Raw genomic sequence first — 72,089 nt, forward strand, 5'->3', positions numbered from 1 at the left:
ATGTATTTCTTTTTCCTTTCTGTCTTCCCAAGTGTCTCCAGTGTAGACAGGATAGTTTACAAATGCTGTGTTACATTTGAAATCACTAATCTTATTAAAGCTGGTCTGGCTATTGTCATATCAGAGAAAACTGACTCCAATCCAGTTTGCATTGCCAAAAGAAAGAGCTATTTTGCGATAGAAAAAAAAAAAACATGTAAATTTATCAATAGATATGTTAATCCTAAAGTAGTAAAGAAGATTCATAATACGTAAAGCAAAAACAGTGTAATTAACCATATTAATAGATTACAAAAAATAAAATATACAGTCAAATCAGAAAAAAAGATTGGGCATTCAATAATAGGAGACATCCATTCATAATAAAACATGTAAAAAACTTGAAATAGTATAGTACTTTCCTTAACACAGGAAGTGGCATCTATGATATAGGTATTATCATACTTAATGGTGAGAAACCAAATGCTATATAAGAAAAAGGCCAATAAAATGATGTATTTTCTTAATATCCCTATTTAATCAATACTAAAACTTAACAAATGCATCAGGGACTACAGGGATGACTGTGTTGTGTGACTGTAGAGTTCAAAAATGAGATGTGAGAAGAGGGTGAATCCCAGAGGAGTCAGAATCCCAGAGGAGACTTAGGTCAGGTTTTATCCAATGAGGGGTAGAGGTAAAAAGATCCCAGGAAATGACCTCACTTCCTTAGAGATGTAACCCAACAGAAACTTGAACCCTGGTCACCAGGAAACTACAATCTAAGGAAGAAGCTCTCTTGAGCAGAGTCCCTCAAGAAAAGAAGATATCTTCTTACTTGCCTATTTCTCAAAACCATTGCCTCAGGAAAACCTAACATGAGAGCATTTCCAATGCTAAAGGCTCTGGCTAAACCCTTCCCCATAAGACCAGCCATTTATCAGGAGACACCCAAAGGTAACACAGGGTGACATAAAGTAGGAGAGTGAAGACAAGGTGAGTACTTTTGATTCTTTCTGGGTAGACTCATAGCAATTCCCACTCCCAGCATGTGTATGTGGAGGGGAAGACATGAGATGTGGACAGGCCCTGGGCAGGAGCAGATGTTGGGGGAGATGGAAGGTGGTGGGCTTATATTTTTCACATCCAAGCTATTGCTACCAGGGCGGGAAACAAAGTGTTGGAGTGGTGATTATCTGCTTAGATATTCATACACAACTGTCATCTCCTTTCATCATGAGCTAAAAGTTTGTGCAGACTGGGTTCAATTTCTAATCTATATAGCAGAACATCATGTGTTGTGGTCCCCTCTGTGGCAATGGCCAGGTAGCCTCCTGATATCTCGTGGCTTGGCTGCTGGTCACTGTCTTTGCAGAGCTCCACTAAGCAACTTGGTGAGGAACGGAGTAACAGGCATCTATACCACCTCTGTGAGCAAAGAGTAGGTGCACCACACTACCAACAAGGGTCAATGCAGCCTTGAAGTGAGAGTATGTGGAGAGTGGTCTCTACACACAGAGACCAAAGACAGCCAAGTAGTAATCCCGAGACTCCCCAGGCCGCCTACCGGGGCTTTCCCAATTATTGGTCCATGGTCCCACTCCCAAAGATATCTGTGCTGACATTATTCCCCCTTTCCCATAGCCCAGCCCCTGCCTTGACCAGATACAAATTCACTTTTCCTGTAATTAAAGAAATATCAGAAAAGAGATTTTTATAGTGTTTTTCCTGAACATGAGTGTCTTTGTATTTTGCTACTGTTTTCATTGTTTTAATCACCTCATCTCATGTATCCTGTGCTTGATTCATTTTCCAAACCTTTCCCAATATTACTAATCATCACATTTCACAGGACTGTATTTAACAAAATAAGGTGAGTGGATAATACTATACCCTGTCTCTGTAACCTGGCATGCTTAGGACCACTTCACTGTGATGCTTCATGGTCATGTGACTGGGCTGTGCAATATACCTGAAGGGAGGCCTGTTATCAAAGAGACTCAGCCTCTCACTACTGATGGAACTCAATTTGATTCCTTTCTGTTGTCATTTCAAAAGTGCTGAAGAGGAAAATATGTGTGTCTTTTAATATTGTAAGTCTCTTACACTCAATATAGGACCCCAGAAATGGGTTTGCTTGGTTGAAGGGTGTGCATACATAAAATTGTAATAATTTAGAGTGAGGGAACTGTTTCAGTCAAGTTGTCACCAGCAGTCTATGGTGGTGCTGTCAGACAAGTGTGTTATCCTTTCAGCCATGGGTGTTATCATTCTTTAATTTTCAATCTTGTGTCAGATGGCAAACGAATCACATGACCCTCCTTTGTCCTAATCTTAGTGTGAATATGAGTTAGCATTAGTTGCAGCCTAGGCTGGCATGGTGGAAAAGTCAAAGCAGGCAGGCTGGAGGTGGTGGTTAGTGGTGCCTTCCTTCCATGGTAGGGATTTCTCTTTCACCACCAACTTCCTTTACAGCTACAGAGAGTTGGCAACCACCCAAAAGTCCTGGAACTGACCTTCACATGATGAACACCTGACCTCTCCACAGCCCTTACTCTTTCACAAACTAACAATGTGTCTGGGGAACGTAATTTCACCTCTCTGAGTCTCAGGTGGCTCCTCAAAATAATCCTATGAAGGCAAATCTCATAGGATCATTGTGAGGATTAAATAGTATAAGTTATGGAAAGTATTCAACCAGTGTCTGGATCTGTGTCAAGAGCTGCTGGGGGTGCTTTGGTGTTTCATGTTTGTTGTTTTCCTCTTTCCTATGAAGAAGCACTCTGACTCAGCCCTCTCTTGACACCATCACCATGGTCAAAGCTATTTGCACATTTGTAAAGTTACTCTACCCATTACTGAGAGTGTTATTTTGAATTTTCCCACTGTTGTTTTAGAGACATTTATTTCTTCCTTCAACTTTACCTTTGTGTGCCTCATGTATCTTGGGGCACTGAGGTGCATAAATATTTATAATAGTTATTTCTTCTTAGATTTGTACCTTTTATGAATTTATAATGCCCTTCTTCATCCCTTATAAGAGTTTTGCATTTAAAATCTATTTTGTCTGTTACTAGAATCACTACTCCAGGTCATTTTTGGTTATTGTTTGTGTGGAATACCTTTTTCCAAACTTTTCTTTTTAACCATTTTGTGTCCTTAAATCTGATATGAGTCTCTTGTAGATGACATAGATAGGACTCATATTTCTTTATCCATCCTATCAATTTATGTCTTTTGATTGGAGAGATCAAGCCACTAACATTCAAATTTATAACTAAAGTCATTACTTATTTCATCCATTCTGACCTTGGACTTTCTTTGAGATATTGTACAGTAGTTTACCTTTTTTACCCTTTCTAATAATCTTTATTCCTACAGTCTTATTTAAGCCTCTCACCCTTATTTTTCCTTTTCTGGCTGCAGCACTCCCTTTAATATCTCTTTTAATTCTGGTCTTTTGATATCATATTCTATCTGTTTTTGTTTGTCTGTGAAAACATTGAAGTCTCCTTCATTTTTGAAGGACAGCTTTGTTGCATATAGAATTCTTGGCTGGCAGTTTTCTTTGTACCTTAAATATATCATACCACTTTATTCTATCATCAGTGGTTTCCGATAGGATGTTGGCAATTAATCTTACATTGTTTCCCTTGTGTGTGAAGCTTTGCTTTTCTCTTCCTGCTTTCAAAATTTCTTTATCTCTGATAGTTGTCATTCTAAATAGTAGGTGTCTCAGGGTAGGTATACTCATGTTTATTCTGTTTTGGGTGCATTGTCCTTTGATGTTGATATTTATGTCTTTTATAAGGTTAAGAAAGGTTAAAGAAGTTTTTGGTCATTATTTCCTCAGATATTCTCTCTGTGGGCGGCGGAATTGGTCCAGTGCTTAGGGCGTCTACCTACCACATGGGAGGTCTGCGGTTCAAACCCCGGGCATCCTTGACCCATGTGGAGCTGGCCCATGTGCAGTGCTGATGCGTGCAAGTAGTGCTGTGCCACACAGGGGTGTCCCTTGCATAGGGGAGCCCCACATGCAAGGAGTGCGCCCCATAAGGAGAGTCGCCCAGTACGAAAGAAAGTGCAGCCTGCCCAGGAATGGTGCCACATACACGGAGAACTGACACAACTAGATGACCCAACAAAAAGAAACACAGATTCCCATGCCACTGACAACAGAAGCGGACAAAGAAGATGCAGCAAATAGACACAGAGAACAGACAACCGGGGCAGGGCGGGGGGGGGGGGTGTAAGAAGGGGAGAGAAATAAATAAATAAATAAATCTTAAAAAAAAAAAAAGATATTCTTTTGCTCCTTTTCCATTTTCTTCTCCTTCTTGGACACTGATAATGTGTAAGTTTTTGTGTTTTGTATTGTGTGCATTTCCCCGTGACCTTGTTCCATGTTTTCCATTCTCTTGTTTTTTTTTTCCAGTTCAGTTATTGTATCTTTGAAATCACTAATTCTGTCTTCAAGCAATTCAAGTCTGCTATAATGTTTCTCCAATATATTTTTAATCTCATCCATCATGCCTTTTTTTCTCATAAGTTTAGTTACTTTTATTTGTAGACTTTCAAATTGTTCATTATCCTCACCCAGGTTCTTCTTAATATCCTTTAACTTAGTCATATTTTCTTTCAATTCTTTAAATTGATTTAGTAGAGTTTTGTGATTATCATTGATTAATTGTCTTAAATCCTGAATCTTATCAGAATATTTGGTTTATTCCTTTGGCTGGGACATCTCTTCCTGATTCTTAGTATGGCTTGTAATTTTTGCTGATGTCTAGGCATCTGATATGTTCATGCATTTACTCTGCCAATTTCAGTCTCTTGTATATTGTTAATATTTTTTCACAGCTCTTCTTTGATATTATATTTGATTCAACTTATCCTAAGTTTTTTAAATTGCCAAGCTTAAGTTATAAAAGTCATGCCAGGGTCTCCATAATGGGGCACAGACAATCCCACAGAGGTGGGGTGAAGAGAATGCTAAAAGCAGTCTCCGTTCATGTAATTTCCAGACTGGCCAGATGGTGCTCTTTGGCACACCTTACCAAGGAGATGTCTTTCTCAGTTTTTCTTTGTTTTAATGTGACCAGAGCCAAGAATCAAATTGGGTTCCCCTGGCCAAATTCCCTGAAGAAAAGCCCCCAATTCCCCTTCTCTTGCTGACAGGGAGGAAGACATCATCTCCCTTTTCAGTGAGCTGAAATGAGCCAAGAGTTTTACCCCTGCCGAATATCTTGGGGGTGGGGAAGGGGAACACTTCCAGAGAACTGGGAGATTTAGTAACTCACAGTTTGTTGTTTTGGCTTCTGTGTCTCTCTGCCACTCACTGTCCTGGAAGATGTGAAGCACTGACCTCACCTGCTGGTCCCCAAAGCAGGTCCTTTTGTCTCTATCTCCATTGTTTTTTGTGAGAAATGCGAGCATTACTTTCCTAATCTGATGTCATCTTCTCACAGTACCTCCAAGAAGTTATTTTGTATGCTCTCAATATTTTTAAATTTATTGAATCCGCATTGTTACTTAACATATGGTCTACCATAGAGAATAATCCCTGTGCACTAGAGAAATATGTCTTCTGTTACTATTGGATGCAGTGATCCATAGATAGATAGATAGATAGATAGATAGATAGATAGATAGATAGATAGATAGATAGATAGATTCTCTCTTCAGATGTTCTCTATCTCTTATTTCAGGTGCTATAATGAAGTCTACTATTAAAATAGAACTGGTTTTTTTTCCCATCAAATCTGTCAATATTTGCTTCATGAATTTTGGGACTATGCCATTAGTATATATGTATTTATAATCTATTAATTATCTTCGGATTTAACTAGGCTTTATCAGGATATAGTGAACTTTTTTGTCCCTCTTTGAGAATTTTTAGCTGAAGAATATTTTTTAACCTGGTATTATAACAGCTACTCAAGCTCTTTTTAATTTACTATTTTCTTGGTCTATTTTTACCATATATTCACTATCAAACTATTTATGTCTTTATAATTATGGTGTGCCTCTTGAAAAGATCATATATTTGATCATAATTTTTATGTATTCTGTCAAACTATACCTTTGATTGGATAGTTTAACCCATTTACATTTAAAATAACTACTGACATGCATGACTTCCCTCTTCCCTTTTGATATTGGGTCTCCATAAATCTTATACCCTTTTGTTCATCAAGCTTTCCATAATGCCTATGTTCATGTTTACATGATTTTTTCTCTATTGAAACATTGTGAGTGTGTTCTCATTTCCTTCTGTAGGCATTTTTCAGGTATTTACTTTGTGGATACCTTGATACTTGAATTTTGCGTCATCAACCTGTAACAATGTTTGATTTGACACCATCTTAATTTCATTTGCGTACCAAAACACTGTTGATATAGCTCTCTGTTTCATACCTTTTTGTTATATTTCCTATAAATCATAATTTATATATCATATGTCAAAAACCAAAGGTATATCATTAATCTTATGCATTTGCATTTTTAAAATTTATGAAGTAAAAAAAAATGACAATATATGTAATGCAATAATACTGGTATTATTAAATAACTATATAGGTACCTGTACCAGAGGTCCTTATTTCTTTATGTGACCTCAGTATACACTTTAGTGTCCATTCCTTTCTCTATGAGGACTTCCCTTAGCAATGTTTGTAGTGTAGGTCTGTGGAAGAAAATCTCCTTCACCTTTTGTTGATATGAAAATACCTTAATCTCTCCCTCATTAATGAAAGCCAGACACACAAGATATAAAATTGTTTCATAATAATTTTCTTTAATCAATTTAAATATTCTGTTCCTTTATCTTCTTGTCTCCACTTTTATTCAAGTGAGATATTGGCACTTGATTTTATTGGTTCTCCTTTATACATACAACTTTGTTTTCTCCTGTAGCTTCCAGAATTGTCCACTGTCCCTTGCATTTGAAAATTTGACTACTGTATATCTGGATATGGTTCCTTTTTTAAAATCCTGATTGGAGTTTTTCAGTCATCTTGAAAGAATACATTCTTTTTTTTTAATTGAACATTGTTTTATTTTAGAAACTGAGATTGAAATACAATTTCAGTTTAAAATATTAACAATGAATAAACCTTAACATTGTTATTTATAAGATACCTTGTTACAAAGCTCCAAGGTACATATGTGTACAAAATAAAAATTATTACCATACCACACCTCAATTCATGATTTCCACCAAATCTTTCAATGTGAAAGTTTATCTACTGAAAGATTTCTACCATATATTAAAAACCTCCTGCACAAGGATTGGTTGCCTTTCATATACTGTGAATAGATGAGGCCATTTCATCATAAAACATTTCAATTCAACATAAACTAACACAAAATAAATCCAACAGAACACTGTATATTAATAATGATAAGACAAAATTGCGTATGATTTTCACATTTGCCAGACTCATTAAATTCATTACACATTCAGAGTCTTCTCCTTGTGGACACTTCTGAGAGGTTTAGAACTCATGCCTAAGGTGATATGGTCAGCACATTGATTAATATGAACAATTACATTAAAGAAAGGTTAGCATTGGTGGTGGGAATAATCATCCAAGAACAAAAATGGAAGAAGGGCTTTCTCTTTTATAAGACATTCAAACAGAAAAACAAGACCTAAAAAATTAAACAAACAAAACATGTTCACAGTAAAACATGCCAGATTTGTAGTTTCATTTGAAACCAACAGGAAACCATGAAACATCATGAAAAATATAAGGAAAGATAAAATTTCCAAGAGTAATTACTAAATGAAGTTAAAATTACCACACTGATCAGTAAAAGAAAAAAAGATTTACATTTTAGGTCCTTCTTTAACTTAGGCAACATTTCAAAGTTAATACCTAAAATTGGTAATTTTAGTCATGCTGCACAAATCTTTTTTGCTTTATAAAATAGGGTATAGAGAAAAACCCTTGTGTTCCCATTTTGTGTCATAAGCATGAAACTCAAGAGTAAAAGATCACCTAGTAGAATTTTAAATTATTTACAAATCCAGCACGCTCAATTGCCATAATGACTTAGCTTCCATTCCCACATTGGCTTTCACATTCTGCAGCAGCAGGTCCTAGTTCTTCTCACAAGAAGCTGTTTCTACTACTACTCATCAGTCATTTTGAAAAGATCCAGCAGTTCCCCAACAACTCCAAAATAACCCTCATGTTCCAAGAACAAAACTTTTAGCTGTCCTTTGGACATATGCTAGCAGCTTCATAGAGGCCATATTGATTCTGAGAAAATTCCCAACAAACTCAGTTCTATCAGTATTCTCATCGAATGCACATATCCAAACAATGGAGCCAATGTTGTTGGTGATGGTAACCAAAGTGGCTTGGGTGAGTTCTTTCTTGCTGATGGATTCTTGCTTTCCTTTATTCCTCAAGTTGCCAGAGCTTAATGCTACAGCAAATCCTTTAAGACCAAATCGTTCACTGTCTCTTCCATAAACATCCTTCACTGGCTTATCCACATTGGTGCCATCACCTTTAGCTGCCATTTCCAGCACTTCTTTAAAGTCCTCACAACCAGGCAGCAAGCATCTAAGGCCTAGGAATGTTCCTCCCCCAAGACTGGTCCCTGTATCTCTTTTTTAGCTATCCTTGGAGTACACTGCTGGAATGCTGACTCCTGAGTCCATGCTAACCAGCAACACAGAGTATGGATGACCAAGGCTGTGTGGTTTTTTTGGACACTGTTTGGGATTTGTGGGATTTTCAAAATGTAGTACAATTGTGGTTTGCCATTGAAGCCAACAGAATCAACGTCAGGCTGGCCGTGAATCAGACAGTACAGTTAATCCAGTTTATGGAGCTACACCTCAGACATGCAGCCTGTTCTTCCTCCCGAGTCCATCCTCCTCTGCAGCCAGCCGGAGTATCTTGGCCAGATTCTTGTTGAGGGGGTGGTGGCAATGGCTGGAGCTCAGGCTGAAGAGGGAAGTCGCCGCCCACGGGACTCCAAATGCAGAGGTACAGCGGGTGGAAGCCATAGTGCAGCAGCCCTTTCATGATTGTGGTGCTGACGGGGGCCCTCCGGGGCATGCAGGGCCAGGCGCTCTGGCTGCTGGCCACTGTGGCCCATGCTTGGGGCTGGTGGAGTGATGCACCGGCTCTAGCATAGGACACCTCACTGGGTGCTGTTCTCTTTTTACCCCCGGATCCTCCCTACTGCTACTGATTTAGCAGCTGCAGAGAGGATTCCAGCGGATGGTGAAACAAGTATATTCTTTGGTTTCATTAAATTGTGAAGTTGTCTGTCATTTCTTTGAATATCCCTTTTGCCCATTTATTCCTTTTCTCTCCTTCTGGGACTCCCAAAATACATATATTGATATGCACGATCATTTTTAAGGTTCTGTTTCCTATTACAAACCCTTATCTGTTAATGCCCCCTCAGCCTGAATCATGCGAGTGGTCATGTCTTTGAGTTAATATAATCTTTTTCTGTCAGCTCGAATCTATTGTTGAAACTCTTTAGGTAATGTTAGGTTTCATTTGTGATCTTCATTTCATTTTTCTGTTGGATTCCTTTTTTTAAAGAATTTATTTCTTTATAGAGATTTTTGTTCAATATTTCCTTGATATCTTTTGTTGTTGTTTTTTTACATGTTTTCACTGATTTTCAGTATAGTGAGGATAAATTTCCTTATACTCTTTTCCCAATATGTCCTAAATCTACCCTCTTCATTAGTGATTTATAAATTTTTAATTTGTTCCTTTTGATAGGTCATCATTTCTGGTTTCTTTGTTTTTCCTGTAATCTTTTGTTTTATAATGTACATTTTATATTTTAATGGATTAATACTGGGATTTAAAACCTGAGCTGCCTATTCTTTAAGCTAGTATCTCACGAGTGGTCTGAGATATATTTCCTTAAGTACCATGAACTAACAAAAACAAACTTATGCAAAATCACCTTTCAATATTTTGCAAGTGTGTTCTGTGTTGCTCCATGTTTTCCTTCAGAGGTTAGCCCTGTTCAATTCTTGGTATCACCTCAGAGAAGGAATACAGAGAGTGGCTCAGCCCATTGTCAGGCACCCAACTGATACCTTGTGACGAGGACTTGAGAGACTAAGGACTTATTTGAAGTTTTTCATCTGTTATTTTATGTTTTTTTATTATTTTTAAAATTTTTTATTCTTTCTATTATTCTCTAACACTAGGTACCTTACTAGCTTAGCAGGCTGCAAGGTGATTTATTGGTGAATATTGGCAGCCTGAGATTGTTCCAAGAGGCTTAAAAGGGAAGCCTGTGTTTCTTGGTTTATTTTTTGTGTTTTGTTTTTTCATTTTTTTTCTTTTCCTTATTTTTTCTCCTTAATTTCTTTATTCCTTTGTTTTCTTTCACTTATCCCTCTTCCTTTGCTTTTCTTATATTCCACCTTTTCTTTTTTGGTCTTCATTTTTAAAATTTTCTTTTCATCTTTCCATTCTTATTCTATTCTTTCTTGTTTCATTTTCTTTTATTCCACATTTTTATTTGTATTACTTTGTATTTTTTAAGATTTTCCCTCTTATGACTTATTTTTTTCCTTTTTCTTTTATGGTTCCTTTTCTATCTTTTTTATTATTACTATTATTCTTTTTCTCTTCTTCAATCTTTTCTTTTCTATGTTCTTAATATTGTTTTTCATGGAAAAAGGGTAAGTACATAGATACAAACTAAATGTAACCAAGTATCAAGAGGAACCATAACACAAAACAAAACAATATAAACTCTAGAGTAGAATGACAAGATAATCACCTGAAAAAAATCATTAAAGTAGCAGATGCCTAGATACCAGCAAAAATTTACAAGCCATACTAAGTAACAGGAAGATGTAGTCCAGTCTAATGAACACTCCAAAAAAGGAGGACACACGGAATATGGAACAATTAATCAAGGGTGTCCAAAGAAATATCATGAACCAACTTAATGAAGTGAAGGAAGAAGTAAGGATATTAAGAATTCACTGATAGAATATACAGAAAAAAATTGTAAATGTACATAAAAACATAACAGATCTGATGATGATGAATGGCACAATGGAAGAAACCAAAATTTGCTAGAAGAACAAAACAGAAGAGTTGAAAATGCTAAGGAAAGAATTAGTGATGTTGAAGAAATTATATCTGAATTCATACAGATAGTAGAACTGATAACTAAAATGTAAAAATTCATCATGGGCTCATGGAATTTAATGACAACATTAAACATAAATACATATATATTATACATATATATATATGTATGTATTTATTTTGTATTGTATCATCCTAGAGGGAGAAAAGAAGGAAAAGGAGGCAAAGGAGTGTTGGGGGAAATAAAGGGTGAAAATTTCCCAACTCCTTTGAGAGACATGGTGCATATATCCAAGCAGTGCCAGCACACTCCAAACAGTATAAATCCTAAGAGACCTACTTTATACATACACTTATCAAAATGTAAAACACTCAAGACAAATAGAAAATACTGAAAGCAGTAAGAGAAAAGAAATCCATCACAAACAATGGAAGTTTGATAAGGTTAAATGCTGATCTCTCATATGAAATCCCGAAGAAAGAAGGAAGTAGTATGACATAGTTTAGTTGCTAAAGGAAAGAAAAAACAAACAACACACCAGGAATTCTGTATCCAACAAAGCTTGCATTTAAAAAAGGAGAGCTTAAAATATTCACAGATAAACAGAAAATAAGAGTTTGTCAACAAGAAACCTGGGCCTCAGGAAATACTAAAGGGTGTTCTACAGGTTGAAAGAAAAAAAAAATAAAGCTGGGGAGAATGTATTGGATGTAAGAATAGAAAAATATATCATTAGTAGGAATAACTATAAAGGTTATATATATATAACTATATATAACTATACTTGGTGGCACGTCCCAGAGACTTAAATCTTTGTCCATTTGTGTGATGGTTGAGCCCTGAATTACAGTGGAGTTATAGCACTTACTCTCTGGTTCATTGGACTCAACCAGGACAGCTAAAGAGGAGGTGATGATGGACAATGTCTATTCCAAGGAACAGAGACTGTCTGCAACAGCAGGCAGGAACATTCCATCCATCTGCCCCATGGGATCTAAGCTCCCTCTGAATTAGAATCTGAGTGGGCAAAATCAGCCCAAAGACCTCAAGATTGTGGAATGAATAACAGACTAAAGTAGACTTTATTAATCTACTATGGAGATACTATTCTAGCAATGGAAGAACTCTTATTGATATCAGTGCAGTCGACACCAGAGGTTCTGATGGATGGGAGAGGGATTAATAGGTGTAATATGGGGGCATTTTGGGGACATTGGATTGGTCCTACCTGACATTGCAGTGATGAATACAAGCCATTGTATATTTTGTCATAACCTAAAAAAAATCTGTGGGAAAGAATGTAAGCTATAATATAAACTGCATCCCATAGTTAGTAGCATGCTTCAATTTGTTTTCATCAATTGTGACAGATGTACTACACTAATGAAGGTGGTTGTTCATGTGGGAAGGTGTGGGAGAGGTAGGGAGTGGGGCATATGGGAATTCCTTATATTATTTATATAACTTTTATGTAATCTAAAACTTCCTTAAAAATAAAAAAATAATAATTTATAAAAGAAAGAATTTTTCATGATGTAATAATCTCCCTGGGGTGGGGTGGGTGGTGGAACACAACTGCCCATAGTGCTGGTGGAAATATAAATTGGTCAACAAACTTCCAAAAGAAAGAGAGAGCTATCTTGACCCTCCCACTTCTAAGAATGTCTGACATATATGGAAATGCTCATGAACACCAGGATGCCATTACAATTTTGTAGACAGCAAAACCTGGAACCAACCTAACTACTCTCTCAATAGATGATTATTTAAATAAAGTATGATCCAGTCATTCAAAGGAGTACTAAATAAACATGAAAAAGAGAATGAGGAGCTCTCAATCTCCAGTATAAATTAAGAGAAGAAAAGACATAGTACAGTGGATAATATATTACTATTTGTGAGAAATGAAATGTACATAGAATATTATTGGAAGGATATATAGGAAACTGGTAGCTCTGACTGATCTTAAAGGGGGAGATAAGGAGAGATAGCAAGAAAGCTCACTTTTAATGTCTGCTTTCTGTACCAGGTGCATGCATTAGCTATTAGGGGGAGGGAGGCATAGAAAAGATGGAAAAAGGGACATTTATTTAGAGGGCAATGGAAATGTTCTTCATGATCTTGCAATGATGGATTCAGGACATGTTAAATTTCATCAAACATTTTATAAAAGTGTATGGTCTAAAGTGTAAATCTTAATGTGAACCATTGACCATGTTTGGTCACTCCATATCAATATTTGTACACCAGTTGTTGCATATGTAACATCCACATGTAGAAAGGTTACTCATACAAGAGGGGTAAAGGTGAGAGGATGTTGGCTACATGGGAGTCCTCTATATCCTGTTTGTGACTTTACTATAACCTAAAACTCCTTTGAAGACAAAAGGAATAAAAAGTTAAAGACTGGGGAAAAATGGCAGAAAATCCCGCTGCACATAAAATATGACATATTACAGTGATGAAAGGCAAAACATCAAAAATGTTTTAAAATATTTTTCATTATTTTTAATAATATCACAAATTTTTTACTTTAATTTTTCTAAATTACTTTGTATGCTATTTCTTATGTTTAAACCTACCATTATAATTTCATTTTCCTAATAGTTGTATTTGGCAATATTCTGTGCTTCATTTTTTAAGAAGTTTTGGATCACAGAAGGGTTACAACTATGGCAGGGGAGGAACATTGGTGTGTGGTGTCAGTGATGGCAGATACATGAGAGGAAACTCACCTAGGCATACATATAAGGCATATAAATGTTTTTAAGGAAGGGAAGTGGATGTGGCTAAACTGATAAAGCTTACACCTACCATATGGGAGGCCCTGGGTTAGATCCCTGGGGACTCTTGGTGAAATACTAAAAAGAGAAAGCATGTTCGCATGACAAGTGCAGTGCCTGCACGACTGCCCATGTGGTGAGCCCATGCCCATGCAAGCACCCACATGGAGAGCCAGTGCCCCAGACAAGTGAGTCATGCAGCAAGATGATGATGCATCAAAAGAGAGAAGGGGAAGTCAAGTTGAAGCCCAGTAGAAACCAGGAACTGTGGTGGCACAGCTGAAAGGGAACTTCTCTCCCATCAGAGGTCTCCAGGATTGAATCCCAGTGAATCTTAGAGGAGAGAAAATGAGAAGAGAAGACAACACACAGCAAAAACAGCAGGATGGGAAGAGGGGAAGGAGGGAAATAAATCTTTAAAAAAAATATGTTTAAGTGTTAATGGGCCATTTCCACAGCAGGTAAAGATTCACAAAACTGAATGAATATTAAATTCCCATCCTGGGGAGTTCAGCCACATTCTCTAATGGAACAACAACAAGCACCCAAGCACAGGGACATTGACTAGTGCCCACTGATGGACCCTTGATATTTATGACTATCCTTATGAACCTTTATACTTGAAGTTGCAATGTAGCCTAGTGTTGTAAGTTGCCTAAGAGTTACCTCCTGAGAGCCTCCCTGTTGCTCAAATGTGGCCTCTCTCTGAGCTAAGAGCCTCCCTGTTGCTCAAATGTGGCCTCTCCCTGAGCTAAGAGCCTCCCTGTTGCTCAAATGTGGCCTCTGAGCTAAACTTGAGATAGAAATGCATTACTTCCCACTCCCCCCTCCCCCCAGCCCAGCATGGGACATGACTCCTGCAGCTGAGCATTCTTGGCACAATAGGATTACTAGCAAACACCAATGAGCAATGCAACTGGAAAAAGACCTTGAATAAAAGGGGGAAGAGTTAAAGACAAATGAGTTTATATGCCTAAGAGACCTCAAAATGAATCAGGAGGTCTTCCCAGAAATAACACTTATCTTCATTTCAGCAGAATCTCATAAACAGCCGAAGTAGACATTACCTTAAACAGTGAGTCGCCAGAGGGCTCTGGAAATACCCAGGTCCTCTGGTCATGGCATATAGCTCCAAACTTTGTGTCTTGTCAGTGGACTCTACTTTGGAATTTGTGATCCCTAGGGTGCAGATATGGTTTCCTCTACACATGCCTCTTCTGTCCTGTTCATTTGAACCTACAGTTGGTGCTGGAGTTGGTAGGTGTACATTCAAGAGACTTGAATCTCTAGGCTGTTCAAGTACCAGCTGGGACTGGAGACTTAGCAGAATTTCAACACCTACTCACCAGTTCATTGGACTCACTCAGGACAACGAATAAGGAGGTAAGGTTGGACAAACACAACACCAAGAGGCTGAGAGAGTCTGCAACTTCAAGCAAGAGAGGCCCATCAATTGGCTATATGGGATTGAATTTCCCTCTCAATTAGAGATGGTGTGGGCATCACCATTCCAGAATCCTCAGGATTGGGGAAATAAAATATGGACTAGAGAGTACTTACAGGTATTTAACTATAAACTTATGATTCTAGCAATAAAAGAAATTATATAATTGATGTGGAAATAGTGGCCACTGGAGGTGCTGAAGTCAAGGAGAGGGACAAAGAGGTGAAATATGGGGGCAATTTCAGGGCTTGAAATTGTCCTGAGTGACATTGCAACAACAGATAAGTGTCATTGTATATATAGTCATAACCTACAGATCTGAGTGGGAGAGAGTATAAACTACAATGTAAACTATAATACATGATTAGTGATAATGCTCCAAAATGTGTTCATCAATTACAATGAGTGTACCACACTAATGAAAGAAGTTGTTAAGGTGAGGAAGGGTAGGAGGTGTGGGGAGTGGGGCATATGGAAATCTCATATATTTTTTATGTAGCTTTTTATGTAATCTAAGTATCTTTTGAATATAAATAAAAACATATTTAAAAAACAAAAAACATCAACCACTACACAAGGGAACCGAGAGTACTACAGCTCCAAGCAGGAGAATCACATCCATCAACCATGTGGGATCTAAGCCCCCTCTTGATATAGAGGTGGAGTGAACATCACCATCCCAGGGTCCACAGGATGGAGGAACAAAATATGGATTAAAGTGGACTTATTGGTACTCTACCATACAATTATTGTGACTAGTAAGGAAGAAACTGTAGCACTGATATGGAGAAAGTGGCCATGGTAATTGCTGAGAGTAGGCAGAGGGAAGAAGAGATGTGATGTGGGGACATTTTTGGGACTTGGGATTGTCCTAAATGATATTGCAGGGACAGAGACTGGACATTATATATCCTGCCATAAACCATTGAAAGTACTGGGGGAGAGTGTATACGACAATGAAAACTGTAATCCATGCAGTGCAGCAGTTCTCCAAAACATATTCATGAAATGCAATGAATGTGCCACATTGATGAAAGAAGCTGTAGATGTGGGAGGAGTGGGGGCGTGGGGCATGGGGTATATGGGAAACTCATATTTTTTAATATAACATTTTTTGTGATCTATGTACTTTCAAAAAAATTAAAAAATAAAAAAGGAAAGAAATGTAAGAAAAAAAATGCGCACAGACACAAAAGAAATGGTAGTTTCTTCTCATCCAAGTAAATGTTTCTAAGGCACACAAAACTGTGGGACTATCATGTGGATTCAATATTTGCCAACACATCTGTTTTATCTGTTTTGATGAAGAAAGGAGCTCTACATGTCACCCTGAGTAGTGGATATCTTCGTTACCTTGAATAAGCAATAAAGACCCTGCCAATTGTCCTAAAAGAAGTTTTGCCTAATAATATGGAAGTCATCAATTTCTCCAGATGAAGGAATTTGACTCATTGGCATTCAAAGTGATTTCATCAAGAAAGGGAAGCAGAATATAAAGTCATTCACGGGAATTCCCTCATAAACTAATTTCATAGGGAAAATCATTTATTGTTTGATAAATTTTATCACATGAAAAAGGTAAGGTGTTTTTTGTTTTCTTCTGATTTTTGTTTTCAGCTTAAGATCCTGAGGTTGCCGTTTTGAAAGTGACTGAAACAAACAAACAAACAAAAACAACAACAACAACTCCCTGACACCTTTTGACCAAGTTGTCACTGTGGGAGAGGAGATTGAGAACAAACAAATATGAATAGTCTTCCCCACACTGGAGGTCATTCTTCTGGCTCCTTTCAAATGTGATGAAACTTGTTGATTTCTTAAGAGGCAGACATTTACACACACCTGGAAACACTGCAGAATTTCTCTAAAGATTATATTTGTTTAATCTTAAAATTGGAATGTGGTTTTTTTTAATGCTCATCTCCATTTCCCCCCATATGGCTCCCTCATCTGATTACTCATTGTTTTTTTCTCATTCTTTGCACTCATTGTCTGCTCATTGTCTGTTTTTTTATAGAATGCACTGGGAACTGAACCTGAGACCTCCCATATGAGAAGCAGGTGCTCAACTGCTTAATACACATCTGCTCCCTGCTCATTTGCTTCTTTTCTTTATTTTTTAATTATCTTTTTTAAAGTTAATAGATCACACAGAGTCTTACACTAAAAAACACAAAACGTTCCCATATAACCCATTCCCCATCCCCCACATCCATCATTTTTGTAAATTATATTTTTGAAGATATACTTCACAAAAAAAGTTACATTAAAAATATAAGAGGTTCCCATATACCTGCCAATCCCCACCCTACTCCTCCCACATCAACAAAATCCTTCACTATGGCACATTCATCACACTCAGTGAACACATGTTGGAGTACTGCTTAACCACATGAATAATAGTTTACCCTGTAGTTCACATTCTCCCCCAGTATATTCAGTGGGTTATGGCAGGATATATAATGTCGAGCGTCTGTCCCTGCAATGTCATTTAGGACAACACCAAGTCCTTAAAATGACCCCACATCACATTTCTTCTTCCCTCTCCCTGCTCTCAGTAACTACCATGGCTGCTTTCTCCACATCAATGCTACAATTTCTTGCATTACTTGTCACAATAGTTGTATAGTGGAATATCAGTAAGCCAACTCTAATCCATAATTTATTCCTCCATCCTGTGGACACTAGGATGTTGATGTCCACTCCATCTCTATATCAAGAGTGGGCTTAGATTCCACATGGATGATGGATGAAATTCTTTTGATTGCAGTTGTAGGCATTCTCATTTACCTGTTGTAGTGGTTGCTCATCTTCACCTCCCTGTTAGCTGACCTGGGTAAGTCCAAAGAACCAGAGAGTAGGAGTTGAAACTCTGCTGAGGCTCAGGGTCCAGCTGGCACATGGACAGTTGAGAGATTCAAGCCCCCTGAGTATACACCAAACCTAGGGCCAACCACAGTTTCAGTAAAAGTGACAAAGAGGCAAGTGTAGAAAGGACACATTTGAGTCCAGCTCCATCACACTTAGGAGCACAATTTCCAAAGTAGAGCCCACTGACATGGCACAAAACTCCAAATCCATCTGCCGTGACCATATACCCTGTAGGTCTCAGTAGCACTCAGGAGAACCAGTGCCTATGGTTGTATCTACTTTGGCTGTTGCTGGGGTCCTGCAGAGGTGTGCATAAGTATGATCAATTTGATGACCTCCTGACTATTTTTTGAAGACTCATAGCCATATAAATTCATTTGTCTTTGACATTGCCCCTTTACTCAAGGTCAAAATTAACACTTTTATTCTAGGTCTTTTTCTAGTTGCATCACCAGTTAGTGATTGGTAGTAACCCCTTGGCACCAGGGAGGCTCACCACTGAGAGTCATGTCCTATGCTGGGGGGAAGGTAATGTATTTACATGCTGAGTTTGGCTTAGAGAGTGGCCACATTTGAGCAACATGGAGGCTCTCAGGAGGTAACTGTTAGTCACTCTGCAGCTCTAGGCCCAGTTTGTATTTGAGGCACACAGGCTTATAATCATAGCCATCAGTAACAAGGGCTCATTGTTGGACCATCCTTCTTTGTTGATTTTTGTGATTGCACTTGGGGGATTGTTGCTGTTACATTGGGGAATGTGACAGAGCTCCCCTGGGTAGGAATTTAGCACTTCCTCAGTAGTCATTTGTAACTGTAACTATTATAAAAATACCCAACATATATCAGAACATTTTTATGTGCCCCATATACATGCCATAGAGAACTCCCTCTCAAACATGTGCCCCCAGCGATAACACCCCACACCAGCGTTCCTCCCCTGCCATAATTGAACTTATCTGTGGTCCAAAACTTCTTCGACAATGAAGCCTAATATATTGCCAAATTCAATTAATAGAAAAATGAAATATAGTGATGGTCTAAATATTAGAAATAGAATATCTACTAATTTAGAAATACTAAAATAATGTAAAAATAAATTGGCTTATTAAAAGTGACAAATATTATAAAGCTTTCTTTTTAATATTTTGCCTTTCATTACTGCAATCGGTGTTGCTCTGTATGTACAATGACAAGTCACTTTCATTTCTTCCTCAGTGTCTACATTCTTTTTTTTTCTTCTAATTTTTAATTTTGTCTTCAAAAAAGTTTTAAATCACAGTAATTCATATATACAATATAGAATTTAGGGGCCTTCCATATATCCAAAGTCAAACCCTTTTCCCCCTTCCCCAGCCATGATACTTTTACATGTTCATGTTATATTTGCTGCAACTGATGTACAGATTTTGAAACATAGCTACCAAACATGGTTCCATTTTGGTTTACATTATGGTATATATTTTAGACTGTGCAATTTTCTAAAATTTTAGTTTCCTTTTGTTTTACATGATGGTTTACATTTTAGCTTATAGACTTTTATACAGTTTTGATGTAAGTTAACATGTCCTATATCTATCATTGCATGATCTTTTGGAACACTTCAATTGCCCCCAGTTACCCTGCTTCATCTATTCTATATCTCTGTCCCCCTCCCCTCAGGGCCCACAGTGACAATCTTCACTACTTGAAGGACCAGATTTACAGATACTTGCAACAATGTTGATGGCTTGTCATACTACACTGCCCTATACCATTGTGAGTCACCAATTCTTTCGAGGGATACAATTTCCTCTGTTGGAGAACATCAGGTCTTTCCAGGATGGGGTACACCTTCACACTCATTGTATCGGTCTCCAACCAATGATATTACACACTACAACAAAATGAGCACTCACACCTCCCTAGAAGCCTGCCTGTATGAAAGATGGCTTCCCCATAAGCACCTTAAACATGTAATCCTTCCTTACTATATTTTCTAAAGAGTTTTCCCAAAATTATAGTTTCAACCATATACCTGACAATCTCCCATATTCAAATGTTCTCCCCAGATTTCCCACCAGCTCTTTGGGCCATCAGAATCATTCTCCAAACCCTAGCCCCCTCAAGCCCACAAAGCCCCACCCAAAGGTATCCCTATGCCCCCATCTTATCCCTTCCCTGTACAAATACCTCCAGCTCATCATAGATTTCACCCATATAGGCATCAGATTGCAACCTTCCTCTCCCTCCCCACCCCCGCCAAATTCCTTTAAGCCTATCTTCTAACCTCTATCTCTCTGACACAGCTTGGTTTTCTAATTGCATATCAGAGAGGTGATGTGTATTTGTCCTTTAATACCTGAATTGCTTCACTCAACATAAGTTCCTCAAGTTTAACTCATGTTATCACATCTGTTTGTACTGTATTCCTTCTTATAGCTGAGTAGTATTCCATTGTATGTATATAACACATTTTATTTATCCATTCATCTGTTGATTGGTATTTGGATTGATTCCAACCTTCGACAATGAACTGCTATGAACATTGTTGTGCATATATCTGTGTCCTTATTTTCTGTTCTTCTGGGTTTATACCCAGTAGTGGAATTGCTGGGTCATATGGCAAATCTATAGCTAGCCTTTTGAGAAACTGTTAAACTGTCCTCCAGAATGGCTGGATCCTTCTGCATTCCCAACAGCAGTGGATGAGTGTTTCCATTCCTCCACATCCTCTCCAGCACTTGTAGCCTTTTTTTGTTTTGTTTTGTTTTTAATATCTGCTAGTTTTATGGGATTAAGTTTGTATCTCATTGTGGTTTGGTTTTGCATTTCCCTAATAGCTAGTGACTTTGAGCAATTTTTCATGTGCTTTTTAGCCACTTTTATTTCTTCTTTGGAGAAGCATCTGATCAAATCTTTTGCCCATTTTTTAAATAGGTTGTCTTTTTATTTTTGAGATATATTTTCTTATATGCAGGATATAAGTCTCCTATCAGATATATGTTTACCAAATATTATCTCCCATTAAGTAGGCTCTCTTTTCTTTTTCTCAAAAAACTCCTTTGATGTGCAAAAGGCTTTAATTTTGAGGAAGTCTCATTTGTCTATTGTTCTTTTGCTGCTTGTGCTTTGAATGTGAAGTTCATGAAGCCATTTCCTATTACAAGTTCCTGTATATGCTTCCCTACATTGCTTTCCAAGGTCTTTATGGTTGTGCCTCTTATATTTAGGTATTTGATCCATCTTGAGCTGATTTTTTTATAAGGTGTGAGTTGGTAATCCTCTTTCATTCTTTAACATGTGGATATCCAGTTCTCCAGGCACCATTTGTTGAAGAGGCCATTCTCTCCCAGTTGAGTGGGTTTGGTGACCTTGTTGAAAATCATATTACTGTATATATGAGGCTCTATATCAGAATTCTCAATTCGGTTCCATTGTTCAGAGTGTCTATCCTTGTGCCAATATCATGTCATTATCACTACTGTAGCTTTGTAGTATGATTTGAATTCAGGTAGTGTGATTCCTCCAGTTTCATTTTTCTTTTTCAATATGTCTTTCGCTATTTGGGGCCTCTTTCCTTTCCAAATCAATTCCATAGCTAGTTTTTCTAGTTCATTAAAGAATGTTGTGTTGATTTTTATTGGGATTGCACTGAATCTGCAGATCAGTTTTGGTAGGATAGACATCTTAATAATATTTAGTCTTCTTATCCATGAACAGGGTATATTCTTCCATTTATTTAGGTCTTCTGAAATTTCCTTGAACAGTGTTGTGTAGTTTTCTGTGTATAAGTCTTTACTTCTTTAATTAAATTTATTCCTTGGTATTTCATTTATTTATTTATTTAAGTATTTATTTATGTAGTTATGTATTTATTTATTATTGTAAATGGTATTTGCTTTTTTATTTCCACCTGAGATTGCTCATCATCAGTGTACAGAAGTGCTACTGATTTTGCACACTGATCTTATAACCTGAACTTTCACTGAACTCATTTATAAGTTCTAGAAGCTTTGTTGTAGACTTCTCAGGGCTTTCAATTATAGGATCATGTCATCTGCAAATAGTGAAATTTTGACTTCTTCCTTTCCAATTTTGATTCCTTTTATATCTGGTTCTGGCCTCAATGCTCTAGGATATACTTCTAACACAATGTTGATTAGAAGAGGTAATAGTGGGCATCCTTGTCTTGTTTCTAAACTTAGAGGGAAATATTTTAGGATTTCACTATTGTAAATGATGTTAGTTATGGGTTTTTCATATATACCCTTTATCATGTTCAGAAAGTCTCCTTCAATGCCTATCTTTTGCAGTGTTTTATCAAGAAAGTGCTGTATTATGTCAAATGCTTTTTCTGCATCTATAGATATGATCATGTGATTTTTTTCTTCAATCTGTTTATGTGGTATATAACATTAATTGATTTTCTTGTGTTGAACCATCCTTGCATACCAGAAATGAAACCCACTTGGTCATGGTGTATGATTCGTTTAAAGTATTGTTGAATATGATTAGCAAGTATTTTGTTGAGGATTTTTGCATCAAGGCTTATTAGAGAGATTGGTCCATAATTTCCTTTCGTGTGGTGTCTTTGTTTGGCTTTGTTATTAGGGTAATGTTGGCATCATAAAATGAGTTAGGCAATTCTTTCTATTTTGATTTTTGGAGGAGTTTAAGCAAGATTGGTGTTGGTTCTTTCTGGAATGTTTGGTAGAATTCCCCTGTGAAACCTTCTAGCCCAGGGCTCTTCTTAGTTGGGAGGTTTTTAATTGATTCTCTTTCTTTACTTGTGGTTGGTTCATTGAGATTATCAATTTCTTCTTTCTTCAATATAGGCTGCATAAGTGTTTCGAGGATTTTTTCCATTTCCTCTAAATTTTCCTTCTTGTTGGAACATAGTTTTTCAAAGTATCCTCTTATGATAGTCTTTATTTCTGTAGGGTCAGTGGCGATATTCCCTTTCTCATTTTTAATTTTGTGTATTTGAATCTTCTCTCTTTTTTTCTTTGTTAGTCTACCTAAAGTATTGTCTGTTTTATTGATCTTCTCAAAGAACCAGCTCTTGGTTTTATTTTATTTTATTTTTTGAGAGCATTCCTATTTTCTATTTTATTTAGTTCTGTTCTAATCTTTGTTATTTCTTTCTTCTTTCTTTGGTGCTAGTTTGTTGTTGTTTTACTAATTACTCCAAGTGTGCAGTTAGTTCTTCAATTTTAGCTCTTTCTTCATTTTTGAAGTATGAATTTATGGCTATGAATTTCCCTCTCAGTACAGCTTTTGCTTTATCCAATAAGTTTTGATATGTTGTGTTATCTTTTTCATTAATTTCAAGGAAGTTATTGATTTCTGTTCTGATTTCTTCCTTGATGCAGTTTTTCTTAGAGTGTGTTCTTTAAACTCTGTATCTTGGTGCCAAATCTGGGCAATGGTCCTTGCAGATTTCCAACTTCATTCCACTGTGGCAAGACAAATTATTTTGTATGATTTCAATCTTTCTGAATTCATTGAGACTTTTTTTGTGGCCTGGCATGTGATCTGTCTTGGAGAATGATTCATGTGCACTTGAGAAGAAAGTGTATCTTGCTATTTTGGGGTGTAATGTTCTGTATATATCTATTAGGTCCAGATCCTCTAATATAATGTCCAAAGCCTTTGTTTCTTTATTGATTCTCTTTTGAGATATTCTTTCCAATGTCAATATTAAATTCCCCCACTATAATTGTAGGAGCATCTATTCCTTCACTTAGTTTTTATGGTGTTTTCCTCATGCATTCAGAGGTGCCCTTGTTAGGGGCATAAATGTTTATGATTGTTCTTTCTTCTTGAAAGATTATCCCTTTCACTAATAAGTAGTGTCCATCTTTGTCTCTCAGAATAATTTTGTATTTATAGTCCATTTTGTCTGATATTAATATAGATACTCCTCTCCTTTTTCAGTTATGTATGCCTGTAAGATTTTTTTCAGCCATTCATTTTCAATCTCCTTGAAACCCTGTGTCTAAGATATGTTTCTTGTAGATAGCATATCAATGGGTCATGTTTATCCAGCCTTTCAATCTGTTTCTCTTAACAGGTGAGTTTAATCCATCGACATTCAGTGTTTCAAGGAATTACTTATATTAACAATATTTCCTTTGGATTTGTATTCATTATATGTTGTTTGATTTTTTTTTCTTTTTTGTCATTTTAGTTGTTCTTACACTCTCCTCCACTCTGTCTCTCTTGTGTTTTTCTTTCCTCCTGCAGAACTCCCTTTAGTATTTCTTGAAGGGCAGGTTTCTTTTTGGCATACTCTCTTAATTTCTGTTTATCTATGAATATTTTGAACTCTATCATTTTTGAATGCTAGCTTTGCTGGATAGAATATTCTCGGTTGGAAATTCTTTTCTTTTAGCACCTTGGCTATGTCATACTACTACCATATTTCCTCCATGGTTTCAGATGAGAAATCAGCACTTATTCGTATGGAACCTCCCTTGTATATGATGGTTCTCTTTTCTCTTGCTGCTTTTAGTATTTTCTAATGTCTTGAGCATTGAGTAATTTGACAAGTATATGTTTTGTTGTAGGCCTGTTGGGATTTATGTTGTTTGGGGTGTGTTGTGCTTACTGGACATGTATATGCATCTCAATTGGTTTGGGAAATTTTCAGCCTGTATTTCCTCCAAAACCCTTCTGTCCCCTTTCATGTCTCTTCTCCTTCTGGGATGCCCATAATACATATGTTTATGTATTTTGCATTGTCATTCAGGTCTCTAATTCCCTGCAGGATTTTTTCCATCTTTTTATCAATCAGTTCTACTATCTCTTTGATTTCAAATGTACTGTTTTCAACATCACTAATTCTTTCCTCTGCCTCTTCAAATCTGCTGTTATTTGCTGAGTGTGTTTTTTATTTCTTGCATTTTGCTGTTCATCCCCATCATATCTGTGATCTTTTTGCATGTGATTACAATTTTTTCTGTATGCTCTTCAAGTATTTTCTTAATATCCTTAATCTCTTCCTCCACTTCATCAAATTCATCCATGATATATGTTTTGAGACCTTTAATTAGTTGTTCAGTGTTCCACTCCTCTTCCTGGTTTTTAGTTTGCTCATTGGATTGGGCCATGTTTTTCTGATTATTGGTGTGGTTTGTAATTTTTTGTTGCTGTCTGGTCATCATTATATCTTAATGGGTTTATTCAGGTGATTAGTTTCTTTGTCTAGTCTTGGGTTTAATTAGTTGCTGTTTTGTATGCATTTTGTCTTCTCTTTGTCACTTTGTTCTTCTTGTTCTATTTCCTTGTTGTTGGCTTGAGCAAGCACGAATTTTGTTGCAGTCTCTCCTGATTGACATCCAGATGCCTCCTACACTGTAGGTTTCCAAAACAGCCCATTCCGGCAGGATTCCATCCCCACTCAGCTGTTTCTTTTCAGGAGAGATCCCTGCTCATTTGTTTTTGCTCATTTTTTGCTCCTTGTTTTTTTTTTTTTTTTGGTCTGCTCTTGTTTTGATCATTGTGTGCTTGTTGTTTTTACTTGATATCTGCTTATTGTTACTTTGTCTTCTTTAGGAGGCACTAGGATCTGAGCCTGATACCTCCTTTGTGGGAGTTGGGTGCTCAACTGCTTGAGCTACATCCATTCCCTGGAATGTAGATTTTTATACTTTTTCTCAGAGACATATGCAGGTTGATGATGCAGACTTAGCAAGATCACCAAATTCACTGACGTGAGGACAGACTAAATGATGGAGATATATCAAATTCAAGAATCCTAGAGAAATCCAGTGTTCCTATCCATATACTACAACATACTTTTGTTAACCAGGTTTTCTTCCATGTGTTGCTATTAAAGTTAAAAGTCAAAATTGACAGAATGTCAAAAATGGCATAGCCATATAAAAGACTACCCAAAACAATAACAGTCTTCTCATTGAAAGAATGAGAGGAAAATTTTCTGTACATTTTTTTCTATGTGAAGGAAATCAACTGCTAATTCAACAAAATATGTACCAAAAATTGATGAGAGAAGAGGGTGTGGCTCAAGCATTGGAGCACCTGCTTCTCACATGTTAGGTCCTGGGTTTGGTTGCTGGTCCCTTCTATAAACAAAAAAATAAAAATAATAATGAGTAAACAAATGAAATAACCAACTCAGGGGACTCAATGTGGCTCAGTGATTAAGCATTGGCTTCCCATATATGAGGTCCCAGACTCAATCCCCAGTCCCAGTTCCTCAAAAAAATATACAAAAGTATAATAGCTATTCACTATTGTGTTATTTATAATAGAGAAAATAAGTTAAGATTGCCCCTGGGACCACCTAATGGTAGTCAGTCCAGGATTAGGAAAATAATTTAAGAAGTTCAGGAAAATAACCAGTTAAAAATACCATATAAAGCATTGAAAATGTTTCTGAACATTTGGACAAATGTTTCTGATATGGTATCAAGAGTAAGCAGCAGCTTCCCCTAAGAGAGCACTCTGATTAGAACTGTAAAAATATTTATAGATCAAAAGATTTAAAATGTGTGAACAAGTTTTCAGGTGATGGTAATATTATTGTGGGTGATTAATAAAAATATTGCTATTGCAATGATATTCTAATTAATTAAAACATTTTTATTTCATTGTCTTTTTTAAAAAAAGATAAATAGATCACATAAAACATTACATTAAAAAACATAAGAAGTTTCCATGTACCCCATTTCCCACCCCACCCCTGCTCCTCCCACATCAATATTCCCTTTCATCACTAAGGCACATTTGGTTAATGCACCCTGGAGGACTGTCACACTGCATGGACCATAGTTTACATTGTAGTTCACACTCTCCTCCAGTCCATCAAGTGGGTCTTGGCAGGATATATAATGTCCTGGTATGTGTCCCTGCAACATCATTTAGGACAAATCCAAGTCCCAAAAATGCCCCATATCACACCTCTTCCTCCCTCTCCCTGCCCTCAGCCACTCCCATGGCCACTGTCTCTGTATCAATGATAGAATTTCTTCTGTTGCTAGAGTCACAACAGTTCTATAGTAGAATACCAGCAAGTCTAATCCAATCCATATTATATTCCTCCATCCTGTGGACCCTGGGATGGCAATGTCAACTCCACTTTTAAATAAAGAAGGGGAGTAGATCCCACATGGCTATTGAATGTGATTCTCCTACTTGCAGTTGTAAACACTCTCAGTTCCCTGGTGTGGTGCTTGACCATTCTCACCTCTCCATCACCTGACCTGGGTAAGTCCAATGAACCAGAGAGTAGGTGTTGCAACTCTGCTGAGGCTCAGGACATGGCTAGAACATGGACATTTGAGAGATTCAGTCTCCTGAGCAAACCTCAGTACCAATCACAGATTCAATAAAATGACAGAAGAGGCATGTATTGAGATGTCACATCTGAGTCCAACTCCATTACAATCAGTAACACAAATTCTAAGGTAGGGTTCCCTGGTAAGGCAATGAGCTCCAGAGCTGTAGAACCTGTGTGTCTCCATAGGCCTCAGGAGCACAAGTACCTGGGATTGTATCTACTTTGGCTGTTTCTGGGATCCTGCTGAGACATGCATATTTGTGACCCATGATGATCACCCAACTCATTTTGAAGTCTCTTTGCCATATAAACTCATTTGACTTCACCATTTTCCCCTTTTATTCAAGGTTTTTTCTAGTTGCATCACCAGCTGGTGATGGTAGTAATCCCTAAGTGATAGGAAGGCTCATCCCCAGGAAATATGTCCCATGCTGGGGGGAAGGTAATGCACTTACATGCTGAGTTTGGCTTAGAGAGTGGCCACATTTGAGCAATATGGAGGCTCTCAGGAGGTAACTCTTAGGCACCCTGCTGTTCTAGGCCTAGTTTAAATTTCAAGCACACAGCCTCATAAGCATAGTTCTCAGTATTAAAGGCCCATCACTGGACCATCCTTCTTCATTGGTCTTTGCCCTTGTAGTTATAGGATAATTGCTGTTCCTTTGGGGAATGTGACAAAGTTCCCATGATGGGAACTTAGCACTCCCTCAGTTGTCATGCATAACTCTATCTACTATGACAATATCCAATGAACATCACAACATATCTAGATACCCTATACACATGTCATGGAAAATTCCCTTCCATCCATGCATTGGGGACAATCAATGATACCCCACACCAGTGCTCCTCTTCTGCCATAGTTATACCCATCTGTGATCCAAAACTTCCTCAAAAATGAAGTGTAATGTATTGTCAAATTTAATTATTTAGAAAAGGAAACAGGTTTAAATATTAGAAATAGAATACACAATAATTTAGGAAAACTAAAACAAATTAAAACATAAATTGGGGTATTAAAAATGAAAAATATTATATAAATTTGTTTTTGACATTTTGCCTTTCATCACAGTACTAGGTGTTGCCTTGCATGTACAGTGGCAAGGCAATCTCTTCCATTCCTTCCTCAGTGTCTGCATCCCATTTTTATTTTTATTTTTTATTTTGTCTTCTAAAAAGTTTGAGGTCACAGTTAAGTCACATATACAGTATAGGGGGCTCCCATATACTCAACATCAAACCCTTTTCCCACTTGCCCAGCAATGATCTTTTTACATGTGGATGTTATATTTGCTATAACTAATATACAGATACTGAAACATAGCTACTAACCATGGTTCGATTATGGCTTATGTTATGTTTCATATTTTAAACTGTATACTTTTCTAAATTTTTGGTTACATTATGATTTACATTTTAGAATATACACTTTTATAAATGTTTTGTGAAATTTAGCTTAGCTTATATCCATCACTGCACATTCTTGTGGCACATTTCCATTGTCCCTCAGTTACCCCCTCTTCAATCTATTCTATTCCTCTCTCCCCCTCCACTCAAGGCCCACAGTGACAACCAAGCTTCATTGCTTGATGGCAAGATTCATAGATATGTACAACAATGCTGAGGATTTGACACTCTAGTTTGTCTTCCCCCATTTGGAGCCACACATGCTCTCAAGAGACATGCTCTCCTCTGTTTGAGAATACCAGGTCTCCCCAGGAAGGCAGTACAACACGTTCCCACCCATTGTATGTGTCTCCACCCACTGATATAACCCAATATGATAAGATCAGTCCACACACACTCCCTAGAAGCCTGCTCCAGGTGCACCCTGTGCCACATGCTCTCCATCAAACATCTTAAACAAGTAACCCTTCCCTATGATATTTTCTAAAGTTTTCTCAACATTATCATTTCCACCATGTACCTGACAGTCTCCCATGTTCACCCACTCCTCCCAAACCCTTCCCCCAATTTTATGGACCATCTGACCCATGCTCCCAACCTTAATCTCCCTCAAGTCTGCAAAGTCCCACCCAGTAGTATCCCTATGCCCCCATCTTATCCCTTCCCTGCACAGCTACTTACCTTCACCTTATCATAGATTTCACCCATGTGGCCATCAGCTCATAACCTTCCTCTCCCCCCTTATTTCCTGTAAGCCTATTGTCCAGTCTCTAGCTCCAGAGGCACCTTGAATTGCTTAATTCATGTCAGAGGGGTCATGTAGTATTTGTCCTTCAATGCCTGGCTTGTTTCACTCAACATAACGTCCTCAAGATGCAGCCATGTTATCCCAAGTGTTAATATTGTATGCTTTCTTACAGCTGAGGAGTATTTCATTGTATATATATACAATATTTTGTTTATCCATTCATCTGTTGATTGGCATTTAGGGTGTTTCCAACTTTTGGCAATGGTGAATAATGTCACTATGAACATTGGCGTACATATATCAGTTTGATTGACAATGTTTCATCTATTAAATTAATAACAATTTTAAAAATGTATTACTTAGCCTATCAGGCATTATCTTAAATCTTTTATAGGCATATAATTTCATATAAAATTTGGCAATAATCTATCAAATGTTCTAAAAGTATTTATTCTTGGACCAAGTAATGCCACTTGTAAAAATGCATTCTGAAGAAATAATCTGATATGTAAACAAACACATTAATTAAAAAAAATTCTCAATATCTAAAAGCAGGTTAAAATTTAAGTATTTATTGCTGATAGAATATTGTACAATCAAATATTTCACTTAGTATATGATTTATTGCCATTAATAATCATTATAAGACAATAAAAGAAAAAAGAAAATCACAAAATGGAATATACAAAACAAATAAACCAAATAAAAATAAGCTGAGTTTTTACCACATATTTTTCCAAAAATGTTGACAACTATTATTTCTCCATTTAAGAAGTGTTCTTTTAAAAGGTTTTCTATATTTAAAATGTATTCTACAATGAACATGACATCTTTCTGTTAAAATGTGAAAACATATAATATAAAAATAAATTTATAATCTTTAATTCAATGAAGATATGAGAAAGTTATTTGTGGAGGATGGGCATTTGAGAATTAGGTATAAAATATTCTTTTTAAAAAAGATTTATTTTATTTATTTCTCTCCCCTCCCCCCCACCCCAGTTGTCTGTTCTCTGTGTCCATCTGCAGCATGTTCTTTTTGTCTGCTTCTGTTGTTGTCAGTGGCATAGGAATCTGTGTTTCTTTGTTGTTGTTGTTGTTGCATCATCTCGCTGCATCAGCTCTCCCTGTGTGTGGTGCCATTCCTGGGCAGGCTGCACTTTCTTTTGTGCTGGGCAGCTCTCCTAATGGGGCACACTCCTTGCACGTTGGGCTCCCCTATGTGGGGGACACCCCTGCATGGAATGGCACTCTTGCACACATCAGCACTGGTATGGGCCAGCTCCACACAGGTCAAGGAAGTCCAGGGTTTGAACCACAGACTTCCCATGTGGTAGCCAGATGCCCTATCCACTGGTCCAAGTTTGCTTCCCTAAAATATTCTTGATCAAAATGTGACCCTATGGAAATAGATTTATGAAAAGCCTAATGTCTCCATTTTTCTGAGATGTCTCTTATGCACTTTATTTCCCAGGGAAGAGGTAGAAATATTTTGTCATGGATAATCTGTCAATAGGGGGCATCATTTTCAGTACACTTGGGTTTCAAATGAATTTTGAACCTTTGAAAGACTTCTTCCAAATGGTAACACAAAGAGTACTCTTTGGTGTAGTGAATAAGTCACAAAATAAAGAGAGAGCCATTTGTGTCAATTCTCCAAGAAATATTATATGGAGTTGAAGATTTGAAAGCAATGAAGTCCTTCTCCACATGGGCCTTTGTAATAGCATCATATGACATGGAACAAGGCAAGAGCTAGCTACATGTAGCTGAAGAGGCTTTTCCCATGTCAGTCATCAAAACAATCCCAGCATCTATGACTTGGCAGGCCTGCATGATGATGATCTTGGGCTTGTCTTTAAAGTTCTGGCAGTTATAGTTGTTGAAAATTCAGAAGATGGTATCATCATTCAGAATATCTGGCTCTTTATCTCTATGCTTCCTTCTATAGATTCCATCGAGGATGCCATGTGACATAAACACCAGGAATTGCTGTCTTAGAATTGGTGCTCAGGGCAGGCAGCAAACTGTCTTACCTCAGTTTCCATTTCCTGAGCTGTAAGATTCTCTTTTATAACCACTGAGTATCCAAGGATTTCAAGAAGGTCTTTCATTCCCAAAATATCAGTTTCAGCCCCATATCATTTAGAAAGGTAGTCAAATTCTTTGTTGCAAGTGATGAGGGCCAGGCCTGTTCAGCCTTCCATCTCCATCACTGGATATATCTCTTGCCTCTTTTATCTTCCCTCTATGATAACAAGTAGGAGGACAAAACGTCAATTTATCACTGGTTTTGGCAGCCAAGGTATGCAGAGGAGCTGAGGAGGGGAGAATCAATGCCTGGGCTGATGCAGCTTCTTCATCATGCTCACTGTCTTCACTTTTATCTTCTGACTCTGTAGGAGAGGAAATGATGTAGAGCACTCAGATTCATCAACTTCACCTTCAGGATAAAATTTAAACTCAGCTGTATTTTGTGGTTGAAGAAGCAGTATGCAAGTATTTTGCCAGCCTTTTGTGTTTCTTCAGTGATATCCTCAACCAGATTTTCAGTCTTGTTTATGATGAGGTTCATGTCTTGCCCTAATTTGCATAACTTTTCTCCATTTAACATGTTATTTCCCATAAAGTCATCAAAAATGCTATCGAGATAATCTCTCCTGCAAAGAAGTGGCTGAATAGGGTTGGAGGCCTGCTGGACCAGGCTGTTTTGGGGCTTGCAGGGCAGGAGGTGTCTGGATGTCAATTTGGTGAGACAGTGACAGAAGAGATTGTTGCAAGAGGTGGAATTTTGGGTTTCTGACATGGAGGTCAGAAGTTGTGGGCAGAATCCCTCTCCCAAGGGCTGGCAGGCTGGCTGCAGTGATCCCTGAAATCTTGGTTGTGCTGTGGTGTTCCCAAACCCTGAGCAGGCTGTTTTAGGGGCTTGCAGGGTAGGAGGTGTCTGGATGTTGATTTGGTGAGAGAGTGACAGAAGAGATTCTTGTGAGATGTGGAATTTTAGGTTTCTGATATGGAGGTCAAAAGTTCTGGGTGGGACCCCTTCCACTAGGGCTGGCAGCAGGGCCATGGCAATCCCTGAAAACTTTGTTGTTTTGTGGTGTTCCCAAACTCTTTGTTTACCTGATGCATGGTTCCCAGGTCTGTAATCCCTAAAACCTAGTAGCCCATGCTCCAGAGACTCACATACCTTGAGTCTGCAATATCATGGACTTCCCATTCCCAAATCCACTGTGCCCTGAGGTCTGTCTGAGGTCCTTGATTACCCTAACCCTCCAAAGTTTTTTTTTTTTTTTTTTTTCTGCTCGAACTTGGAGGAGTGTACTAGCTGACTTGGGAAAAGTCTGGGAAGAAAGGAGAGGCAAATCGGCTGAGAAGAGCCCAATTTACCTAAACATCCTGGGATAGAAAACTTGGTCTGGGAGAAGGTGGAGTCAGAAAATCAATTAGACCTCCCTTAGCACACCTAAGTGGGAGGGACTGTAGGACGTGCTATCCAAGCTTCCGATAGCATATTTGGGGTTTCTGGTGAGGTCTAGGAGCTCTCATGCTGGAAATAAAGAGTCATAGTCATCTCTGTTGAGTTGGTTCAACAAGGACCCACTTGAGTCTCCTACCAGAACTCTCAGGCAGCTTTCCTCCTGCCTGGGAGAGAGAGAAGCAAGGAAGGGAGAAAGGGGGAAGGTCAGATCCCTAAGCATTTTATTTAACTGCAAAGAGAATTCATAGCTTGAAACGTTGGTTCTTTTTTCCTTTTTTTTTTTTTTTTTTTTTTTTTTTTTTTGTCGTGGTTGCTAATATTGCATTGTCTCCTGGTCTTTTCTCCCATTTGATCCCCTAAGGTCCTTTTACATTTATTTAGTCTTTTTCTCTTTTTCTTTCTCTTGCTTGTTCCCTCCCCCCTTTCTTCATTTTTTACTTTATTTTCTTTATATAATAGGTGCTGCAGGGAGCACTTAACATTTGCTGTGTTTCCTCATCGTCCATTTCCTCTTTTCTGTGAGTATTGATTTTGGCCACTTACACTATGCCCTCTCCCCTACATCTTTCTATCCTCCATAAGCTACTGTTTCTCTTACATTCCACCTCCCTTTCATTGGCCCCCAAATTGTCTTACTTTTTATTTCTAATACCTTTATTCTGTTTTCTGTCTTTCATCCACTTTGATATTATTGTCTTTCTTTACTCTTTCCCTATCTCTTGAAAACACTGGCCTTTTAATTCATACTATATTCCTCCCCATATTCAGTTGACTGTTTCATTATGGGTACTCTATTTACTACTATAACTCTACACAACTCACATGAGTCTAATATCCATTCTCCTAGAACTCACATGGTTGCTCTGTTAACATTTATTACCAATACTTCTTAATACATTTTCTTTTCTTACTCATTTTGCTTTCCCTGACCATAATATTTTTCTTCAAAGGGAACTTAGCAACAAGAAAATAGAGTAAGAAGAAAAAAGTGTCAAAGACATAACACTTATGCATGAACAGCAACTAATTAATCCCAAAGATTACACAAAGAAGCTAAAGAACTGATTAAACCTGTAAAGACAAAATAATGAACAGACAGCAACAAAAAATTACAAAGCAAACCAATAATCAGGAAAACATGGCCAAATCCAATGAACAAACTAAAAACCAGGAAGAGGAGCATAACATAGGACAAGGAATTAAATATCTCAAAACATATATTACAGACCAACTTAATGAAGAAAACACTTGAGAGAATACAGGAGAAATTGCAGACATACACAAAAAGATAACAGATATGATGGTGATGAAAAATACAGTTCAAGAAATCAAAGATACACTCTCAGTAAATAGCAGCAGATTAGAAGAGGCAGAGGAGAGAATTAGTGACATGGAATAAAGTACATCTGAAATCAAACAGATAGTAGAACTGATCGATAAAAAGATAGAAAAAATCCAGCTGGAACTTGTAGACATGAATGAAAATGCAAAATGCACAAACATACTTATTATAGGCATCACAGAAGGAGAAGAGAAGGAAAATGGGACAAAAGGGGTGTTGGAGGAAATAATGGCTGAAAACTTTCCAAATCTACTGAGGGAGATTGATGTACATGTACAGGAAACATAACACACCCTGAACACCATAAATCACAACATGTCTACCCAAAGACATATACTTTTCAAATTACCCAATGCTCAAGACAAAGAAAAAATTCTAAAAGCAGCAAGAGAAAAGAAAACCATCAAATATAAGGGAGACTCTATAAGATTATGTGCTGATATCTCATCTGAAACCATGGAGGCAAAAAGGCAGTGGTATGATATAGTCAAGGAACTAAAAGAAAAAAAATTCCAACCAAAAATACTCTACCCAGCTAAGCTAGCATTCAGAAATGATGGCAAATTCAAAATATTCACAGATAAACAGAAACTAAAGGAGTATGCCAACCAGAACCCTACCCTTCCAGAAATACTAAAGAGAAATCTGCAGGAAGAAAGAAAACACAAGAGAGGCTAAGTTGGAGGAGAATGTAAGAGCAACAAAAAAGACAAAAAAAGAAGGAAAAAAACAAACAAAATATGACAAACACAAGTACAAAGATAATATGGCTAACATAAATAATTCCTTGAAAGTAATAACACTGAATGTCTATGGATTAAACTCACCTGTCAAAAGATTCAGACTGGGAGACTGGATAAGGAAATATGACCAATCTATATGCTGTCTACCAGAAATACATCTTAGACCCAGGGATTCAAGGAGGTTGAAAGTGAATGGCTGAAAAATAATCTTACAAGCAAACAATAAACAAAAAGGCAGGAGTAGCTATATTAATATCAGATAAAATAGACTTTAAATGCAAAACAATTGTGAGAGACAAAGATGGATACTAAATATTAGTGAAAGGGATAATCTTTCATGAAGAATGAACAATCATAAATATTTATGCTCCTAACAAGGGCGCCTCCAAATACGTGAGGCAAACACTGGAAAAACTAAGTGAAAGAATAGATGCCTCTACAATTATAGTGGGAGATTTTAATACACCACTAACAATGTTGGACAGAACATCTCAAAAGAAATTCAATAAATAAACAAAAACTTTGAACAGTATATTAGAGGAGCTGGACCTAATAGATATAAACAGATCATTTCACCCGAATACAGGAGGCTACACATTTTTCTCAAGTACACATGGATCATTTTCCAAGATAGACCATATGCTAGGCCACAAAGAAAGGCTCAATGAATTCAGAAAGATCAAAATAATACAAAACAATTTCTCTCACCACAGTGGAGTGAAGCTGGAAATCTGCAAGGACCAGTGGCCCAGATTTCACACCAGATATGGAAATTAAACAGCACACTCTGAGAAAAACAGTGGGTCAAAGAGGAAATCTCAAACGAAATTAATAACTACCTTGAAACTAATGAAAATGATAACACAACATACTAAAACTTATGGGATGCAGCAAATGGAGGACTGAGAGGGAAATTTATAGCTACAAATTCATACATCAAAAAAGAAGAAAGAGCCAAAATTGAAGAACTGACTGCACATTTGGAGGAATTAGTAAAAAAAGAAAAATGTAACCCCACATGAATAAGAAAGAAAGAAAGAACAATGATAAGAGCAGAACTAAATGAAATAGATAATAAGCAAGCACTTGAAAAGATAAACAAAACCAATAGCTGGTTCTTTGAGAAGATCAATAAAATTGACAAACCCTTAGCTAGACTAACAAAGAAAAAATGAGAGAAGATGCAAATACACAAAATTAAAAATAAGAAAGGGGATATCACCACTGACCCCACAGAAATGGACTATCATAAGAGGATACTTTGAAAAACTATATTCAAACAAGAAGGACAATTTAGACCAAATGGACAAATTCCTGGAAACACATAAGCAGCCTATATTGATGAAAGGAGAAATTGATGATCTTAAAAAAACAATCACAAGTAAAGAGATAGAATCAGTCATTAAAAACCTCCCAACTAAGAAGAGCCCTAGGCCAGTTAGCTTCACAGGTAAATTCGACAAAACATTCCAGAAAGAACTATTGCCAATCTTACTGAAATTCTTCCAAGAAATCAAAACAGAAGGAACAATACCTAACTCATTCTGTGATGCCAACATTACCCCAGTGCCAAAGCAAAACAAAGACATCACAAGAAATGAAAATTACAAACCAATTTCTCTAATGAACCTATACCCAAAAATCCTCAACAAAATATTTGCTAACTTTATTCAATAACACATTAAATGACTTAAACATCTTGACCAAGTGGGATTCATTCCAGATATGCAAAGATGATTCAGCATAAGAAAATCAATCAATGAAATACATCATATAAGCAACTGAAGGAAAAGATCACATGATTATATCTATAGAAGCAGAAAAAGCATTTGACAAAATATAGTACCCTTTCTTGACAAAAACACTGCAAAGATCAGAAACCAGGACATTTTCTGAACATGATAAAGGGTATTATGAAAAACCCAGAGCCAACATCGTTTACAATGGTGAAATCCTCAAATCTTTCCCTCTAAGGTCAGGACAAGATAGGATGCCCACTATCACCTCTTCTATTTAACATTGTCTTAGAAGTACTTTCTTGAGCACTGAGGCAAGAAACAGATATAAAACGCATTCAAATTGGAAAGAAAGAAGTCAAAATTTCATTGCAGATGAAATGATCCTATACATAGAAAGTCCTGAGGTCTATAACAAAGCTTCTAGAACTCATTAATGAGTTTAGTAAAGGGGCAGGTAATTAGATCAATCTGTAAAAATAAGTAGCATTTCTGTAGACCAATAATAAGCTAGCTCAGGAGAAAATCAAGAAACAAATACCATTTACAATAGTAAATAAAAAATCAAATACCTAAGAATAAATTTAACTAAAGATGTAACAATGTATACACAGAGAACTACACAACACTGTTCAAGGAAATCAAAGAAGACCAAATAAAAGGAAGAATATTCCCTGTTCTTGGATATGAAAACTAAATACTATTAAGAGGTCTCTCCTACCAAAACTGATCTACACATTCAATGCAATCCCAATAAAAATCAACACAGCCTTCATTAATGAACTAGAAAAACTAGCTATGAAATTTATTTGGAAAGGAAAGCGGCCTCAAATATCCAAAGACATATTGTAAAAGAAAAATGAAATTGGAGAATCATACTGCCTGACTTCAAAACATACTACAAAGCTACAGTAGTGAAAATAGCATGGTACTGGCACAAGGAGAGACACACAGATGAATGGAACCAAACAGAGTTCTGATATACATGCCCATATATGTAATCATATAATATTTGATAAAGCCACCAAACTCTCTCATCTGGGAAAGAATGGCCTATTAAACAAATGGTGCCTGTGGAACTCGAAATCCATATGTAAAAAGTGAAAGAGGATTACCAACTCACACCTAATACAAAAATCAATTCAAGATGGATCAAAGACCTAAATATAAGAGCCAAGACCATAAAGACTTTGGAAAGCAGTGTAGGGAAGCATCTACAGGACCTTGTAATAGGAAACAGCATCATGAACTTCACACTAAAAGCATGAGCAGCAAAAGAACAAATAGACAAATGGGACTTCCTCAAAATTAAAGTCTTCTGCACCTCAAAGGAGTTTGTCTAGAAAGTGAAAAGAGAACCTGCACAATGGGAGAAAATATTTGGTAACCATATATCTGAAGGAGACTTATAACCTGCATATATAAAGAACTCCTATAACTTGAAAATAAAAAGACAAACAACCCATTTTAAAAAATGGGAAAAATATTTAAACAGACATTTCTCCAAAGAAGAAATACAAATGGCTATAAACCACATGAAAAAATGCCCCAAAACTCTAGCTATTAGGGGAATGCAAATAAAAACTACAATGAGATACTATCTTACTCCCAGAAGATTGGCAGCTATGAAAAAAAAAAAAAAAACAGAAGACTACAAATGCTGGAAAGGATGTGGAGGAATGAGAACACTCATCCACTGCTGGTGGGAATGCAGAAGGATCCAACCATTCTGGAGGACATTTTGCCAGTTTCTCAAAAAACTAGATTTAGATTTGCCATATGACCCAGCAATTCCACTGCTAGGTATTTACCCAGTAGAACTGAAAACAAGGACACAAACCGATATATGCACACCAATGTTCATAGCAGCATTGTTGACTATTGCCAAAAGTTGGAATCAACCCAAATGCTCATCAACATGATGGATAAATAAAAAGTGGTATATACATACAATGGAATACTACTCTGCTTTAAGAATGAATACACTACAAACACATGTGATAACATGGATGAATCTTGAGAACCTTATGTTGAGTGATACAACCCAGGCATTGAAGGACAAATAATACATGACCTCAATGATATGAAGTAAGTAAACCAAGCTGCCTCAGAGAGCTAGAGACTGAATGATAGGCTTAAAGAAATTTGAGGAGCAGAGAGGAAGGTTGCAAACTAACACCAACATGGGTGAAATCTATGATAAGCTGGAGGTAAGTATTTGTACAAGGAAGGGATAAAATGGGGCATAGCATTACCTTTGGGTGTTGCTTTGTGTGCTTGCTGGTGGCTAGTGTTTGGAGGATGGGTATATTGCCCATGAAATTGGGAGGAGTGTAAGGGAACATATGAACATAGGAGATTGTCAGATATTTGGTTGAGAGTATAATGCTGAGAAAAGTTTTCAAAAATATAATAAGGAAGGATACCTGTTTAAGATGCTTAAAGGGGATAATCTGACACAGAACAGGCTTCTAGAGAGTTTGTGAATGCTCATTTTGTCGTAGTGGGTTATATCATTGGCTAGAGACCCATATAATGAGAGTGAGGGTATACCCACATCCTGGGGAGGACTAATGTTCTCAAATAGAGGGAATTGTATCTCTCTAGAGAAATGGTGGCTCCCAATGCATTAGGGCAGTCCAGGATGTCAAGCCCTCAACATTGTTGTAAGTATCTCTGAACATGGCCCTTCAAGCAATGAAGATTGACTGTCACTGTGGGCCCTAAGGGGAGGGGAAAAGAGGTATTGAATAGATGGAACCAATGTAAATGTGTGGGCAATAGAAGTGTCCCACAAGATTATGCAAGAATGGATATCAGACATGTTAAATTACACCGAAAACGTATAGGACCCGATAAGCTAAAATGTAAATCATAATGTAAAACATAAGATAACTAAAATTTTTGAAAATTGCATATTCTAATATATAAACCACAATGTAAATGCAAATGTTTGAAATCTGTTGTCTGAATATCTGTACATCAGTTTCAGTAAATATAGTATGAATATATAATAAGATTATTGCTGCGAAAGGGAAAAGGGTTATATGTTGGATATATGGGAGTACTGTATATTGTATATATGAATTACTGTGTCAAACTTTTGTGAAGACAAGCTTAATAATGAGGAGGGAAAAAAGAAAAACAAAGGTCATAGACACTGAGGAAAAGACGGAAGAAATTGCCTTGCCAATTCACATACAGGGCAACACTTATTGCTGTGATGGGAGGCAAGAAATCAAAAACAAAACTTTTGTATTTTTTAATTTTTTGATGCCCCAATTTATTTTTACCTTAATTTTTCTAAATCAATATGTATTGTATATCTAACCTTTAAACACATCGGTATATTCCATTTTACTATTAATGGAACCTGGCAGTATCTTGGGCTTCATTTTTGAAGAAGTTTTGGATCACAAAGAGGTTCAACAATGGTAGGGGAGGAATACTGGTATGGGATGTTATTGACTGGGGACACATGGTTGGCAGGGAGTTCTACAGGGCATATATCCAGGGTACATAAAAATGTTTGGATATTTTCATAGTGGTTACAATTGGGAACAACAACTGAGGGAGTGCTGAGTTCCTAGCCAGGGGAGCTCTCTCACAGTCCCTAAAGTAACAGCAACAATCCCCCAAGTGCAATGGCAAAGACCAAAAAAGAATGAAGGTCCAACAACAAGCCCTGGATACTAATGATTACACTTGTGAGCCTGTGCACCTGAAATAAGAACAAGACCTAGAGCTGCAGTGTGCCTAAGAGTTACCTCCTGGGAGCCTCCATGTTGCTCAAATGTGGCCAGTCTTGAAGGCAAACTCAGCATGTAAATGTGTTGTCTTCCTCCCAGCGTGGGACATGACTCCCGGGGATGAGCCTCACTGGTGCTGAGGAATTAGTACCAAGTAACAGCTGATGATGTAAATAAAAATGGCCTTGAATAAAAGGGTCATTTCAGACCAGGAGAATATCTCAGTCTACATATAATACCAGGAGTTAAAAATGCTTTTTGGCCTGAATAAAAGGGGGAAATGAAATGGACAAATGAGTTTATATGGCAATGAGTTTCCAAAAAGAGCCAGGAGTTTATCAGAGTGGTTACCCTTATGCACACCTCCACAAAGTCCCAGAGACTGATAAAGTAGATACAACCTCCAGGTAATGGTTCTTATGAGGTCTACTGAGACCCACAGGTTCTATGGTCAAGGCAGACGGATTTCAGTGCCATGTCATTTGACCCTACTTTGGAGTTTGTGTTTCTGTGTGATGGAGCTGGGCTCAGATGTGATCTTTGTCCAAAAGCCTCTCCTGTTACTTTTACCAGATCTGTAGTTGATGTTGGGGTTTAATGTATACCACGGGACCTGAATCTCTGGATTGACCATGTGATAGCGAGGTCCTGAACCTCAACAAACTTGCAACTCCTACACTCTGGTTTATTGGACTTACCCCACTCAGCTAACATTGAGGTGAAGAAGGTGAACCAACACACCAGGGAGCCAAGAGTGCCTACAACTGAAAGCTGGAGGATTGCTTCCAGCATCCATATGGAATCTAAGCCCCTTCTTGAAATAGATGTGGAGTAAACACAACCATTCCAAGGTCCAGAGGATGGAGGAATAGAGTATGGATTAGAGTGGACTTACTGATATTCTATTCATGAAAGACTGTGATTAGTAATTGAAGAAAATGTGGCATTGGTGTGGAGAAAGTAGCCATGGTGGCTGCTAGGGGTAGGGAGTGGGAGGAAGAGATGTGATGTTGGGGCATTTTTGAGACTTGGAGTTGTCCTGGGTAGTGCTGCAGGGACAGGTAACGAACACTCTGCGTTCTTCCATGTCCCACTGGGTGGACTGTGGGAGAGTGTGAGCTATGATGTGGACCATTGACCATGACGTGCAGCAGTGCTCAGAGATGTATTCACCAAGTGCAATGAATGTCTCATGATGATGGAGGAGGTTGTTATGGGAGGAGGAGTGTGGTGACAGGTCTGGGGGGTATATGGGGACCTCATGTTTTTTAATGTATCATTAAAAAACAAATAAAGAAAAAAAATGCCATCAAGCATGTTCTTGGCCACCAACTTCACCATGTTGACTGGATCCTCTTTCACTAGTCTATTAGCAGCAATTGCTGCCCTGCACCCTGGGCCAAGAAGGAATGAAAATGAAAGTGGCTTTGACAATGTTTTTTTTTTTTTCTCTCACTGAAATAGCATGTTCATAAATTCCTACCAGGAAAAAGCAGTTTCACAAATTCTCTTTTCCTCTGGTAGGATAGACTCTGACTTTCTGATCTCATACTTAGTTTCTTTCCTTTGAAAGATAGGAAGACAATCATGTTTTACTGTCTTTGGTACAACAAATTTTCCAGAATTAAAACACACATGCAAACGGAAGTCTCTGTTTTGCTTTCCAGTTTAGTCTTTAAAACAATCAATAAATCAAGTTGAACTCCTATTTTACTCCAAGCCACACTCAACCTCTAAATGGTAGGGTGGGTGGCGGACTTGGTCCAGTTGTTAAGGCATCCGTCTACCCCATAGGAGGTGTGTGGTTCAAACCCTAGACCTCCTTGACCTCTGTGGATCTGGCCCACATGCAGTGCTGATGCGTGCAAGGAGTGCCCTGTCACGCAGGGGTGTTCCCACATAGAGGAGCCCCATATGCAAGGAGTGTGCCCTGTAAGTAGAGCTGCCCAGTGTGAAAGAAAGTGCAGCCTGCCCAGGAATGGTGCCACACACACAGAGAGCTGACACAACAAGATGATCAACAAAAAAAGAAACACAGATGCCCATGCCTCTGACAACAACAGAAACAGACAAAGAAGATGCAGCAAATAGACACAGAGAACTGACAACCAGTGTGGGGGGTGGGGAAGGGGAGAGAAATAAATAAATCTTTAAAAAAATGAAAATCAAAAATTAATTATAGGGAGATGTGGCATCAATGACTCTAAATACTGTTTTTAAGGATTTATTTTTTAAGGGTGCTTCCAAATACATGAGGCAAACACAGGAGAAACTAAGTGAAGGAATAGATGCCTCTACAATTATAGTAGGGGATTTTAACCCACCCCTATCACCTTTGGACAGAACATCTCAAAAGAGAATCAATAAAGAACCAAAGATTTTGAACAATATATTAGAGGATCTGGACCTAATAGACATATACAGAACATTACACCTAAATACAGCAGGATATACATTTTTCTCAAGTGCACATGGATCATTCTCCAAGATAGACCACATACTAGACCACAAATAAAGTCTCAGTGAATTCAGAAACATCACAATCATGCAATTTCTCTGACCACTGTGGAGTGAAGCTCGAAATCTGCAAGGACCAGAGACCCAGATATGGCACCAAGATATGGAAGTTAAACAACACACTCTTAGAAAAGCAGTGGTCCAAGGAGGAAATCTCAAAAGAAATCAATAACTACCTTGAAACCAATGAAAATGATATCACAGCATATCAAAACTTATGGGATGCAGCAAAAGTTGTACTGAGAGGGAAATTCATAGACCTAAATTCATACATCAAATAAGAGGAATGAGTTAAATTGAAGAACTAACTGAATAATTGGAGTAGTTAATAAAAATTCAGCAACAAACTAACCCCAAAGAAAGAAGAAAGAAAGAAATAACAAAGATAAGAGCAGAACTAAATGAAATAGAAAATAGGAAAACACTAAAAAATATTACAAAGAGCTGGTTCTTTGAGAAGATCAATAAAATTGACAAACCCATAGATAGACTAACAAAGAAAAAGAGAGAGAAGATGAAAATACACAAAATAAGAAATGAGATGGGTGATATTACCACTGACCACACTGAAATAAAGATTATTATAAGAGGATATTTGAAAAACTGTATTCCAAAAAGAAGGAAAATTTAGAGGAAACTGACAAATTCCTGGAAACACCTAAGTAGCCTACATTGACAAAGAAAAAATTGATTATCTCAACAAACCAATCACAAGTAAAGAGATAGAATCAGTCATTAAAACCTCCCAACTAAGAAGAGCCCTGTACCTGATGGCTTCACAGAGGAATTCTACCAAACATTCCAGAAATAACACCAATTTTGTTTAAACTCTTCCAAAAAATTGAAATAGAAGGAACATTGCCTAACTAATTTTATTATGCCAGTATTACCCTAATACCAAAACCATACAAAGACACCACAAGAAAGGAAAATTACAGACCACTCTCTAATGAACCTAGATGTGAAAATCTTCAACAAAATACTTGCTAATTGTTTTCAATAACATATTAAACACATTATGCACCATGACCAAGTGGGTTTCATTCATGATATGCAAGGATGGTTCAACATAAGAAAATCAATTAATATAATACACCACATAAACTGATTGAAGGAAAAAAAATCACATGATTATATCTATAGATGCAGAAAAAACATTTGACAAAATACAACCCCCTTTATTGATAAAAACACTGGAAAAGATCGGACTAGAAGGAAACTTTCTTAACCCACAGCTAACATCATTTACAATGTGAAACACTAAAATATTTCCCTCTAAGATCAGGAATAAGACAAGAATACCCACTATCACCCCTTCTGTTTAACACTGTGTTAGAAGTACTTGAGCACTGAGGCAAGAACCAGATATAAAAGGCATCCAAATTGGAAATGAAGAAGTGAAAATTTCACTATTTGCAGATGACATGATCCTATACATAGAAAACCCTGAGAAGTCTACAACAACGCTTCTAGAACTTATAATGAGTTCAGTAAAGTAACAGGGTATAAGGTCGATGCACAAAAATCAGTAGCATTTCTGTACACTGATGAAGAGCGATCTGAGGAGGAAAACAAGAAACAAATCCAGGGGGGTGGGGCAAGATGGTGGCTGAGTGAGCACACCTGAGCATCTCTCCTGCAAAGAAGTGGCTGGGCAGCATTGGAAATTCTTTGGGACCAGGCTGTTTTGGGATTTTGCAGGGCAGGAGCTGTCTGGACATCGATTTGGTGGGAGGTAACAGAGAAAATTCATGTATAAGATAAAATTGAGGCTTTCTTACACGGAGGTGGGGGCTGCGCAGGGGACGCTCCCTCCTGGGGTGGGTGGACCATGGCACTGGCACCGCAGCGGTGATTCCTGGAGGCTCTGCAGTATCTGGGGAATTCATAAGCCCTGAACGGGCTACTGGGGGACTAACAGGGCAGGAGGCCTTCTCAGACTGTTCTGGGGAGACAGACGGGAGTGTTGTGTGAGGCAGGGAAATTTTTCATTTCTGACACAAATAATAGTGCTTCCACCTAGAGCCCCACCCCCAAGGCTGGCTGCTGATCTGCAGTGACCTTAAATCACTCACAATAAAGAGACATTACCAGGAGGCTGGCTCAGGAGACTGCAGAGTGGGAGACGTCTGGAAGCCGATTAGGGGAATCTGGCGAGGCATGGGAATTTCAGGTTCAGACACAGATATCAGTGCTTCTGGCTGAAGCCCCGCTCCCTGGGCCTGGCTGCTGATCTGCAGTATCATTAAATTGGCTGCAGTGTAGAGGTGCAACCAGGTGGCTGTTTCAGGTGATTGCAGGGTGGGAGGTGTCCTGAAGTTGAATTGGTGATACAGCCACAAAGGACACCCTAGTGAGAAGGTGAATTGTGGGGTTCTGACACATAGGTCAGAGTTTGTGGATGTGACCTCCCCCATAGGGCTGGCACCCAGCTGCAGGGATCCCTGAAGGCTGTGTTGTACTGCGGGGCTCCCAGGCTCCCTGTTAACCAGATTTGAGGTTGCCAGGTCTGTGTCCCCTAAACCCTGGTGGCCCACACCCCAAAGACTCACACCGCTTGAGTCTGCAATATCACAGACTTTCTTTCCCTGAATCCACCACCCCCTGAGGTCCATCTGAGGTAATTGAATGTCCTAGCCCACAACATTTGCATTTTTTCTTTTTTGTTTTCATTTTGTTTTGTTAATTTTTTTATTTTTTATTTTTTATTGTCCTGATTGATAACATTGCATTATCTCCTAGTCTTTTCTCCCATTGTATCCCCCAAGGTCTTTTTTTTTCTTTCTCTCTTGTCCCTCATTTTATTCTTAATTTATTTTATCTTAATTATACAATAGGTACAGCAGGGAACACCTCCCATTTGCTGGGTTTCCTCATCCTCCTTTGCCTCATTTCTCTGTGAATTGATTTTGGCTACCTACATGATCCCTTTTTCCCCACATCTTGATATCTTCCATCATCTACTGTCTCCCCTATATTACACCTCCCATTCTTTGATCCTCAAAAGTGTCTAACTCTTAATTTCTAATACCTTTGTTTTGTTTTCTGTCTTTTATCCACTCTTGAAACTGTTGCCTTTCTTCTCTCTTTCCCTCTCTCACGAAAACAGTAGCTTTTTAATTCAAACCATATTCCTCCCATATTCAGTCGACTACCTCATTATAGGTACTCTACCTACTGCTATAACGCTACACAACTTACATGAATCTAATATCCATCCTCCCAGATCTCATATTGTTGCTCTGTTAACATTTATCACCAGTAGTACTTTACACATTTTCCTTACTTACACAATTGCCTTTCCCTGGCCCTAATAATTTCCTTCAAAGTGAACTCAGCCAGCAATAAGAAATTAGAATAAGAAGAACAAAGTGACAAAGAGAAGATATAACACTTACACAAAAACAACAGTTAATTAATCCCCAAGACTAGACAAAGAGGCTAAGGAACTGATTAAACCCATCAAGAAAAAATGTTTATCAGATAGCAACAAAAATCTACAAACCAAACCAGTAATCAGGAAAACATGGCTGAATCCAGTGAACAAACAAAAACTGGGAAGGGGAGCAGAAATTTGCACAAGTAATTAAAGATCTCAGAACATATATCAGGAAAGGAAGAGGTTAACAATATGAAGACAACACTTGGAGGGGAAATTGTAGACATATGCAAAAAGATAACAGATATGATGGGAATGAGCACCACAGTTCAAGAAATCAAAAACACACTCCAAGCAAATAGCAGCAGATTAGAAGAGGCAGAGCAGAGAATTAGCGATGTGGAAGACAGTACATCAGAAATCTAACAGATAGTAGAATTGATCAATAAAAAGATAGAAAAAATCCAGCTAGGATTTAGGGACCTGAATGACAATGCAAAATGCACAAACATACATATTATAGGCATCCGAGAAGGAGAAGAGAAGAGAAAGGGGTCAGAAGGCGTGTTGCAGGAAATAATGGCTGAAAACTTCCCAAATCTACTGAAAGAGACAGATGTACATATCCAAGAAGCACAGTGCACCCCAAACATCATAAACACCAACAGGCCCACCCCAAGGCATATACTTGTCAAATTATCCAATGCTCAAGACAAAGAGAAAATTCTAAAAGCAGCAAGAGAAAAGAAAGCCATCACATACAAGGGAAGCGCCATAAGATTAAGTGCTGATTTCTCATCTGAAACCATGGATGCAAGAAGGCAGTGGTATGATATAGTCAAGGTACTAAAAGAAAAAAAAATTACCAACAAAGAATACTCTATCCAGCTAAACTAGCATTCAAAAATGATGGAGAGGTCAAAATATTCACAGATAAACAGAAATTGAAAGAGTATGCCAACAAGAAACCTCCAATTCAAGAAATTCTAAAGGGAGCTCTGCAGGAAGAAAGGAAAAAACAGGACAGTCAGAGTTGGAGGAGAGTGTAAGAGCAACAAAAAAGACAAAAAGAGAAGAAAACAAACAAACAAAATATGACAAACACAAGTCCAATCAAAATATGGCTAACATAAATTATTCCTTGAAAGTAATAACACTGAATGGCAATGGATTAAACTCTCCTATCGAAAGACAAAGACTGGGACATTGGATAAGGAAATATGAACCATCTATATGCTATCTATAAGAGATACATCTTAGATACAGAGATTCATGGAGGCTGAATGGTTGGAAAACAATCTTACAAGCAAACAATAACCAAAAAATGCAGGAGTACCTATATTAATATCAGACAAAATAGACTTTAAAGGTAAAACAATTGTGAGAGACAAAGAAGAATACTACATATTAGTGAAAGGGACAAACTCTCAAGAAGAATGAACAATCATAAATATTTATGCTCCTAACAAGGGTGCCTCTAAATACATGAGGCAAACACTGGAAAAACTAAGTGAAAGAATAGATGCCTCCACAATTATAGTGGGGGATTTTAATACACCACTATCAACTCTGCACAGAACATCTCAAAAGAGAATCATTAAAGAAACAAAGTCTTTGAACAGTATATTAGAGGAGCTGGATCTAATAGACATATACAGACCATTACACCCAAACACAGCAGGATATACATTTTTCTCAAGGGCACATGGATCATTCTGCAAGATAGACCATATGCTAGGCCACAAAGAAAGGCTCAATGAATTCAGAAAGATCGAAATCATACAAAATAATATCACTGACCACAGTGGAGTGAAGCTGGAAATCTGCAAGGGGCAGAGGCCCAGATTTCACACCAAGATATGGAAATTAAACAGCACACTCTTAGAAAAACAGTGGGTCAAAGAAGAAATCTCAAAAGAAATCAATGATAACCTTGAAACAAATGATAATAATAACACAACATATAAAAATTTATGGGATGCAGCAAAAGCAGTACTGAGAGGGATATTTATAGCCATAAATTCATACATCAAAAAAGAAGAGCAAAAATTGAAGAACTAACTGCACATTTGGAGGAATTAGAAAAAAGAAACAACAAAGTAATCCCACAGGAAGAAGAAGGAAGGAAATAACAAAGATAAGAGAAGAACTAAATAAAATAGAAAATATGAAAGCACTTGAAGAGATAAACAAGACCAAGAGCTGGTTTTTTGAGAAGATCAATAAAATGGAGAAACCTTAACAAGAGAAACAAAGAAAAAAAGAAAGAAGATGCAAATACACAAAATACGAAATGAGAAAGGAGATATCACCACTAACCCCACAGAAATAAAGACTATCATAAGAGTATACTTTGAAAAACTTATATTCCAACAAAAATGACAATTCAGAGGAAATGAACAAATTCCTAGAAACACAGAAGCAGCCTATCTTGATGAAAGAAGAAATTGATGATCTCAACAAACCAATCACTTGTAAAGAGATAGAATCAGTCATTAAAAACCTCCCAACTAAGAAGAGTCCAGGGCCAGAAGGCTTCACAGATGAATTCTACAAAATATTCCAGAAAGAATTAATACCAATCCTGCTGAAACTCTTCCAAAAAATCAAAACAGAAGGAACATTGCCTAACTCTTTCTATGATGCCAACACTACCCTAGTACCAAAGCCAAACACAGACACCACAAGAAAGCAAAATTACAGACCAATTTCTCTAATGAACCTAGACGCAAAAATACTTAACAAAATACTTGCTAATCGTATTCAACAACACATTAAATGAATTACACACCACGATCAAGTGGTATTCATTCCAGGTATGCAAGGATGGTTCAACATAAGAAAATCAATCAATGTAATACACCATATAAACAAATTTAAGGAAAAAAATCACATGATTATATCTATAGATGCAGGAAAAGCATTTGACAAAACACAGCATGGTTTCTTTATAAAAACACTCCAAAAGATTGGAAAACAAGGAAATTTTTTGAACATGATAAAGAGTATATATGAAAAACCCACAGCCAACATAGTTTACAATGGAGAAATCCTAAAATCCTTCCCTCTAATGTCAGGAACAAGACAAGGATGCCCACTCTCTCCCCTTCTATTTAACATTGTCTTAGAAGTACTTGCTCGAGCACTGAGGCAAGAAACCGATATAAAAGGCATTCAAATTGGAAAGGAAGAAGTCAAAATTTCATTATTTGCAGATGACATGATCCTATATGTGGAAAACCCTGAGAGGTCTACAACAAAGCTTCTAGAACTCATAAACGAGTTCAGTAAAGTTGCAGGTTATAACATCAATGCACGAAAATCAGTAACATTTCTGTACACCAATAATGAGCAAGATCAGGAGGAAATCAAGAAACAAATACAATTTACAATAGTAAATAAAAAAATTAAACATACAAGAATAAATTTAACTAAAGATGTAAATAACTTATACACAGAGAACTACACAACACTATTCGAGGAAATCAAAGAAGACCTAAATAAATGGAAGAATATTCCCTGTTGATGAATAGGAAGACCAAATATTATTAAGATGTCTATCCTACCAAAACTGATCTTCACATTCAGTGCAATCCCAATAACAATCAACAGAGCATTCTTTAAAGAACTAGAAAAACTAGCTATGAAATTTATTTGGAAAGGAAAGAGGCCCTGAAAAGCCAAAGACATATTGAAAGAGAAAAATGAAATTGGATGAATCACACTACATGACTTCAAAACATACTACAAAGCTACAGTAGTGAAAATAGCATGGTATTGAAACAAGGAGAGACACACAGCCCAAAGGAGCAGAATTGAGAGTTCTGACATAGATCCTCATATATATAGCCATATAATATTCAATAAAGCCACCAAACCCTCTCAACTGTGATAAAATGGCCTATTCAACAAATGGTGCCTGGAGAACTTGATATCCATATATAAAAGAATTAGAGAGGATTACCATCACACACTTTATAAAAAAATCAACTCAAGATGGATCAAAGAACTAAATGTAAGAGTCAAGACCATAAAGACTTTGGAAAGCAGTGTAGGGAAGCATATACAAGACCTTGAAATAGGAAATGGCTTCATGAACTTCACACCAAAAGCACAAGCAGCAAAAGAAGAAATAGATAAATGGGGCTTCCTCAAAATTAAAACTTTCTGTACCTCAGAGGAATTTGTTAATAAAGTGAAAAAAGACCCTACACAATGGGAGAAAATATTTGGTAATCATATATCTGATAGGAGACTTATAAACTACATGTATAAAGAACTCCTATATCTTGAAAATAAAAAGGCAAACAACCCATTTTAAAAATGGAAAACGATTTAAATAGACACTTCTCCAAAAAAGAAATACAAATGACTAAAAAGCATATATATATAAAAAAACCACTCCAAATCTCTAGCTATCAGGGAAATTCAAATCAAAACTACAATGAGATACCATCTTATTGCCATAAGATTGGCAGCTTTGAAAAAAACAGAAGACTACAAATGCTGGAGAGGATGTAGAGGAATGGGAACACTCGTCCACTGCTGGTGGGAATCCAGAAGAATCCAGCCATTCTGGAGGACAGTTTGGCAGTTTCTCAAAAAACTAGCTATAGTTTTGCCATATGACCCAGCAATTTTCATTGCTGGGTATATAACCAGTTGAAATGAAAACAAGGACACAAACCAATATATGCACACCAATGGTCATAGCAGCATTCTTCACTATTGTCAAAAGTTGGAATCAACCCAAATGTCCATCAACAGATGAATGGATAAATAAAATGTGGTATACACATACAATGCAATACTACTCTGCTTTAAGAACAAATACATTAGAAACACACGTGATAACATGGATGAATCTTGAGAACCTTATGTTGAGTGAAGAAACCCAGGTAATGAAGGACAAATACTACATAACCTCAATGATATGAAATAAGTAAACCAAGCTGCATCAGAGAGCTAGAGACTGGATGATATGCTAATATGAAATTGGGGGGTACAAGAAGGATGTAAGCTGACATCTACATGGGTGAAATCTATGATAAGTTGGAGGTAAGTATTTGTATAAGGAAGGGTTAAAATGGGGGCATAATGTTACCTTTCTGTGTGGTTTTGTGGGCTGGAGTTGGCTAGGGAAGGGAGGATGGGTAATATTGCCCAAGAAATTGGGGGGAATGTGGGGCACCATTCAAACATAGGAGATTGTCAGGTATTTGGTTGAGAGTATAATGCTGAGAAAATTTTTCAAAAATGTATTAAGGAATGTTACCTGTTTAAGACGCTTAAAGGGGATATTCTGATGCAGCACAGGCTGCTAGGGAGTATGTGAATGCTCATTTTGCCATAGTGGGTTATATCATTGGATAGGGACCCATATAATGAGAGTGAAGGTATACCCACATCCTGGGGAGGACTGATGTTTTCAAATAGAGGGAATTGTATCTCTCGAGAGAAATGGTGGCACCCAGTGCATTATGGCAGTTGAGCATGTCAAGCCCTCAACACTGTTGCAAGTATCTCTGAACATGGCCCTTCAAGCAATGAAGATTGATCGTCACTGTGTGCCCTGAGGGGAGGGGTAAAGAGGTGTGAATAGATATAACTGTATGGGCAATAGAAGTGTTCCACAAGATAACGCAAGGATGGATATAAGACATGTTAAATTATACCAAAAAAGGATAGGGGTGATAGTCTAAAAGCTAAATCATAATGTAAAACATAAGATAACCAAAAATTTAGGAATTGTATGGTCTAAAATATAAATCACAATGTAAACCCAAATGTTACATTGTTTTACCTTAATTTTTCCAAATTAATATACATTCTATATTTAACCTTTAAACTCATCGCTATATTCCATTTTACTATTAAGGGAACCTGGCAATATACTGGGCTTCACTTTTCAGGAAGTTTTGGATCACAGAGAGGTTCAACAGTGGCAGCAGAGGAATACTGGTGTGGGATGTTATTGACAGGAGACACATAGTTTGCAGGGAGTTCTACAAGGCATAAATACAGGTACATAAAATGGTTTGGATATTCTCACAGTGGAAACAATTAAAAACAACAACTGAGGGAGTGCTGAGTTCCTAGCCAGGGGAGCTCTATCACAGTCCCTAAAGGAACAGCAACAATCCCCCAAGTGCAACAGCAATGACCAAAAAAGAATGAAGGTCCAACAATGAACACTTAACACTAATGACTATGCTTGTGAGCCTGTACACCTGAAATAAGAACAAGGCCTAGAGCTGCAGGGTGCTTAAGAGTTACTTCCTGAGAGCCTCCATGTTGCACAAATGTGGCCAGTCTCGAAGCCAAACTCAGCATGTAAATGCGTTGCCTTCCCCCCAGCATGGGACATGACTCTCTGGGATGAGCCTCCCTGGTGCCAAGTGATTACTACCAAGTAACAGCTGATGATGTAACTAGAAAGTGACCTTGAATAAAAGGGTCAACCCGGACCAGCCCAATACTTCAGTCTACATATAACGCCAGGAGTTAAAAATGCTTTTTGACCAGAATCAAGGGGGAGATGGAAAGGACAAATGAGTTTATATGGCAATGAGTCTCCAAAAAGAGCCAGGAGGTTATCAGAGGGGTTGCCCTTATGCACGCCTCAGCAGAGTCCCAGAGAGAGATAAAGTAGGTACAACCCTGGGTATTAGTTCTTCTGAGGGCTACAGAGACCCACAGGTTTTATGGTCATGGCAGATGGAGTTCAGTGCCATGTCAGTTGGCCTTTCTTTGGAGTTTGTGTTTCTGTGTGATAGAGCTGGACTCTGATATGATCTTTGTTCTCAAGCCTCTCCTGTTTCTTTTACCAGAACTGTAGTTGGTGCTGGGGTTTAATACATACCCAGAGGATCTGAATTTCTGAACTGACCATATGATAGCCAGTCCCTGAGCCTCAATAGACTTCAGCTCTTACATTCTGGTTTGTTTGACTTAACCCACTGAGCTAACATGGAGGTGAAGAAGGTCAACCACCACACCATGGAGCCAAGAGTGCCTACAACTGAAAGCAGGAGGATTGCATCCAGCATCCATGTGGAATCTAAGCCTACTCTTGATATAAATGTGGAGTGGACACAACCATTCCAATGTCCACAGGATGGAGGAATAGAATATGGATGAGAGTAGACTTAGTAATATTCTATTCATGAACGATTGCAATTAATAATTGAAGAAAATGTGGCATTGGTGTGGAGAAAGTGGACATGGTGGCTGCTGGGTGTAGGGAATGGGAGGAAGAGATGTGATGTGGAGGCATTTTTGGGACTCGAAGTTGTCCTGGGTGATGCTGCAGGGAGTTACCAGACATTTTATGTCCTCACATGGCCCACTGGATGGAATGTGGGAGAATGTGGGCTATGATGTGGACCTTTGACCATGAGATGCAGCAGTTCTCTGAGATGTATTCACCAAATCCAATGAATGTCTCATGATTATGGAGGAGACTGTTGCTATGGGGGGTGAGTGGGGTAAAGGGGTGGGTGTATATGGGGACCTAATATTTTTTGAATGTAATATTAAAAAATAAATAAAGAACTTTCATTGAAAAAAAAAAGGATCCAGCACTTACTCCCTGTAGTAGTTTGATATGACTATGAATTCCAAAAATAGATATTCAATTATGTTTCTAATCTCATCTCTACCAGGGTGTGATTGAGTTATGATTGTGACTTTGATTGTGATTGGGCCATGTTATTAAGGTGTTGAGTCACACCCCTTGGGGGGTGGGTCTCACAGATAAAAGGCATAGCAAAGGACAGAGTTAAGGAATTTTGATGTTGGAATGTTGATGTTGGAGTTTGTTGCTGAAGCCTTAAGCTGGAGCCCCAGAAAGTAACCTTACAGAGGAAACAAAAGCAAGACCCTGGAAGGAAGGAACCCAGGAAGCATGAAACCTCACAGACATCAGCAGCCATCTTGCTTCAACACATGAAAATAGACTTTGGTGAGAGAAGTAACTTCTGCTTTATGACCTGGCATTGGTAAACTCCTACCCTAAATAAAATTCTTTATAAAAACCAACCAATATCTGATATTTTGTATCAGTACTCCTTTGACTTACTGACTAATACAAAATTTGGTCCCAGGAGTGGGGTGGAGCTTTTGCAATTACCAAAATGCTGGAGTGGTTTTATATATGGGTAAGGGGTATTTTTTTGGAGGAATTGTGAGATGCTTGATGGAAAAGGCCTAGATCACTTTGAAGAGACTGTTGATAACAATATGGGTGCTAAAGAGAAGTTTTATGATGACTTAGAAATAAATGACAAAACTATTATTGGAAATGGGGGGAAAGGCAATTCATGTTTTAAAGTTGCAGAGAACTTAGCAAGATTAACTCCTGGTGTTTTATGGAAGGCAGAACTTGAAAATGGCAGGCCTGGGTACTTAGTTGAAGAAATTTCCAATGCAAGCCTGGAGAATGCAGCTTGGCTTCTGCTTGCACTTTATAGCAAAATGCTAGATAAGAGAAATATGCTGAGGACAGAAATGTTGGACACCAAGAGCATAAAAACTGATTCTGGAAATTCCAAGCTTCTGGAAATCTAGATTCCAAATGAAAGTGCCCCATTGGAGGATTTAACTAAACTTGGAACTGGTAAATCAAGAGTAAAGATGCAGTTATCTTGGAAAGGCTTGTGGAAAGTCTTACTGTCTGGTGGCTTGGACCCCTGCTTCCTGCATGCTAAACCAACAAGGTTTTTGAGAGAAATGTATGAACAAAACCACTGTCAGCCTGGAATAAAAATGACATGAGAAGGAGAGATTGAAGGTGAAACAGCCTTAAAAGGAAAACAATGGAAGCTGAGATCTGGATTTAGGGCATCATCTTGGGCCAAGAGAGGAACCCCAGCCATGTGTACAGAAAGGGTGAGTTTGCTCCAGCAGTTTAAAAGGATGGATGTTCCCATCTGATGTTCTGGGAGAGTTTTGCTTCCCCAGGGTACAGAGAGTGTGGAGCACATTCCCCAAGGATTAGGGCAGTTAAAGTCAGCACCCCACACATCTGAGAGGGGTGGACCTGTTCCCCATGGATTAGGGAAGGCCAGGTGGTCAACTCATTCCTCTGAGAGGGTTGAGCCTGGTATGCCAAAGGTTAGGGGGAATGTTGTCTTTGTGTCACTTTCTGGGGGGATTAAGACTCTAACTGAAAGATTGGGCAGGGTGTGGCAATCATCCAAACACTATTTGAGGGTGAAGTCAGAAGTTCGGTCAACGCCCAAATGCTTGATGAGGGTGGAACCTAGAAAATGGTCCTTGGGTAAGCATGTGGAAAGGGTGGGCTCCCATAAGGGACCAAGTAGAAGAAACTATCATTTAAGAATAATGTTCAGACTAAAATCAAAGGGAGGATGCCCTGCAGATTTACTGAAATATAGAGGACCAGTAACTCATGTTTTCCTTCCAATTTCTCCTTAATGTAATGAAAATGTTTATCCTATGTCTGTCCATTTGTGTACTGGAAACATAATTTTTTAGTAAGTTTCAGAGGTCTATAGCAGGCAGGATTTTGTCCCAAGACAAACTGTATTTCTTTAAATTGATTGTGATATGATTTAGTACTTGCATTGTTACTTATTTAAGGTTTTCTTGAATATTGTACTGTATTTTTGGAATTCAGAGGGTGGAATGTAGCAGTTTGATGTAGTTATGAGTTCAAAAAATAGATATTGGAGTATGTTTGTAATTTTGTCTGTACCTGGTATTTCTGGTATTTCACATCAGCACCCCTTTGGCTGACTAAATCATTCCTGACTCAGTAAAGGAAACTAATTTTTGGACATCTGAGAATGTTTCCTGAAATAAAACGTTTCTAATTAAGAGATGACTGTTGTAAGCATATAATCATAATTCTAGTGAGATTATCAGAGGTAATCTGCCATTTTGAGAGGAAGGCAAGACCTTAAGAGAACCCAGCACTTACTCTCCTATTTGCACTGCTCCTGGTGGTGAGCACAAAGTTAAGTGTCCCCTGCAGCCCAGAGCTCTCTTCCTTTCTTCAGGGTAGGTTTGTGCCTGGGATCACATTTGTAACCCCTTACTGTGTCTCTCCCACAGTGAAAGAAGGCCAAAATCTTCAGCTTTCAGACTATCTACAAATACTGCATGATCATAATGTTTTATCTTTAGTTGGTGAATCAGATTTTCCTGGAGTCTTTGATACATGTAGCACTGCTATTATTAATTTGCCCATCCAGTCCAGTCTTTACTTTCGATCCTGGCAAATCTAACCCATCAAGTAGCTAAAGATGGTGAATTCAGGGGTTGCAGGGGAGAGTTTCAGAGACAGTTTGGGAGTATTTCTACATATGTAAAAATGTGTTACTATAATAATTACATCCCCAAGGATGATGTTACCTTCAGGCAATGATGGAACAATTCAAAATATATAAAGTTTACTTACCATAATTGAACTAGTAATTTCCAATATATCTTACTAAAAACATTCTCCATTATCCATCTCACAGCAAAAGTCATCTGGAGTTCAAATCACACATTGACAGGATTTACCTGGGTCATGTATTTCTTTTTCCTTTCTCTCTTCCCAAGTGTCTCCATTGTAGGCAGGATAGTTTACGAATGCTCTATTACACTTGGAATCACGAATCTTACTAAAGCCAGTGTGGCTATAATTATATCAGAGAAAATTGACTCCAGGCCAGTTTGTATTGCCAGAATAAAGAGAATTTTGCAATAGAACAAAATAGCATGTAACTTTAACAATAAACATATTAATCTTAAAGTAGTAAGAAAGATTCATAATATGTAAAATAAAACAGTGTAACCTTATTAACAGATTACAAAAAGTAAAATATACAGTCGAGTCAGAAACACAGAATGGACACTCAATAATTGGAAATACCCATTCATGGTAAAACATTTAATAAACTAGAAATAGTTTAGTACTTTCCTTAACACAGTAAGTGGCATCTATGTTATAGATATTATCATACTTAAAGGTGAGAAACCAAATGCCCTATAAGATAAAAGTCAAGAAAAGGATATACTTTCTTAATATCCCTATTTAATTCAATATTAAGTTTTAACAAATGCATCAAGGCCTTCAGGGATGACTATGTTGTTTAACTGTAGATTTCATAAATGAGGTGTGAGAAAGGATAAGGAGCCAGCATCCCAGAGGAGATCTTAGGTGAGATTTTATCCCAGGAGGAGCAGAAGTAAAGAGATCCCAGGAAGTGACCTTACATCCTTGGAGATATAACCCAACAGAACTTGGAACCCTGGTAACCAGGAAACCACAATCTAAAGACAGTCCTCTACCAGGCTCACTCAAGCAGAGTCCCTCAAGATAACAAGATGTCTGCTTGCTTGCCTACTTTCCAAGTCTCTTGCCTCAGGAAAACCTAACATGAGAGCATTTCCAATGCTCCAAGGCTTTGGCTAAGCCCTTCCCCAGAAGACTGGCCATTTATCAGAAGACACCCAAAGGTAACACAGGGTGACACAGAGTAGGGGAATGAAGATAGTGAATAATTCTGATACTTTCTGAGCAGCCTCACAGCAGTTCCCACTCCCAGAATGTGTGTGTTGGGGGGGAGGCATGAGGAGTGGACAGACCCTGGGCAGGAGGAAGGTTTGGAGGAGATGGAAGATGGTGGCCCTTTAGTGTTCACACATAAACCATTGCTGCCAAGGCAGAAAAAGGAGGGTTGGTGTGGTGATTATCTGCTTAGATGTTCATTTACAACTGTCATCTCCTTTCTTCATGAGTTGGAAGTTTGTCAAGAGTTCTGTTTCCAACGTGTGTAGCAGAAGAACATATGGTGTGGTCTCCCTATGGCAATAGCCAGGCAGGGTCCTGATCCTTCTTGACTTGGCTGTGGGGCAATGTCTCCACAGACATCCACCAAGAAAATTGGTGAGGAACTGGATGACAGAGTCATCTACATATCTACATCCCAAGCAAGGAGCAGGTGCACCATACTGCCAAAAAAGGTCATGCTACCTTGAGGTGAGAGTGGGTGTTGAGTAGTCTCTACACACAGGGACCAAAGACAACTAATGAGTAATCCCCAGACTCTACTTTGATAAATCCCCTGGCTTCCTACCAGGGCTTTCCTGATTATTGATCCATGATCAGATTCCCAAAATATTGGGCCTGACATCATTCCCTTATTCCCACTGCTCAGCCCCTGCCTTGACCAGGTACAAAGTCACTTTTCCTATATTTGTAGAAATATCTGAAAAGAGGATTTTATAGTGTTTTTACTTCATGTTAGACCATGAGTGTCTTTGCATTTTGCTACTGTTTGACTGTTTTAATCATCCAAACCCAGGTATCCTGTGCTTGATTGTCCTTTTCTTACCTTCCCCTTACTAATCATCATGCTTAACAGGACTGAATTTACCAAAGTAGAGTGAGTGGATGCTATACACTGGCTCTGTAATCTGCCATGCTGAGGACCACTTCATGGCCATGTGACTGGGCTGTGTCATGTACCTGAAAGGAGGCCTATTCCCAAAGAGACTCGGTCTCTCACTGCTGATGGAACTTGATTTGATTCCTTTCTGTTGTCATTTCAACAGTGTTAAAGTGCACATCATATGTGTCTTTGAGTATTCTAATGCTCCTCATACACTCAATATAGAACCCAAGGAATGGGATTTCTTGGTTGAAGGGTGTGCATGCATAAAATTTTAATAACTAGAGACAGATACATTTTAAAAGGAGGCTGTTTCAATTTAGTTGTGACTTGCAGTCTATGAAGGTGGGGACTTCACTACATCTTGCCAGCCATGGGTTTTATCATCCTTTTAAATTTTGTTAATCATGTCAGAGCAGCAAATGGAATCAAATGTTCCTCCTTTGTCCAAACTTCAGTGTGAAAATGAGTCAGTTTTTAATTTAGCCAAGACTGCCATGGTAGAAAAAGTCAAAGCAGGCAGGCTGGAGAAGTTAGTGGTTAATGGTGCCTGCCTTACAGGGTGGGGACTTCTTTTTCATCATCAAATTTCTATACAGCTACAGAGACTTGGCCATCAACAAGCAAGTCCTGAAACTGACCTTCACATGGTGAGCACCTCACCTTACCACAGCTCGAATTCTGTCACAAACTAAGTGTGTCTTGGGAAAGTCACTTCACCTCTCTGACCCTCAGGTGGCTCCTCACAATAATCTGATATAAACAAATCTCATAGGATCATTGTGAGGATTAAATGGGATAAACCATGGAAAGTGTTCAACCATTGCCTGGCGCTGGGTTAAGGGCTGCTGGGGGTAACGTGGTGGTTCATATTTGTTGTTTTTTTCTCTTTCCTATGAAGAAGCACTCTGACTCACCCTTGTCTGAAACCATTGCCATGGTCAAAGTTATTTGCACATTTGTAAAGATACTCTATCCATTACTGAGAGTGGTGTATTGAATTCTCTCACTATTGAAGAGGCATCTATTTTGTCCTTCAACTTTGCCATTGTGTGCCTCAGTATCTTGGAGCACTGAGGTACATAAATATCTATAATAGTTATTTCTTTTTGTTGATTTGCAAATTTTGTTAATATATAATGACCATCTTCATCCCTTATATGAGTTTTGAATTTAAAATCTGTTTTTTCTGATACTAGTAGTATCACTACTGAAGCTAATTTTTGGTTAGTGTTTGTGTGGAATATCTTCTTCCAATCATTTACTTTTAACCTTTTTGTGTCCTTATATCTGAGGTGAGTCTCTTGTAGATTACATAGATAAGGCTCATTTTTTTTTATCCATTCTATCAATCTGTCTTTTGATTGGTGAAAGCAAGCCATTAACAAATTTATAACTAAAGGCATTACTTATTTCATCCATTTTAACCTTTGGTTTTCTGCTGTGATATTGTACTATAATCTACCGTTTTTATCCTTTTTAATCATCATTCATACACTCCTAGCCAAGCCTCTTACCCTTGATTATTTCCTTTCAGGTTGCAGCACTCCCTTTAGTATCTCTTGTAATTCTGGTCTTTTGGTATCATATTCTTTCAGTTTTTGTTTGTCTGTGAAGATTTGAACTCCCCTTCATTTTTGAAGGATAGCTTTGCGGGATACAGAATGCTTGACTGGCAGTTTTCTCTTTCAATACCTTAAATACATCATACTACTTTATTCTATCCTCCATGGTTTCTGATGGGAAGTTGGCACTTCATCTTACCAAGTTTCCCTTGTATGCGATGGTTTGCTTTTCTCTCTCTGCTTTTCAAATCTCTTTATATCTCATAGTTGTCGTTCTAAATAGTAGGTGTCTCAGGGTAGGTATACTCATATTTATTCTGTTTTGGTGCAGTGTCTTTCTTGGATATTGATATTTATGCCTTTCATAAGGGAAGTTTTCAGTCAGTATTTCATCAAATATTCTTTCTGTCCCTTTTTCATTTTCTTCTACTTCTGGGACACTGATAATGTGTAAGGTTTTGTGTTTTGTATTGTCATTCATTTCCCTGACACCTTGTTCCATGTTTTCCATTCTTTTCTCTTACTGTTCTCTTGCTTTTTCCAGTTCAGATATTCTGTCTTTGAAATAACTATTTCTGTCTTCAAGTAATTCAAATATGCTCTTATATGTCTCTAATATATTTTTAATCTCATCTGTCATACCTTTCATTCTCATAAGGTCAGTTACTTTTATTTGCAGACATTCAAATTATTCTTTATCTTCACCAGTGTCTTTTTAATATCCTTTAACTTATTAGTCATATTTTCATTCAATTATTTTAATTTATTTAGGAGAGTTTTGTGATTATCATTGATTAATTGTCTTCACTCCTGAATCTCATCAGGATATTTGGTTTATTCCTTTGGCTGGGACATCTCTTCCTGTTTCCTAGTACGTCTTGTACTTTTTTGCTGATGTCTAAGCATCTGATATGTTCATGCATTTATTCTGATGGCCAATTTCTCTCTCTTATATATTGTTATTATTGTTTCACTGCTCTTCTTTGATATTATATTTACTTCAACTTATCCTGTTTTTTAAATTGCCCAGCTTAATTTATCAAAGTCACTCAAGGGACTCACCAATGGGGCACAGACTTTCCCCCAGAGGTGGGGTGAAAAGAACTCTAAAATCAGTTATTGTTCATATAATTTCCAGACCAACCAAGTAGATGGTACTGTTTGTCACATCTTTCCAAGGAGAAGTCTCTTGGTTTTCCTTTGTTTTCATCTGGCGAGAGGCAAGATTCAAATCAGGCTCCACTGGACAAATTCCCTCTAGAAAAATGCCCAGTTTCCCCTGTCTTTTCCCTTGTAACAGCTGGCCAGGAGGAAGATGTCTGCTCTCCTTTCAGTCAGCTGAAATGACTTAGGGGATTTAGCCCCACTGAATATCTTGGGGGTGAGGGAGGGGAGCTCTTCCAGACAACCAGGAGGTTTAGTAACTCACACTTTGTTTTGGCTTCTTTGTCTCTCTGTCACTCACTCTCCTGGATGTTGTGAAGCATTGTCCTCATCTGTAGACCCCCAAAACAGGTCCTTTTGGCTCTGTCTCCATTGTTTTTGTGTGTAATCTGATGTAATCTTCTCACAGTCCCCTCAAGAAGATATTTTATATGGGGTCAATATTTTTAAATTTATTGAGTCTGCCTTGTTATTTAATATATGGTCTATCTATTTAATATAGTGCTCCATGTGCACTAGAGAAAACCATGTCTTCTGCTACAATTCGGTGCAGTGTTTTATACATATATGTATATAGTAACTCTAATTGATACAGAGTATCATTCAGTCTCCTATTTACTTATTATTCCTCTCTTCAGATGTTCTCTATCTATTATTCCACTTGGTATATGGAAGTCTCTTACTATTAAAGAAGAACTATTTCTCCTTTCAAATTTGTCACTATTTGTTTCTTATACTTTGGGACTATGGAATAAGTATATATGTATTTATGATTTGTTATTATCTTCTGGGTTAACTAGCCTTTATTGGTATATAGTGAACTTCTTCGTCCCTCTATGAGATTTTTTGACTGAAGTTCTTTTTTATCTGATATTAAGAGAGCTACTCAAGCTCTCTTTAATTTACTATATTCACGGTCTATTTTTACCATATGTTCCCTAATAAACTATGTATGTCTTTGTAATTATGGTGGGTCACTTGAAAAGAGCATATATTTTGATCTCAAATTTTATCCATTCTGTCAATCTATACCTTTTGATTGGATATGTTAATTCACTTACATTTAAAATAGCTATTGATAATAATGCAGGATTTTCCTGTTTCCTTTTGGTATTGGGTCTCCATATACCTTTTTCACTTTTGTCTTTTAAGCTTTCTATAATGCCTACTTTCATGTATATATGATATTTTTCTCTATTGTAACATTCTGAGTGTTCTCATTTCCTTCTGTAGGCATTTTTCAGTTATTTACTTTGTGGATACCTTGACACTTGAATTTAGGATGATCAACCTGTGACAATCATTTGATTTGATACCATCTTATTTTCTTAGCACATCAAAACCCAGTTGGAACAGTGCTTTGTTTTGCATTTTTGTTGTATTTCATATGAATTATATTTTATGTATCACATGTGAAAAACCAATGGTTTATCATTAATTTCTTGAATTTACATTTAAAAATTTTAAGAAGTAAAAAATGGCAATAAATGACAATGTATGTAATGAAATAGTAACAATATTATTAAATATTCATATGAATACCTTTACCAGATGTCTTTTTTGTTGTCTGTTTTTAAAGATACATAGATCACAAAAAATGTTACATTAAAAAATATAAGAGGTTGCAATATACCCACATCCTACCCTGCCCACTCTTCTCACATCAACAGCCTCTTTTATCATTATGGCATGTTCATTGCATTTGGTGAATACATTTTGGAGCACTGCTGCACCAATGAATAATAGTTTACATTGTAGTTTACACTCTCCCCCAGTACATTCAGTGGGTTATGGCAGTATATATAATGTCCAGCATTTGTACACAATATCATTTAGAACAGCTGCAATTCCCCCCAAAATTCCCCCACATCACATATTCTCTTCCCTCTCCCTACCCACAGCAACTATCATGGCCACTGTCTCCACATCAATAATACAATTTCTTCCATTGCTAGAGTCAAAATAGTTCTGTAGTAAAATACCATTAAGTCCACTCTAATCCATACTTTATTCCTCCATCCTGTGGACCCTGGGATGGTGATGTTCACCCCACCTCTAAATTGAGAGGGGGCTTAGACCCAACATGGTGGATGAATGCAATTCTCCTGCTTATAGTTGTTGGCACTCTCAGTTTCCTGATGTGGTGGTTGACCATCTTCACCTCCCTATTAGCTGACCTGGGTAAGTCCAATGAATCAGAGAGTAGGAGTTGCAACTCTGCTGAGGCTTAGGGCCCAGATGGCACATGGACAGCCCAGAGATTCAAGTGTCTTGAGTATACACCAACCTCAGAGCCAACAAAACTTTCAGTAAAAAGAGCAGAAGAGCCATTTGTACAGATGTCACATCTGGGTCCAATGCCATAACACTCAGGAGCACAAATTGAAAAGTAGGGCCCTCTGGCAAGACACAGAATTCCATAGCCATATGCCATGACCATAGAACCTGTGTCTCTCTACCCTTCAGGAGCACCAGTACCTGGGGTTGTAAATACTTGGCTTTCTCTGGGTTCCTTTTGAGATGTGCATAATTGTGATCCCTCTGATGACCTTCTGACTCATTTTGATGTCTCTTAGCCATAGAAACTCATTTGTCTTTATCATTTCCCCATTTCATTCAAAGTATTTTTTTAGTTGCATCACCAGCTGGTGATTAGTAGTAATCCCACAGTGCCAGGGAGGCTCATCCCTGGGAGTCATGTCCAATGCTGGGGGGAAGGTAATGCATTTACATGCCGAGTTTGGATTAGAGAGTGGCAACATTTGAACAACATGGAGGCTCTCAGGAGGTAATTCTTAGGCACATTGCAGCTCTAGGCCTAAATGAAATTTCAGGCACACAGGCTCATAAGCACAGTCATCAGTTTTAAGGGCTCATCACTGGACAATCCTTCTTCAATGGTCTTTGCCCTTGTGCCTGGAGGATTTTTGCTGTTCCATTTGGGGAATGTGACAGAGCTTCCCTGGCTAGGAACTCAGCACTCCCTCAGTTGTCATTTGTAATTCTAAATATTATGAAAATACCCAACAAACATACGAACAGTTTTATATACCCAATATACATGCCCTGGAGAACTCCCTCCCAACTATGTGTCTCCCTTCAATAACATCACACAACTCTGTTCCTCCCCTGCCATAATTGAAACCCTCTGTCGTACAAAAGTTTTTCAAAAATGAAGCCTAATATATTGCCAAATTCAATTAGTAAGAAAATGAAATAATAATGATAGGCTTAAAGATTAGAAATAGAATACATACTAATTTATAAAAACTAAAACAAGGTAAAAAATAAATTGTGTATTAAAAGTGAAAAATATCATAAAATTTGTTTTTGACATTTTGCTTTTCATCATTTTAATAGGTGTTACCCTGTAAGTACAATGGTGAGGTACATACAGGGTATATACAAGAGTGCCTACAACTGCAAGATGGACAATTGCATTCATCAACCATGTGGGATCTGAGCCCCCTCTCAAAAGAGCGGTGGAGTGGACATCACCATCCCAGGGTCCACAGGATGGAAGACTAAAGTATGGATTAGAATGGATTTGCTGATAGCCTACTATAGAACCATTGTGACTTGTAATGGAAGAAATTGTAGCATTGATGTGTAGAAAGTGGCTATGGTAGTTACTGAGGACAGGGAGTAGAAAGAAGAGATTGGTGTGGGGGCATTTTTGGGACTTGGAGATATCCTAAATGATATTGCAGGGACAGATGCTGGACATACACATCCTACCACAACTCACTGAATGTACTGGGGGACTGTGTAAACTACAATGTAAACTATTGTCCATGTGGTGCAGCAGTGCTCCAAAATGTATTCACCAAATGCAACAAATGTGCCACAATGTTGAAAAAGGTTGTTGACGTGGGAGGAGTTAGGGTTGTGGGGTGTGGGGTATATGGGAACCTCTTATATTTTTTAATATAAACTTTTTTTGTGATCTATATATACATAAAAATACAGTTTAAAAAATATCAAAAAAGAAAAATATCATAAAATTTTGTTTTTGACATTTTGCCTTTCATCACTGTAATAGGCGTTGCTCTGTATGTACAGTGGCAAGGCAATTTCTTTCATTCATTCCTTAGTGTCTACCTCCTTTGTAAAATATTTTGTCTTCAGAAAAGTTCTAGATCACCGTAAAGTCACATATGCAATATAGTGACACATATACCCAACACCAAACCCTTTTCCCCCTTCCCCAGCATTGATCTTTTTATATGTTCATGTTATATTTGCTGCAGCTGAATGTACAGATATTGAAACATAGCTACCAAACATGGTTCCATTGTGGTTTACATTATATTTTATTTTTTAGACTGTACACTTTTCTAAATTTTTAGTTACATTATGGTTTACATTATGGTTTACATTTAGACTATACACTTGTATAAATTTTTGGTGAAATTTAACAAGTTTTATGTCCATCATTGCATGATCTTGTGGAACATTCCATTACCTCCCCCCTCTTATCCCTGCTTCCATCTATTTATTCCTCTCTCCCACTCCCCTCAAGGCCCAAAATGACAACAAACCTTCACTACTTGAAGGACCAGATTCACAGATACTTGCAACAATGCTGAGGGCTTGACACATTAAACTGTCCTCCCCCATCAGGAGCCACCAATTCTCTCAAGAGACACCCTTCCCTCTGTTTGAGAACATGAGGCCTCCCCAGCATTGGTGTACACCTTCCCACTCATTTTATGGGTCTCCACCCAATGATATAACACAATATGACAAGATAAACACTCACACACTCCAAAGAAGACTGCCCCTGTGCCAGATGTCCCCCATTAAGCACCTTAAACAAGTAACCCTTCCGTATTATATTTTCTAAAGAGTTTTCTCAACATTATAGTTTCAACCACATACCCAACAATCTCCAATGTTCATCTGCTCCCCCAACCCTCCCCCAATTCCTTGGGCCATATGACATCCTCCCAACCCTAGCCCCCCAAGCCTGCAAAGCCCCACCCAATATCATCTCTATGCCCCCATCCTATCCCTTCCCTGTACCAGTACTTAACTCTACTTTATCATAGATTTCACCCATGTAGGTGTAGGCTCACAACCTTCCTTTCTCCCCCAATTTCCTGTAAGCCTCTCATCTAGTCTCTAGCTCTCTGAGACAGCTTGGTTTGCTTATTTCATATCAGAAAAGTAATGTACTATTTGTCCTTCAACACCTGACTTCAATGCCTGGCTTGCTCTAGAGGTCTTTATTCCTTTAGGTGGTCTCAGTTCACTCTCTAGTATCCATTCCTTTGTTTCTGAGGCACTTCCCTTAGCAATGCTTGTAGTGGAGATCTATTGAAGAAAATCTCCTTCAGCTTTTGTTGATCTGGAAATACCTTAATCTCTCCCTCATTTCTGAAATTCAGCCTCACTAGATATAAAATACTTTCTTCACAATTATTTTCTTTAATCAATTTAAATATTATTTTCCTTTATCTTCTTGTCTCCACTTTTTTCTAGTGAGATACTGGCACTTGGTCTTATTGGTTCTTCTTTATACATACTTTATTTTACTCCCGAAGCTTCCAGAATTATCTACTGTCCCTTGCATTTGAAAACTTAACTACTATATATCTTGGTATGGTTCCCTCTGTGTTTATCCCATTTGGAGTTTATCCCATTTGGAGTCATCTTGAAAGAGCATAATCTTTTTTTATTGCACATTTTTTAAAATTTTAAAACCTGGGGTTGAAATACAGTTTTCATTTAAAATATTAACAATGAATAAGCCTTAATATTGTTATTTATAAGATGCCTTTTTACACCTCCTGCAAGGAAGAACAAGAAAGGAATGGGCTGCTGTATACACAGGACACTCCCTCCCCATCAGTGGAAGGGTTCAAACCCAGGATGTGGATAACCAAGTCAGTGATGTTATACAGGAGGAGAGGGACGCTTGTGGGCCCTGAGATCCTTTTTGACTGGAATACCCTGTAGTAGTTTAGCCAGTTTGGAGAGTTCATGTGTACAGGTGCTATGACAGTAGCAGATGAATGAGAGAGGGCAAGCAAGAGTTGTGTCTGGAAACAATTCTGTATCATTGAATAGGGAAGCCTGTTGTAAGTTCACTGAACATGCTGCAGTAGTTCCAATGACAATACTCCAGGGAAAAGAACATGGGAGGGAGCTGGGTATCACAGCACAAAAGGAAAGTCCTTAAACCCTGAATTTTCACATACTGCTTAGTCGAGGAAACCTGCTACACCTGCTTCTACTTTACCACCAGTGGTAACAAGCACCTAACTCTTAGAATTCTAGTACTTGTCATCACGTCGTGAATCCCACGTGTCCATCTGATAGTGTATTCCAACATACACAAAAGAAAAATACTGCCTATTACTTGTCAAGTTGTTCTTGAGAAGATCTCTAAACCATGTTATGAAACAAAACATCATCGAAGGACAATCCTTTATTTAGATCTTACTTGTCCACAAAAATAAATGTCCTTTCTTGCCTTTATCTTATAAGAAAATGTGTTTCCAATTATTGTTCCAAGCCTTCAGCTCCTAGAATTGCCCTTTCAGCTTTCTAATGTCTTTGACATTCTTGAAGATTAATTAAAAATAAAAGTAAAACGTGTTCAGGTCTCCAATAAGCCTCTGAAGTCTGTTTTCAATAACTATTTTAGTTCTTCCCTCCCAGCATCACTGGCAATGTGTGAATAGCTGTTTTGTGATCCTACTGCAAAGCTAATGCATGCCATTCCACCCCCTAACTTTCAAGCTCACCTATCCTGTTACCGCAAGGCAAAGCACCCTCTAAACACAATCACTTTGAACTCTTATTCCTCCTCTAGTCTAAAAAAGGGTCCTAAAGCTCTTGAAAAATGTCACCAAATTCTTAGTTTAACAGACATATGTTGGGAGATTAAAATAGTCATTGTGCTCATGGTTTCAGATTTTGCTATGATGACCAAAGGAAATATTGCCTTCCAAAAATGGGAAACAGATACAGAGAAATGCCTTTAGAAAGGAAAGACTGTTGGGGGGCAATAAGTATGAAATAAGCTGGAAGGATCTTCCCCACTTACTTACAAGGACAGTTAATTCAGACAGCTCCTGAAGGACAGATCGTTTCTTGCCAGCTTGGTACCAGATTAAAACAATGGTTATGATGATTTAAGAGTTTCATCTTACATATCCATGCAAGTTGGGAGGGGGGCACATATATGCCTTGACTATGATTACCTGTCAAATTTCATTCTCACATTGAGACAAAGCATTTAAAAATGCTGCCCAGGACTGCAAGTGAAGGGGGAGAGAAAAGAGTCTACATTTACTTTGAGATGTATATTACACTTTAAAAAACCTGAAGGGCAAACACACACTGATTGGCCACCCTGCAGTCTCTCCTATATTTTAGGACAATTGGAAAATTTTAGATTTCAAGGGCAATGAATTTTTAATACTCCCTTCTCTCCACTGTTTTACCTGACTGCACACAATTATATCCAGGAGGCAAGGGGGATCCCACTGGACATCAAGAGCAAGTTGGGTGTTGGGCTAAAGCTGCCTAGAGTCTCAACTCTGCAGACTAAAGTAACAGCTTTGCCAGAGCAGACGTGACCCAGAATACCTAACTGCATATTCAGAGTCCTTCCTCCACTCTACTACAGTATACTTAAGTCCTGAGAAAGCATTTAAGCAGACACTGGGGTGGCAAAGTCACCTCAACATGCCAGTCTATTGAGAGGAAGGAGCATGGAAAGGGGGGGCAGAGACTCCTCAAAAATCACTGGACTGTCCATGTGATAGCCAGGCCCTGAGCCTCAGCAGACTTGCAACTCCTACCTTCTGGTTTATTGGACTTACCTTGGCCAGCTAACAGGGAGATGAAGAAGATCAACCACCACACCAAGGAGCCAAGAGTGCCTACCACTGCAAGGAGGAGAATTGCATCCATCCCCTTGTGGAATCTAAGCTCCCTCTTGAAATAGAGGGGGACTGGACTTAATCATCCCAGTGTCCACAGGATGGAGAAATAGAGTATAGATTAGAATTGACTTACTGGTGTACTGCTGTGGAACTTTTGTGATTAGTAAGGGAAGAAATTATAATATTGATGTGGAGAAAGTGGCCACGGTATCTGCTGATGGTAGGGAGAGGGAAGAAGAGATATGATGTGGGAGCATTTTCAGGATTTGGAGTTGTCCTGGGTGGTGCTGCAGGGACAAATGCTGGGCATTGTGTGTCCTGTCATGGCCAACTAGGTGGAATGGAGGAGAGTGTAGACTACAATGTAGACCACTGTCCATGTGGTGCAGCAGTGCTCCAAACTATATTCACCAGGTGCAGTCAATGTGCCACGATGATGGAAGAGGTTGTTGATGTGGGACGAGTGAGGGTGGGGTGGGGGGTATAGGGGGACCTCATATTTTTTAATGTAAATTTTAAATGAAAATAATTAAAGGGAAAAAAAAAAAAAAGCTCTTTGCTGCTCTGGCTAGAGTTTAGGGTTCCAGTCCTGCTTGGAATTCCAAAGCAAAGGAAGGCAGCGTTGGAGACCTGGGGAAAGAGGTGCATCTCTCCCTAGAGTGCCCACACAGGAGTTTGGGCACAAAGTAGCAAAAGCTAGGGATCCCTTGGAGTGTCATACAGGGGTTGGCAAAAGCCTCCCTTCATACCCAAGTGAGTGTACCCCCACTCAAAAGCTAAGGAGACCAAGCTGATGCAGCTGCCTGCACACACCGACTGGCATCACTTGGGAAACTCCGGGTCCCCCGCTGCCCCTGCTGCCTCAGGCCTGGCCCCAGATCTGCATTCTGGGGACAGAAAGAAGGGGGTGGGTCCTCAGGACCCCACAGGTGAGAGTTGTGAGGAGGAGAAGGCTCAGGAGCAGGACTCGGGGTGATTGCACTCCTCACCTTGCTGAGCACATTCTGGACAGGCAGGTGCAGACGCCCTAGTCGCACGCGTGGCAGTGGCAGTGGCAGTGGCAGTGGGAGGCTTTGGTTCCCTGGTCCGGAAGGGACAGCAGGGGCGGCGTGTTGCCCCAGGTGCCGCTGTTGTTGCTTCTGTGGCCCGCGGCCTCCCAGGCGGCATTAGGGAAGGTGGAGTTAGGGGGTTTGCTCCAGTTCCCCAAATCGTGGGTGCCCCATCGCCCGAGGCGGTCAACCCCGCGGAACCAGCAGTTCGGCTAGTTCTGGAGGAAGGAGTGGAGAACAGACTGAAGTAAATGAACAGCGCCGAGATCCAAGTGAGCAGCAGGAGAGTCCTCTGATAGCACCGACCAGGCCCTCAAATAAAGGCAGCACGGAGCCGTCCTAGTTCAACCTCAGGAGACTCGGCGGGCGCCAAGGACTGGCAGCCCGGGTGCAGGATGGCAGCGGCTGGATCACCACGTCCGCATCCCCGCCGGGCCCGTGAGGGATCCCCAGGAGCGTGGAGGCGGTTTAGTCCCCGGCCGGCAGTGCGCCATTCTCCGCAGCTGGGCTGGAGCTGCCCGGACCTGCCTCCCGCGCCATCGCACGGCTGTTCTTCGGCCATGGCCCCGGCCGCCGCGCTTAAGCTCAGTGCTTAGAGCGAGCCGCAGGCCGAGGAGCCGCTGCCATCCCCGCGCCGCCCCCGACCACCTCGAGTCTCCCGCTCCTCTCTCGACCCCCGTGCCCAGCGCCAGTCCAGCGAGTCGCTCTCCGTGCGTCCTGCGCGTCCTGCGGGCTCACAGCCCCCCTCCCCCCCGGGCTCCGGAGGCGTCAGGCTGTCCCCATTCCACCGCCCCCGAATCCGACCACATTTCCTGGGTCGCGGGCCTCTGCGGTCCCCGCGGGTGCCCGGGCGGCCAGAGCCAGGTAGAGGAATGCCCGCGGGCCCTCAGTCACCGCTGCTAATCAGCGGCTCCAAGCGGCTCCCGGCATTTCCAGGTGGTGACCTGCTCTGTGGAGTCTGGGGCCAGAGCTGTGCCGGCGGCTGTGCTGGCCAGAGGGTCCTTCTGTTCCCAGGTCTGGGTTAATCAGACTCCGGAAGCCTTCTGGAAGCCAACCTTTTGGGCACGTGGTGCAATGGGCCTGGAGCGGGCCTCCAGCCCCCGCAGCCCTACCCCACCTGGGCGCCCTCTCTTAAAATATATTATTTTAAAGTGCGATCCTGAAGGACCTGGTTATACTGGTCTTTTGCAAATCTACCAGCACATTCCTGCCAGAGCAGCACCTGAGAATCACATGTATCTCCAACAGAGCCCTTCAACCACTCATACATATATATGCTTGACCATGCATATATTGACTGGTAAAAGTTCTTTAGTAAATATTGAGAAGATTTGTGAGACAGGTGTTAAGCCTCTGTTTTCTTGAAGTAGGCCCTGGCATAATTATATTCACACATGCACCATGGAAATCAATACGGTGCTGTACAAATGCAGGGCTTTTTGGGGTG

The 72,089-nt window shown here is 38.5% G+C and overlaps 2 pseudogenes; both read right to left on the reverse strand.

Moving 5' to 3' along the window:
- Positions 1-8,115: 8,115 nt before the first annotated feature.
- Positions 8,116-8,841, reverse strand: LOC101446183 (pantothenate kinase 1 pseudogene; annotated as a pseudogene).
- Positions 8,842-31,078: 22,237 nt separating this feature from the next.
- LOC101447073 (caspase-12 pseudogene) lies at positions 31,079-59,905 on the reverse strand (annotated as a pseudogene).
- Between the last annotated feature and the right edge of the window lie 12,184 nt (positions 59,906-72,089).

Source organism: Dasypus novemcinctus, chromosome 19, assembly GCF_030445035.2.
Source record: "Dasypus novemcinctus isolate mDasNov1 chromosome 19, mDasNov1.1.hap2, whole genome shotgun sequence".
Lineage (NCBI taxonomy): Eukaryota > Metazoa > Chordata > Mammalia > Cingulata > Dasypodidae > Dasypus > Dasypus novemcinctus.